Below are 55203 nucleotides of genomic sequence, written 5' to 3'. Positions count from 1 at the left end.
GGAATGGAAAGGCAGAACTGCAGGAAATGTGGTGAAATTGGTTGATAGCTTGGTCAAGTCAACCACAAAGGAGGGGAATCTTTGGCTGAAGACAGAACACCTTTTGGGAACTCTGGTTGCCCATGTTTAGCATTGAGTGAATTACATATTTTTCTGTCCAGTATATTAGAATCGTAGAATCCCTACAGTGCAAAAGTAGGCCATTTGGCCCATTGAGTCTGCACTCTCTGACAGCATCTCACCAAGGCCCTATCCCCGTAACCCACATATTCCATATTCCAACTAATATTCCATTTGTTGACTGTCTACACATCCTGCTGCCTCGGAAAAGCAGCAGCATAATCAAGGACTCCATGCACCTCAGACATACTCTCTCCCACCTTCTTCCACCGGGCAAAAAATACAAAAGTCTGAGGTCATGTACCAACTGACTGAGGAACAGCTTCTTCCCTCCTGCCATCAGCCTTTTGAATGGACCTACCAGGTATTAAGCTGATCTTTCTCTACACCCTAGCTATGATTGCAACACTACACTCTGCATCCTCTCCTTCTCACTGTATGGTATGCTTGGTCTGTTTAGCGTGCAAGAAACAATACTTTTCACTGTGTAGTAATGCACGTAATAATAGAGTAATACGGTAATAATAAATCAAAACATTCAACCCCCAATTCGTATACAGGAAAATCAGCACACTTCAAGCTTGTGTCACCAAATCACTGACAATATGAGTGTCATTATCTTGCTGGCCATATTTGAATAACTATTCCACAGATGTAGCAAAAAGGGACTCTTCCTGTCTTTATTTTTGGACATTTCTAAAACAACCAAAGGATATGACAACGCAGTAGAGGTGAGACGGCCACCAAAAGAAGGCAATTTTCATAACGCATTTGCAATTTATTTTGGTCACAACAATGATATGATATTGTGGTAAAACTATTTCCAGAGACTAACAGTGCTACCAACTACGAGCTCAGACTTGCAGCATTTGTACTGCTGCAGAGGAGCTGCTGTCAATCAATCCTGGGCCCACCCACAGCATCGCGGTTCCGCTCGCTACCGTTGTACAAAATGGCGAAGATCGCCAAGACGCACGAAGGTAAGAGGAGATCGTTTAGTGGGTCTGTTCAATCATACATTTTTTAGGCGAACCGTGATTATAATAATGATTCTGCAAGCGTATTGGTGGTTCCTCAGGTAGTGAGTAGGGGCTTTAGGTGGAGGAATGTGGCCGCTACAGTTCGCTGTGCGGGTGCATGCAATGGGTCAGGAAATGGCGTCGCTCTGAGAGCGCAAATGGGGCCGACCGAGGCCTACATCCCAAGTCCTCCCCCCTCCACACTCACCAGTTCTCAGGATGCGCGCATTTAAGTTTAAGAACCCTCACCATTCGCGAAGTTAAAGAGCTGTCGATGGCTGAATTTTGTGGAGGTTTGATTAAGGTGCGGATACGTAGTTGGCCTGCGGCCTTGTCAATAACAATTATCCACCGCCGCCGTAGGCATCAAAAGTGAATGGCTCTTTGCATTTCTGCAGAGCTGCTGGATTCAATGTTGAGCTTGGGGTTGAAATCTGACCTGATTTTCCAACAATCATCCCGATTTTGGAGCAAATTGTTGAAATCGCTACTCATGTGTTTGACTACTGGATTTGAGTGCCATTAAACTAACAATTATAACATCAAAGCTTTGGAGTCAAATAATGTGACAGCCAATTTTGACATGCTCTAAAGTTTCGTGAATGATTTGCAATGGCTAGAATACGGTGCACTCTTTTCTGCATCATCACTCCTTTTTTTAAATATTTAATTTATTAGTGTCACAAGTAGGCTTACATTAACACAGCGATGAAGTTACTGTGAAAATCCCCTAGTTGCCACACTTCGGTGCCAGTTCGGGTACACTGAGGGTGAATTTAGTATGGATTATGCACCTAACCAGCATATCTTTTGGACTGTGGGAGGAAACTCCCAGAGCACCCAGAGGAAATCCACAGACACGAGTAGAATGTGGAAACTTCGCACAGACAGGGACCCAAGCCAGGAGTTGGACCTGGGTCCCTGGTACTGTGAGGTAGCAGTGCTAACCACTGTGCCACCCCTGTTGTAATGAGGGACTTTGCACTCAAAGTTATTTAATAAATTGTTAGTTTTAAAGCATAAGTGATGGTGTCAACACACTCAAACATGAAACAAAACTTTGCTGGTAGTGACGCCTGATACCCTCAACACTTGACTCCAAAATCGTGTTATGTTTTATTGTTGCTTTTTACCAAAAAGAACAAAGTGCTGGAAATACTCAGCAGGTCTGGCAGCATATGTGGCAGGAGAAACAGACTTAATGATTTGAGATAAATATGACTTCTTTAGAGTTGGATAAATATTCTCTGATCCATAAAGTTTGCAGTTTATTCAGTTGTTTAAATTAATGGGGGTTAATGTAAGATAGAGACAGCAATGGGGTTCTCTAATTTTTATACCACTTTTATGTATGTCAATTGCTTGCAGAATCTAATTTGAAATGCCACAGTATGTGTACGTTTAGAGTAAAGGTTGAATAAATGATCGCAGATAAATTGTTTGAGAATTGAATTTTCTGGATTTTGAGTGAAGCTGATTGATATGATTGAAATCTACAATTTATATCAAACATTTTTGTTTTTTGTCATGTCAGTAATTCTCGACACTCTCTGCATTCATGAGAATCATACCTGTTTGAGGTATTGTTATCATGCATTTCATTGCAGGATAACTTGCACCTCATTTGTTTTTAGCAATTTTACTTTCAATTATACCATAATACCACCATAGTTTTAATGCTCAATTGCTGTCCTGACTGTGGGTATGACAGTTTCTGAGAGTTAATTTTTGAAAGATTTTCAGTTTGCAATTCTTGACTGACAAATAATACCAGAGTGATAATGTTTCCCAGTGCTAGAAATACTTTAATAGTTTATTTTGGTAGTTATATATTAATTTCTCCTCATTCTAGATTAAAATATAAATACACATTATTCTGATCCTTTTTCTGTCAAATCTAAATCAGTTGCACTGACACTATATTTTATCTTTTCCATTTCTACATTAGCTACCCTACTACTTTCCAGACTGAGAATGCTAATTGCTGCCAGATAATTAAGTTAGATGTGAGACTCACAACTCTATAGTTGGAGGGAGGAAATTCCATAATAATTAGGGTGGATTGAATTCACTGGCACGTCAAGGGGCAAACAACATATTCCAAATATCACTATTATACAGGGCACTCTATTGCAAACTATTTTAACCTTTTCTATCTTTTCTCCCTTTTTTTATGCTGTCACATAGGTTAGGTGGATAGAACATGCTAAATTGTCCCTCGGTATCCAAAGATGTCAGTTAGAAGGATTAGTGGGGTTAATGGGGTGGGACTGGGTAGGATGTTCTGTTGGAAAGTTAGTGCAGACTCGATGGGCTGAATGGCATCCTTCTGCTCTGTAGGGATTCTATAGTGTTTTAATGGAACTTTGGATGCAGTTGGAATTGTGACATACACTATGGTTTCACTTAATCACTTAAAATACAAAAATATTAATTCCAATTGCTGTGCAGTAAGATTATATTGCATTTCTTTTGATACCACCAATTATCGCTTTAATATATTGCAGTCAATTAATTTGATAACTTTTCTACACGCTGTACTTGACTGTCCCCAAATCCTGTCATCCACAACTTGCTTCAAATTTGTCCTCACCTCTGAACTTCAAAAGGATTTTAAATTTTTCATTCTTTTCTTCCTCTCATTGATTTGGGACTAATACTTTTGTTTGACAAAGAGTCATGCTTGACTATGGGATTACATAGGGTATACAGCATAGAAACAGACCATTCAGCCCAACCAGTCCACGCTATCACAATGCACCACTCAGACCTCCCATTATTCCACATCTAAATTTAACATCATAACCCTCTTTTATGCTTGTTTCGATGCATTTATACTATTTGCTTCACAGTATCAAGTTCCACTTTCTCACCTCTGGATAAATTCTTCTGAATTCCATGTTGGATTTCTTGGTATCCATCTTATATTGATGGTCTCTAGTTATGCTCTTTTTCACAAGAGAAAACATTCTGTCCACTTCCACTTTGTTAAAACCTTTGATTATTTTAAAGAGCTCTATTTGCTTACCCCTCAGCCTTCCTTTTTCAAGAGAGGAGGTCTAGTCTGGAGAGCTCTTGGAACATTTTTCAGCTTTTATGTTGGTTCACCTGGCAAGGAGATTCAATTGAAATAAGCCTGATGGGTCAAATATTTTTTCTTACATAATTCATAACAGTCTGATTTTTGTGATGTGAGTTAGTGTCTGTTTTGGATCTGTATTCATTCAGCGGCTGAGCGCATCACTAACAAAGCCAAGATTTGTTGCTCATGAGAACATGGTGGTGGTGATCCACCTTTTTTGAACCACTGCAGTCTTTGTGATGAAGGTGCAACAATAGTGTCATTAGTTAAGAAGCTCTAAGATTTTAACTCCAACAACAAAGAGAGCGTGAATGTTCAAGGTGGTGGTGAATGGATGCTAATAAAGTAAGCTGCTATATCCTTAATGGGGTCCAACTTCTTGACAGTTATTGGAGTTGCATTCATCCAGGTGAGTATCCACTCACACTTCGTACTTATACCCTGTACCTCATAGAAAAGTGACTGCCTACCAATGCAGCTGCAATATTTATGTGGTTGGTCCAGTTAAATTTCTGATCAGTGGTGATTCCCAGGATGTGGATGGTGATAGATTCAGATAGTAACGTTGTTAAATGTCAATGGTAGTGGTTAGAATATCTCTTGTTGGAGATGGTCATTACTCAGTATTTGCATGGCGCAGATGTCACTTGCTGCATAGCAGCTCAAGCCTGAATGTTGTCCAGGTCTTGCTGCATGTGAACATGATCTGCTTTGTGTTGTGTTACAGATAGAACTGAACACCCATCCCCATCTTGTGATGGAGGGAGGTAGCTGAAGATGCTTTGACCTGGAGCCACTGCCCTTAGGAACTCCTGGCATGCTTCCTTGGTAAGAAGTTTAACAACACCAGGTTAAAGTCCAACAGGTTTATTTGGTAGCAAAAGCCACAAGCTTTCGGAGCCTTAAGCTCCTTCTTCAGATGAGTGGGAATTCTGTTCACAAACAGGGCATATAAAGACACAAACTCAATTTACAGAATAATGGTTCGAATGCGAATACTTACAGCTAATCAAGTCTTAAACAATGTGAGTGGAGAGAGCATTAAGACAGATTTGCTACCAAATAAACCTATTGGACTTTAACCTGGTGTTGTTAAACTTCTTACTGTGTTTACCCCAGTCCAACGCCGGGATCTCCACATCATGCTTCCTTGGGCCAGGAGATACAAACACCTTACAGTTTCTCCACCACAACTGTTCCAGCTGTGTCCGTTTATACCCTTTGAGGTTGAGCCAATAATCATCACCTGTCTTTAATGCAGTTAGTTTAACAGTGTAATTGCCAAAGCAGGCACTTGTTGATGTACAGTGGTTAGTATTGCTGCCCCAGGGACCCGGGTTTGATTCCAGCCTTGGGTGATTATGTGGACTTTGCACATTCTCCCCGTGTTATCGTGGGTTTCCTTTGGATGCTGTGGTTTCCTCACGTAGTCCAAAAGTGTGTAAGCTATGCTAAAATGTCCTTTAGTGTCCAAAGATGTGTAGGTTAGGTGAATTAGCTACGGGAAATGCACAAGGTTACTGGGATAGGGAGTGGTGGTGGGCCTGGGTAAAATGCTCTTTTTGAGAGTTGGTGTGGTCTCAATGGGCCAAATGGCCGTCTTCTGCACTGTAGTGATTCTGTGGTATTGATGACAGATATCATTGGCTTTTAACAGCAACAAACATAAAAACATAGAGATTTACTGCACAGAAGGAGGCCATTTGTCTCGTGTTGTCCATGCTGTCTGCAAATACTATGTAAGTGAATCCCACCTTGGATGGCACCTCAAGCTTTGTTTAAATGTGATTTGGGCTTCTGCTTCTCCCACCATGTTAGGCATTGAATTCCAGATCCCCATCACCTCAACTCCCATCTACTCTTTCTACCAATTACTTTAAAGGTATGTCTTCTCGTTATGGACCTTTCTGCTAATGGAAATAGATCCTTCATATCCACAGTATCAAGGCCTCAATTTTCTTGATGCTGGGTATGACTGTCGACAGAATGCAGGGACAAGACAGTCAATTTGTGCACTGCGACTTGACACAAGCATCATTGTATAGGGAAAACAACAGTCAATTTGTCCACAAGCAGCATGGTGCAGGGAACGCAACAACTAATTTGTTAACTGCAACCTCGCACAGGCAGCATAGTGCAGGGAATGAAGCAGCCAGTTTGCAACCTCCCACAAGCAGCATGGTGCAGGGAATGCAGCAGCCAGTTTGTGCACTGTGACCCCCACAAACATAATAGCATAGGGAAAGCAGCAGCCAGTTTGCACTGCAACCTCCCACAAGCAGCACGGCGCAGGGTATGCAGCAGCCAATTTGTGCACTGCAACCTCTCACAAGTAGCAGAGTACAGGGAATGCAGCAGCCAATTTGTGTACTGGGAACAAGCGGCATAGTGCAGGGAATGCAATAGGCAGTTTGTGCACAAAGATTTCCCATAAGCATCATATTATAGAAAAAACAGCAGCACATTTGTTCACAGCGACCTCCCACAAACAGCATAGTGCAAGGAACGCAGTAGCCAAATTGTGCTCCATGACCTCCCACGAGCAGTATACTAGCAGCCACTGTGACCACCCACAAGCAGAAATAGTTAATGACCCAATATTCTGTTTTTGTTGTGTTGATTAATAAATATTTGCCAGGATATCAGGGATAATTCCCATGATGTCCTCTGAAGTATTGCCATGGTTACTTTTATGACAACCTGTGAGGGCAGGTTTAACACAACACCTGAAAAACGGCATCTCCCCTAACTCTGCATTATGTAAATTCTGTGCTGGAGTGTTGGCCTTGGTTTTTGTGCTTAGTCCTGCGGTGGGACTTGAATTTCTGATTCACAGGCGAGCATGCTTAAAAAAAAAAAAGAGCTATGGCTGCTCCTAAATACTCCATAATGCAATGAATCAGGACAGGATCATGAATACAGTGCTGAGGACTTGTGTTCTAGAACTAGGCCCCTATGTTCGGCATGGTAGCACAGTGGTTAGCACTGCTGCTTCACAGCTCCAGGGTCCCGGGTTCGATTCCCGGCTCGGGTCACTGTCTGTGTGGAGTTTGCACATTCTCCTCGTGTCTGCGTGGGTTTCCTCCGGGTGCTCCGGTTTCCTCCCACAGTCCAAAGATGTGCGGGTTAGGTTGATTGGCCAGGTTAAAAAAAAAAAGAAATTGCCCCTGAGAGTCCTGGGATGCGTAGGTTAGAGGGATCAGTGGGTAAATATGTGGGGGTAGGGCCTGGGTGGGATTGTGGTCGGTGCAGACTCGATGGGCCGAATGGCCTCCTTCTGCACTGTAGGGTTTCTATGATTCTATGTTAGCTGTTCCAGTACAGCTACAGTCCAGTACAGTGGCACCCACCCAACATGGAAAATTGCCAGGTATGTCCTGTCCACAAGAAGCAGGACATGTCCAATTCAGCCAATTACCATCCCATCAATCTATTCTCAGTCATAGACAAAGTGATGGAAGGTATATTGACTGTGCTATCAAGTGACATATATGTACCAATGAGTCCTGTGAGTCACAGAGATCTGGGTTCAAGTCCCACACCCAAGGCTTTAGCGCAAAAATTGTTGTTTGACAATGCTGTCCTGAAGGAGTGCTTGCACTTCTTTCGGATTAGGTGTTCGATCTGTCTCCTTTGGTGCTATATAAAGGCAAGTCTTTTTTATCCACTGCTCCGTCATTCCTTTATACTATGTGGAACGAATCAAATTGGCTGAAGAATGACATCTGTATTGAAAGAGACTTCAAGAGGAGGCCAAGATGGATCATCCACTTGGTACCCCTGGCTGAAGATGGTTGCAAACACTTGTATTTTTCACTCGTAAGTTGAAGTCTGCCATGACTGAGGGTGTGGATGCTCATGGAGTGACCTCTTCCTGTTACTTGTTTCATTGTCTACCACCATTTGTGAATTGATTTGGTGGAGCTGCAGTGCTTTGATTTGACTTGTTGGCTTTCGGATCACTTAGCTAGTCGATATATAGTCAGTACCATTTAGAACAGTGGTAGTTCCACATGACGTGAAGGACAGGAATTTGTCAGCAACAAGTAATTTAATGGTGGTCACTTCTGTCACTACTATTATGGACAGATACATCTGCAATAGGATATATCTGCAATAGGTAAATTGGCGAGGATAGGTCAAATTGGGATTTCCTTTGTGTTATTTCACCTCCTGCTGCAGGCCTTATCTGGCATCTATGGTCCTACAGGATTTGGCCTGCTCAGCCAGTAGTGGTGCCTCTGAGCCAAGTTTGATGATGGACATTTAAGCACCTACTCAGGGTGCATTCTGTGCCTTTGCTACCTTCAATGTACCTTCCAAGTGGTGTTCAACAAGAGGAAGCATTGATTTATCAGCTGAAGAAGGGCAGGAGGTTTCCTTGCCTATGGTCGGATTGCCATGAGATTGGATTGTGTTGAAGATTCCAAGAGCCTAATTAATTACTGTGTACTACTGTGCCACTGTCTCTGACAGGTCTTTCTTGCTGGTGAGACAGGCTGTACCCAGGAATGGTGATGGAGAAGTCTGGAACATTGTCTTAAAATATATAATTCTGTGAATGGCTATGTCAGGCTACACTAGCTTTTGGGACAATTCTCTTAATTTTGGTGAAAGTCTCCAGATGTAGGTGAGGATTTTACAGGGTCGACTATGAGATTTTGTTGCAGGAATAAGAATTTTCTACCATTAGGTGGATTTCCATCTTTTCAAGAATGAAATTTTGTCCTTGAAAATGATATTCTGATTTCTGTCTTTTAGCAGTTGTCGGTGAGCTCAACCTCGATCTTGTGCTTTTTACTGATCTCTGAAATCTGGGCTGTCCAGGTGCAATCTGTGAACTTCAGAGTAAGGAGCCTTGTCACAGCTGATGCCTCCAGAGCTGACCCTCACCTGTTGCCACTCGTGTCAGTCTGGACCCAGCTGCCATCAGTCATCCCACTGGGAGTGCGCGCTCTTTTGCTGGCTGCTTGGTGGGGCTAGAGGTTGAGGCAGGCGTGCGAGGGAGGAGGGAACAGCAGACCCCAAGTCTCTGCTTATTGTAGTAAATTGCAGCTGGTTTTCAGTCACAGTGGCCTGGCCATCCAGGGCAGCAAGGTTTTGCCATAAAGCAATGGGAAGGCCAGACTGCCAAGTGAGTGAGGTTGGTGAAGAGGGGCTGTTGAGTGAGTGGAGGGAAGAGGGTTTGGGAAGAGGAACTGCTGAGTAGGGTGACAGGGTTGGGAAGAAGGATTGCTGAGTGATAGAGGGGATAGTGGTAGGAAAAGAGACTGCTGAGTGAGTCAGTGGGTGAAGGGGAGGGCGTTGGGAAGAGGGCCTGCTGTGTGTGTAAGGCTGATGAGTGGTTGCTCAGTAAGTTGGGAGAGATTTTGAAAGGGGCTGGTGTTGGCGGGGTGATTGACAAGAGAGGCATGTGTGTGTGTTGGTGGTGGGGTCAGAGGGACTGATTACAATGTATGTGTTGGGGGTTGGATGGGGGAAAGGAGACTTCATTGAGTCTTCTGTCATCAGGGAATATGCAGAGCTTTGTTAAAACCTACCTGAGTGCATTAAATGTTTTTATGAAGTACTTAAAATGAATGATTTTCATATTTATTTTGTATTGTATTTTAATCTTTAATATGCAGACTTTATATACTGAATGTTACCCTGCTGCTTAATTGTTTTTGCTGGCATTTGAAATCAAGATAATTTTCAAGAGTTTTTATTTTTGTTCATGGGGTTTGGGATTTACTGGCAAGGCAGCATGGTGGTACAGTGGTTAGCACTGCTGCCTCACTGTGCCAGGAACCCAGGTTCGATTCCTGGCTTGGGTCACTGTCTGTACGGAGTCTGCATGTTCTCCCGTGGCTGCTTGGGTTTCCTCCGTGTGCTCCGGTTTCCTCCCACAGTCTAAAAGATGTGCTGGTTAGGTGTATTGGCCATGCTAAATTCTCCCTCAGTGTACCCGAATAGGTGCCGGAGTGTGGCGACTAGGGGATTTTCACATTATTGCAGTGATATAAGCCTACTTGTGACACTAATAAATAAGCTTAACTTATTATTTGTTGCCTATCACCAATAATCCTTGAGAAAGTGATTCTGAGTAAAAATGGGGTCACATTGGAAAATAGTTTGCGAAATACTACTGTAGTCCTTTGCTTCACTTCACGTACACAATCACCGACTAACTTTCAAACCTTTTTGTCTTTGGCCATTCTCACCCGTTTGTTGCATCTGCTGCTTAGTTTGGTGCTGGATGGTTCTACACAATGGTTCAATGCCTACTTGAGGACAGTAGATTACCTTCCCTCAAGGACATCAGTGAGCTAGATGTTTTTTTTAATGAATGTCTGGCAATTTCATCATTACCTCCACTGATGCTTTATATTGCAGATTTATTCAGTTAACAATTGAAGTTCCCCACATCATGTGAGATTTAAGCTCATGTTTCTGGATCACTTATTCAGGTCTCTAGATTGTTAGTCTAGTAACTATGTGGAGGAGGTGATGGCATAATGGTATTGTCATTAGAAGTTACCCAGAGATCCAAGGTAATGCTCTGGGGACCAGGATTCAAATCATGAAATTTGAATTCAATTAAAATCTGGAATTAAAAATCTAATGATGACCATGAAATCGTTATCAATTGTCGTAAAAGCTCATCTGGTTCACCAATGCTCTTTAGTGAAGGAAATCTGCCATCCTTAGCTGGTCAGGCCTACATGTTACTTCAGACAGCAATGTGATTGACTCTTAAACTGAGTGGCTTGCTAGAGGACATTAAGGGCAGCTAGGGATGGGCAATAAATGCTGGCCCAGGCAGTGACACCTCCATCCAATGAATAAGAAAGTAAAAATGCTGCCATCCGTATATGGTAAGTTTGATTGACTGGAGCTATCAGAGTTCACACTTGGGTTATAATTATTTTCATAAATAGTTTGTGGGGAGGTAGCAGGTTGGAACACCCTGTGGAGGCAGCTTTGAGGTACCATGCATCAGGTGAACTCCATGTCATCTTGCCCCACTTCTGAACACTTTTCCCAGAGATTGGCTCCTATTGACAGTGGCAGGTAGTCAATTAGGGTTCTTAAAAAGCCAAACGAGCCCTATACTTTGATCTTGTCGATATTTCATAATGGGAGGTTGGAGCCTCAACAACAGCAAATGGAAAGGCTGCTGTCTTCCCATTTGCAGCCACACCATTTGAATTTTTAAATCGTGAAATGGACAGCCATTCCACACATATTAATGGCAGCTGCATTAACTACCTGCTGCTCTCATTAATTCAGCCATATCAGCCCGCATTGTAAATAGCTGCGATTATTGTGCACTTGTCTTTGGAACCCATCCGTCATTACTAAGTAGATAGCAAGATAGAGACATCCTGTTAATTGTAAAATTAGGCCATCAGACACACATCTGAAGTGTGTGGGGTCAGGACCTGAAAGTGGTCCCAACGCCCAAAGGAAAGTTTCCATGGACAAAAGCGTCAACAACTCTACAAAAAATGGAATCGCTCAAGTTGCAACTACTTTTAATTTTGTTTCTCTTTCCAAAGATATTGAGGCGCAGATCAGAGAGATCCAGAACAAGAAAGCAGCTCTTGTTGTAGAAGGTGATGCTGATGGCGTTGGCCTTGATTCAACTGGTTACTATGATCAGGAAATCTATGGTGGGAGTGACAGCAGATTTGCAGGATATATGACATCAATTCCTGCGAATGAGCAAGAAGAGGTAAATAATTTTGCTTAAAATGTTGACATTCAGTTACAACCTATTGCATAAACATTATTATTCAATCAATTTGTTTCCATACCACATTTTAAATTGTATTAACCAAAATAATTTAGGAAATGTAAGGTGTGCCATCTTAAATGATATCCTGAAATCTTAACTTTTTCAAGAAAAAAACAGAACACGGTAGCACAGTGGTTAGCACTGCTGCCTCACAGCGCCTGGAATTTGGGTTCAATTCCGGCCTCGGGTCGCAGTGTGTGGAGTTTGTACATTCTCCCCCTGTCTGCCTGGGTTTCCCCCAGGTGCTCCGTTTTCCTCCCACAGTCCAAAAATGTGCGGGTTAGGTTGATTGGCCATGCTAAATTGAACCTAGTGTTAGGGGATTAACAGGGTAATTATGTGGGGTTACAGGAATAGGGCTTGGGTGGGATTGTCGTCAGTGCAGACTCAATGGGCCGAATGGACTCCTGCACTGTAGGGATTCTATGAAAATTATCTTCTGAAGCTGTGTGATGGTCTGAAGGATCATTTGGAGTGATTTTTTGAATCTTTGGTTTACTGTCAGGTCTGAATTGGGACACTCCAGATGGGTTAATATTTAACGGTATTTGACAAAAGGTATTTGGGCACCTTGATTTGTTTGCTTTGCTGAATTATAGACACTGATCAAATGTCTAGGTAGGTGTATTCAGATCTGACAGTACAAAATGGTGAAGAAAGTAATGTTATTCAGCGCATGGTTTAACTGGAACTTTAAATAATTATCATAGCTGTTCTCTAGAGCAATCCAAAATAAAAGCTAACTTTATTATTCTTTTTCCAACAATTTTTTATAACTACATTTTTGGGAGTATTTAAACTTTCTCAGATCTTTTACAATTTACTTTTCAAGTATTTGGATTCCTTGGCAGAATCATGAATATTAGCAATGTCTCTCAGATGAAATTGACATTATGGAGACACATAACCAACTGTTCCTTGCACCTAATTGTGCAAAGGATTCTGTTTTTAAGGAGGAAATAAGAGCAAAATAAAGCTAAAAATATATTTGTTTGTTAAAAAGCTGAAATACAAGAAAAATAGATTCACCATCAGAAAAGGAGTATTTCTTTTTACTGCATTATATATGTTTGCTTTCTTAGGATGATGATGACTATTCGTCTCCAAGTTTGCTTGGTCAGAAGAAGCCTGGATATCACGCACCAGTGGCATTGCTGAATGATATACCACAGTCAAATGAGCAGGTAGAATTCTGTTCCTTTCAGTTTTTTGTGTTTGAGCATTTATTTAGCGCTGGACTGAGAAGCATATACTTCTTTTGCTTCCACTTGGTGGAAATTCTTCTCATTATTTAAATTGTGAGGATTGGCAGATATATAAACCTGTTTATCAAAAACCTGCAAATGGAATGGGTAGTAGATGTTGTTCTTTACCAGCGATGCCCATAAATAAATACTGTTCTATTTTCATGTTTTCTGTAAGTTCTGTCTCTCACATTGATGAGAAAGTTTCCATTCAGGCAACATTGCTCGAATCATTTACAAATATATCCTTCACAAAAACTTGGAATCATTTGCATTTTGGGTATTTGATTTCTTTATGAGCAGAATATTTCTGTACAGCCTTTAATATATTTTTCAGTAGGATGGCTGTGAGAAATTGTAATTTGAACCATTTTATTAGATAAAATGTAGTATTTTTTAAGTTTAATGCTGACTTTTGTTATTTAACCTTTTTTTTATTTACAGTATGATCCATTTGCTGAACACCGACCGCAGCGGATTGTGGAACGGGAAGATGAGTATAAAGCACGTAGGAGACAGATGATTATTTCCCCTGAACGCCATGACCCATTTGCAGATGGTAATTTTTTCAGATTGTGCTGCTTTTTGATGAGGGTGCATAACAGTTCAGCCCTTGAACTTTATTTACTATGCTTATTTCACAGTTTGAACTATTTAAAGCATCTTATTTTGAGAACTGTTAAAAGCTAGATTAATTTGTTAAAGGCACTTCAGATCTTGCATATCAGTCTGCACAAATACATGTGGTTATGCAACATGTGAAGGGTTACTTTTACCTGTGTTTTGTTGTGTACACATCAGGCGGTTGAAACAATATAATTGAAAAGTCAGTATTTAAATATGTTCAGGAGTGTATGCCCATTGCCTTCCACAATAAATTAGTGAGACATTCTTCTGTTTTAAATGAGACTTCTTGACTGAATTTTTGTTCTTTTATGGAATGAAAGATTGCTCATGGGGAATAGTGATAGTTTTTTTTCTGGAAGAACGTAGCATTTGTAAACCATACAAGAACAGTCATTTCAGCCCAGTCTTATGAGGAAGGCTTTGGTGCATGTGCAAAAAGATTAAAAGTGAAACAAAAGGCCTTTCCAGATGTATACAGAGGTTTGCTGGCCCACCAAACAAACCATCTCCCACAGAACACCTTGCAAGTGGAAAACGTTAAATTGCCCTATTCATTTGGTCTACCCGGACAGATGGGGCCAATTTCAGGCAGGTTCTTGTATTGCATTTAGATGGACATGATCTTGTAGCATCTTTTAATTAGGTTTTCAGTTTAATTATTTGAGAACTATATGTAGCCAATCATTCTGAACAGTTACCTCAAATCCAACTGCATATATTAAAAACTCAAATTTGTGATTATTCTGCAGTTGAAAAACTGCTTTAGGTTTATTGCTATCAAAAAAGTTATTTTGCACATATTGAATAATGCAGCACAAGTTACTGCTAATTCATACATAAAATAATTAATTGTGCATAGGTATGTTTGAAAACTTATCAGTTAAAAAGCAATCTTAAATTAACTAGATTGAATTTTTCAAGAAGTTTTCAATTGATGCACTGCTGTACAAGTTGCACATTGATGCACATTCACTCTGCAGTCGCTGACTGAGTGACTTCAATTTTAAAAATTACAATTTAATACAAACTATTAAATTGAAAGTTGCAAAATGTGTCTCTTATGGACAAATTATTCAATTTTAATTTCTCCTTTATAGTTAACTAAAATGATTGGGCTTCTGTTTATTTTAAGCGGCACTGTTTTCTCTAGAAAATGTTGCTAAGCATGGATTGTTGCAGGACTTTTTGAAGTATGTGAATCCATTGCTTCTGAGTGATATTCTCTTGATGAAAAGAACACTTCCCCAGTGATCTACAAAGTAAGTTATGTAGATCATTAGATAAATTTCCAATCTTTGCCATGTTAGCCAGAGCCAGAGTCGGACTCTTAACATTGACCTCAGTGCTCCTGCAATAGAGAAAATGGAGAAGTTGGTCATTATTCCTGCCATTATTCACTGGCCTCACTAAAAGTGAGATATGTGAATATTGGACGATAACAGGGTGGACTTTTGAGCAACCTCCCACCTATCCTTCCTCCGTATCAATCGCATGTGCAGATAAATAGCCACCCAAGTGTGGTACAACAGGTCATGCCTGTGGAACCATTTTTCCAAGAGTTTGCGTTTCCATAAGAAATCGGGAGAGAGGGAAATGTTTGGAAAGAGGAGAATTTGGCTGTTCCAAGTTCTGTGATAAAGACAGATTTCCATAAGCTCCTGTTTTTATCACAAATCTAAGTTGGAGCTTGCCATCCTCTGAATTAATTTGGAGTGGCCTTTTAGAAACAATTCTAATTGTAGTTAGTTAGCTACTAGGCATGTGGTTGTTGCTGGGAGGCATAGTGGGCCAGATGGAAGTTTTGTTTTTTTTCAGGTGGTTGAGTTTACATTTATCAGTGACATAGGAATTTTTGCTCGATGTAGTACATTTTCAGTTTAACTAGTCATGCAGGTTTAATTGAAAGAGATATCAGACCTACAGTATATATGTTTTATCACGGATAGAAACTGACATTTTTGTAACTGTAATTGCTCTAAATATGTTTGCCGGAATTCCACGGGCCCATACTAACTGTCCTTAATTTCTTTCCTACAGCAGTACTGCTATGACAGTCCTGTCTGCATTCTTAAGGGTGCAGTGCAACAGATCGTGTGTAGGTTATGCTGAAAAAGTAAACCAAAAGGAAGTCCAATGAAAATGGCAGTATGACACTGCCAGTGTAGCATGTTTTAGACAAACCCAAACAGCATAATCCCAAATAAAAGTATCCTGTTGAAAAGTAACTTTTTATGCTTAAATAGTTGCATTTACAATTATTTTTTAATATGGTTAATATTAAACAGGTAAAACTTGTTTTCTCCTAAGAAGTTTGTTAGTACACATATTGAGTGAGATTTTAAAAACTAACACAAGGTGTGATGTTTTGAATTTTAAAACCCTTTCCAAAGTGTTACTAATGGTAAAGAGATAATTTTCTAGGCTTCTGTTCTGCTGCTTGAAGTCAGAACTGCTGATGGACACACAGGCCCGCCAGTGTACGTATTCCGGAACATCACCGAAGGAAAACCAACAATAATGGACACTTAAATGTGTTTTGATGTCTTGCGTATGATTTGCTTATAACTGCACTTAAGGCATTTATTTTTAGATTGTTGTAATTATTACTGTTTGTATTCAAGCAGGCTAAATTGACCATCAGGGTTGCTTCTCTGTAAGTTGCTGTGATTTGAACAAATATAAAATTGAGAAGTCAGCAATTTTAAACTTAAAGTTGAACCAAAATAAATGTAGACTGTTAATGCAAAAATATTGTAACTAGATAAAATAAAGTTGTCTTTTTTCTTATATTTGCACTAATTTTTTTCTGGTCTATTCTCACTATTTTTGTCCCTCAGGTGGAAAGACACCAGATCCTAAGGTCCATGCCAGAACCTACATGGATGTAATGCGAGAACAGCATTTAACAAAGGAAGAGGTAATGCACTCTTTGGGTTGAAATGTTTGTTTTGTATACATGTAACACCTCATAAATCCATTAGTAGCAGCCTGGTTTTATATTAAAGTTTGGTTGATCTGTGTATTTGTTTATTTCAGAGAGAAATAAGGCAACAGCTAGCTGAGAAAGCTAAAGCTGGAGATCTTAAGGCAGTCAATGGATCAGCTCAGCAGCCTGCCAAGCGCAAGCGCCGATGGGATCAGACAGCAGATCAAACTCCGAGTGCCACACCCAAGAAATTATCCAGTTGGGACCAAGCAGAGGTAAGAGAGAAGGCTAACTATTTTTTCCCTAACATACAAGCAAAGTACTGCAGATGCTAGAAATTTGAAATAAAGCAGAAAATTATGAAAATGTTCAGCAGCATCTGTGGAGAGAGAGACAATTAATGTTTCGGTTTCACCACTTTTCGTCAGAATCCCGGCCTGAAATAGTCATCGAGATTTACAACACGGAAACAGGCTCTTCAGCCCAATTTGTCCATGCCGTCCAGTTAAGTTAGTCCCAATTGCTCGCGTTTAGTCCATATCCCTCTATATCAATCTTACCCATGTAATTATCTAAATGCTTTTTAAAAGACAAAATTGTACCTATCTACCTCTGGCAGCTCGTTCCAGACACACTCAACCCTCTGTATGAACAATTGCCCCTCTCGACCCTTTTGTATCTCTCCCCTCTCACCTTAAACCTATGCCCTCTAGTTTTAGACTCCCCTACCGTCAGGAAAAGATGTTGACTATCTACCTTATCTATGCTCCTCATTTTCTAGACCTCTATAAGATCACCCCTAAATCTTCTACGCTCCAGGGAAAAAGTCCCAGTCTATCCAGCCTCTCCTTATACTTCAAACCATCAAATCCCAGTAGCACCCTAGTAAACCCTTTCTGCACTCTTTCTAGTTTAATAATATCCTTTCTATAATAGAGTGGCCAGAACTGTACGTATTATTCCAAGTGTGGCCGTACCAATCTAGTACAACTTCAACAAGACGTCCCAACTCCTGTATTCAATGTTCTGACCAATGAAACCAATCAAGCCGATTGCCTTCTTCACCACTCTGTCCACCTGAGACTCCACTTTTAAGGAGCTATTAACCCACACCCCTTGATCTCTTTGTGTAACTTTCCCCAGTGCCCCACCATTAACTGGGTAAGTCCTGCCCTGGTTTGATCTACCAAAATGCATCGGCTCCATTTGTCTAAATAAAACTCCATCTGCCATTCATTAGCCCACTGACTGGCCCAATTGATCAAGATCCTTTTGCAATCCTAGATACCTTCTTCAATGTCCACTATGTCACCAATCTTGGTATCATCTGCAGAATTGCTAAACATTCCTCCTAAATTCAAATCCAAATCATTAATATAAATGGCAAGTAACAGTGGACCCAGCACCGATCTCTGAGGCATACCGCTGGTCACAGATCTCCAGTTTGAAAAGGAACCCTCTACAACCACCCTCTGCCTTCTGTCGTCAAGCCAATTTTGTATCCAGTTGGCTACCTCACCCTGGATCCCGTGAGATTTAACCTTATGCAACAACCTACCATGCAGTACCTTGTCATGGGCCTTGCTAAAGTCCATGTAGACAACGTCGACTGCACTGCCCTCATCTACCTCCGGGGGGGGGGGAGGAGGAGGCGGCAAATCTTCTGGTAGGTCACGTCTAGAGATGCGCATGTCGGCCATTTCGCAGGATTTGCGCATGCATTCCCGACGCATGCACGTCTCCCAGAGCCAGAGAACAGGCACAGTTGGGACCGTGCTGGAAACCGGCGAGAAGAGAGGTAAGTGATTTTAATTGTTTTAAATGTATTTTTAATCTATTTTAAATGCCATTATTGGGCCCGGTCTGCAACTTGCTGGGCCCGATAACATCTCCCACCCCACCAGGAGTATTTCACTCCGGGGTTTAGAGTAGCTCCCACATTCGGGGAACTAGCAGGAGACCCCATTGGAACGAAAGGGGGGGCAATCGGGCCCCCCCCCAGGGGGTCGGGCGGCGGGGGCGAGGGCATGGGCACCCTGGCAGTGCCAGCCTGTGCCCCCGGCACTGCCCAAGGGGGGAGAGGTCCTGGAGATCATGGCACTCCAAGGCTGGGGGGGGAGAGCATTGTGGGTTGGGGCTGACCCGAGAATTGTCATGGGGGCCACGATCGGACCGTGGTGTGTCAGGAGGGGCAGCACCGTGGGGGTCCTGGGCTGGCCAGCGTTAGAGCTGGCCAACACATGGGGAGACCGACAGATCGGGGCCACTGCGCGTGCGCAGAGTTCCAGAGCTATCAGCCTCTGACGTGAATAGGCCCCATCCCCCCCCTGCATTTTTAATGATATTCACGATTAGGACCTCTGCATTGCACAGAGTGTGGAGATTCGGGTCTGAAGTTGCACTGAAAAAAGAGTTGTGATCTAGACCAGTTTTCTCACCAATTCAGCACTTTTGGGGGAATTGGCCCCTTGGTTACCCCTTCAAAAAATTCAATCAAATTTGTGAAACATGATCTTTCGCTCACAAAGCTATGCTGACTGTCCCTAATCAGTCTTTGCCTCTCTAGATGCCTGTAGCTCCTGTCTCTTAGAATACCTTCTAACAACTTACCCACTACTGACGTTAGGCTCACTGTAAAGAAATGTTAAGTCTATTTCTTTTCCCACAGTTGCTGTCATATCTGCTGATTATTTCCAGTGCCTTCTTTTTTTTTTTTGTTTTCTTTTTTTCTTGCTGGTAATGGCTTCAGGGATGGCAGTTCAGGCAGTATGCTGCATCTCCTGTGGGATGTATGTGGTGAGGAAATCCAGTAGTGTTTCAGGAGATTTTAGTTGTAAGAAGTGCATTAGATTGCAGCTTCTGGAGGAGCGTGTAAAGGAGCTGGAGGGGGAGGTAGAGGAACTCCGCATAATTCGGGAGGCGGAGGTGGAAGTTGATAGGAGTTATAGAGAAATAGTAACTCCTAGAAATGAGGCTTGGGTCAATGCCAGGAGGAGGGGTAAGAAGCAATCGGGAAGACAATCCCCTGGGGCGGTTCCCCTCCATAATAGGTTTTCGGTGCTGGAGGCTACAGTTGAGGAGGAATCAACTGAGCATAGAGAGCAGATCTCTGGGGGTGAGCCGAGTGAGAAAGCTCAGGTGGTTAGGGGCTGTAAAAGACTGGGCCTTGTGATTGGGGACTCCACAATTAAGGGGACAGATAGGAGGGTCGGAACTAAAGGTAGGGACTCAGGGTTGGTGTGTTGCCTACCAGGGGCTGGGGTCCGGGATGTGTCTGACAGGGTATTCAGGATTCTTAGGGGGGAGGGAGATAAACCACAAGTTATTGTACATGTGGGGACACACGACATAGGGAGGATAGGGGAAGGGGATATTAGGCAGGGATTTATGGAGTTGGGGTGGAAACTAAAGGCCAAGACTGACAGAGTGGTTATCTCTGGACTCTTGCCTGTACCACGGGATAGTTTAGAGAGGAATAGGGAGAGGGAAGGTTTGAATTCATGGCTGAGGGGATGGTGCAGGAGGGAGGGGTTCAGGTACTTAAGCAATTGGGGCTCGTACTGGGGAAGGTGTGACCTCTATGAGAAGGATGGTCTACACCTTAATCAGAAGGGGACCAATATCCTGGGGGGTAAATTTGCTAAGGCCATGCAGGGAGGTTTAAACTGATTCGGGGGGGGGGGAGGGATCCTGAGTAGTGGGGCTGAAAGTGAGGGATGCATGGATGGGGACTGCAATGCACGGCATTGCAGAGGTGGGGTGGAGCAGGGTTTGAAATGTGTATACTTCAATGCCAGGAGTATTCGCAATAAAGTGGGTGAACTTGCAGCGTGGATCAGTACCTGGGACTTCGATGTTGTGGCTATTTCAGAGACATGGATAGAGCAGGGGCAGGAATGGATGCTGCAGGTCCCGGGGTTCAAATGTTTTAGTCGAAGTAGGGAAGGAGGTAGAAGAGGGGGAGGGGTAGCATTATTGGTCAGAGATTGTATCACAGTGTCAGAGAGGAGGTTTGATGAGGACTTATCTGTTGAGGTAGTATGGGCGGAGATTAGAAATAGGAGAGGAGAGGTCACCCTGTTGGGAGTCTTTTATAGACCTCCTAAAAGTTCTAGAGAGGTTGAGGAAAGGATTGCGGAGTCAATCCTGCTTAGGAGTGAAAGTAATAGGGCAATTGTTATGGGGGATTTTAACTTGACTAATATTGACTGGAATTGTTATAGCTCTAGCTCGTTAGAGGGGTCAGTTTTTGTTCAAAGCGTGCAGGAAGGTTTTTTGACTCAGTATGTAGACAGGCCAACTAGAGGTGAGGCTACATTGGATCTGGTGCTGGGAAATGAGCCAGACCAGGTGCTAGACTTGGAAGTTGGTGTGCATTTTGGTGATAGTGACCACAATTCGGTTACGTTCACCTTAGTGATGGAAAGGGATAGGCATGAACCTCGGGCCAGTGGTTTTAGCTGGGGGAAGGGTAATTATGAGGCTATTAGGAGAGAATTAGGAAACATAGGTTGGACTAGGAGATTACAGGGACTGGGAACGTCCGACATGTGGAGTTTTTTCAAGGAGCAGCTACTGCGAGTCTGTGATAGGTATGTCCCTGTCAGGCAAGGAGGAATTGGTAGGGCTAGGGAACCGTGGTGCACCAAAAAAGTTTCTTTGTTGGTTAAAAAGAAAAAGGAGGCTTATGTTCGGATGAGACGTGAGCACTCGGGTAGTGCACTAGAAAGCTTTAGATTGGCTAAGAGGGAGTTGAAGAGCGAGCTTAGAAGGGCTAAAAGAGGACATGAGAAGACTTTGGCGGATAGGGTTAAAGAGAATCCTAAGGCGTTCTATAGGTATGTCAAGAACAGAAGGTTGGTTAGGGCAAGTTTAGGGCCAGTTATAGATGGCAGAGGGAAGTTATGTGTGGAACCGGAGGAGATTGGTGAAGCATTGAACCAATATTTCTCTTCGGTGTTCACGCAAGGGGACATGAATATAGCTGAGGAGGACACTGGGTTGCAAGGGAGTAGAATAGACAGTATTACAGTTGATAAGGAGGATGTGCAGGATATTCTGGAGGGTCTGAAAATAGATAAATCCCCTGGTCCGGATGGGATTTATCCAAGGATTCTCTGGGAGGCAAGAGAAGTGATTGCAGAGCCTCTGGCTCTGATCTTCAGGTCGTCGTTGGCCTCTGGTATAGTACCAGAAGATTGGAGGTTAGCGAATGTTGTCCCATTGTTTAAGAAGGGGAACAGAGACTTCCCCGGGAATTATAGACCGGTGAGTCTCACTTCTGTTGTCGGCAAGATGTTGGAAAAAATTATAAGGGATAGGATTTATAGTTATTTGGAGAGTAATGAATTGATAGGTGATAGTCAGCATGGTTTTGTGGCAGGTAGGTCGTGCCTTACTAACCTTATTGAGTTTTTTGAGAAAGTGACCAATGAGGTGGATGGGGGCAAGGCAGTGGACGTGGTATATATGGATTTTAGTAAGGCGTTTGATAAGGTTCACCATGGTAGGCTTCTGCAGAAAATGCAGATGTATGGGATTGGGGGTGATCTAGGAAATTGGATCAGGAATTGGCTAGCGGATAGGAAACAGAGGGTGGTGGTTGATAGTAAATATTCATCATGGAGTGCGGTTACAAGTGGTGTACCTCAGGGATCTGTTTTGGGGCCACTGCTGTTTGTAATATTTATTAATGATCTGGATGATGGTATAGTTGGGTGGATTAGCAAATTTGCTGATGACACCAAAGTCGGTGGTGTGGTAGACAGTGAGGAAGGGTGTCGTAGTTTGCAGGAAGACTTAGACAGGTTGCAAAGTTGGGCCGAGAGGTGGCGGATGGAGTTTAATGCGGAGAAGTGTGAGGTAATTCACTTTGGTAGGAATAACAGATGTGTTGAGTATAGGGCTAACGGGAGGACTTTGAATAGTGTGGAGGAGCAGAGGGATCTAGGTGTATGTGTGCATAGATCCCTGAAAGTTGGGAATCAAGTAGATAAGGTTGTTAAGAAGGCATATGGTGTCTTGGCGTTTATTGGTAGGGGGATTGAATTTAGGAGTCGTAGCGTTATGTTGCAACTGTACACAACTCTGGTGCGGCCGCACTTGGAGTACTGTGTGCAGTTCTGGTCCCCACATTACAGGAAGGATGTGGAGGCTTTGGAGAGGGTGCAGAGGAGGTTTACCAGGATGTTGCCTGGTATGGAGGGGAGATCCTATGAGGAGAGGCTGAGGGATTTGGGATTGTTTTCGCTGGAAAGGCGGCGGCTAAGAGGGGATCTTATTGAAACATATAAGATGATTAGAGGTTTAGATAGGGTGGATAGTGATAGCCTTTTTCCTCTGATGGAGAAATCCAGCACAAGGGGGCATGGCTTTAAATTGAGGGGGGGTAGTTATAGAACCGATGTCAGGGGTAGGTTCTTTACCCAGAGGGTGGTGAGGGATTGGAATGCCCTGCCAGCATCAGTAGTAAATGCGCCTAGTTTGGGGGCGTTTAAGAGATCCGTAGATAGGTTCATGGACGAAAAGAAATTGGTTTAGGTTGGAGGGTCACAGTTTTTTTTTTTAACTGGTCGGTGCAACATCGTGGGCCGAAGGGCCTGTTCTGCGCTGTAATGTTCTATGTTCTATGTTCTGTTTTAGTTTTTTCCCCTCCCCCTAATCGCCCATCTCTTCTTAAGTAAGTGATCCACAAGTGTTGTTAGTCCTCCCGTTTATGTGAGAGAGGTTTCTTCATGGCAGAGTTTGTGGGTGGATATTTGAATATTGGGGGTCATAAAAAATCTGGGCCAGATTGTGTTGTGCTCATAGAGGTTGCTGAATAGTGACCAGAGCCATAAAGCTAAGCTAACCTTTGCCAAGGCGGTGCACTTGCATGCAGATTAACTAACTCAAAATGTATCAAAGATTGAACCTGGCTTCCTCTCAGTTTTAATGGCCTAGTGCATCACCGTGTAGCATGCTTATTCAGTACCTGTTATGAATTGTAGAACAAAAATGTAGTCACTCCATTTATTTATGCTTATTTTCTTTTGAAATACTATTTTTAAAGGTTCCTTAAATGGTGGATAGATTAATTTCTTATCTCCTGTAAAAATCCACCAATTTGAGTCTGAACTTGTTGGATTACCTTCTTGGGTAATTGGACAATATTAAGCAAAAACTTAAAGTACTACTTAAACTGAATACATTCATTACTGAGAAAAAATGTCAACAGGAGTTTCCTGGTTTCTTTTCAGTTTTCATTTGTCAAATCAAGCCAAGCTTTATAATCGTTGAGCCAACAATGCAACAAACTGCCAGAGAATTAATGAGGCTTCGCCACCCCCACCCAACATACTTGTTGCTCATTTTTAACTGCAGCAATTGTAGGGTGGCACAGTGGTTGGCACTGCTGTGTCACAGAACCTGGGACCTGGGTTTAATTCTGTCCTTGGTTGGCTGTGTGGAGCTTGCACATTCTGTGTCTGTGTGGGTTTCCTGCGGGTGCTCTGGTTTCCTCCCACGGTCCAAAGATGTGCAGGCTAGATGGATTGGTCATGATAAATTGCCCTTTAGTGTCCCAAGATGTATAGGTTAGATGGATTCGCTATGGTAAATGTGTGGGGATATGGGGATAGGGTGGGGAGAACGCCTGGGTAAAATACTCTGTCAGAGAGTCAGATTGATTCTATTAACTATACTGCTCTATCAGGAGACTAGGATTGATATCAACCAGAAGGGTGACTTGCTCTTTCACTTTTTCACCATTTAGCAAGTTGTCAGATTACTTAGTACCTGGGAAGTATCAATGTAAATCCCAGTGTGAATTGAGGCAATGGTCAATTGATAATAACATCAATTATTATTTATTTTCATTTGATTATCATCAAATCAACATTTCGGTGCTACAGATAGCAATTTATGAAGTTCCTATTTTGATAGTTTGTATAATTGCACATTATCTAGTGGAAGTTTACTTGTCAATAGTTAATAAGTCTATGTTGATAAATTGAATCCAAATTATTTGCATATTTTCTTTTGTAGACTCCAGGGCACACTCCTGGGCACACACCTGGACATACACCTGGGCACACACCAGGGCATACCCCTGGTCACACACCTGGAAACACACCTTCTCAGAGCCGCTGGGATGAAACACCTGGTCGTTCAAAGGGCAGTGAGACTCCTGGTGCAACCCCCAGCTCAAGAATGTGGGAGCCCACTCCTAGTCACACACCAGCAGGGGCTGCTACACCAGGACGAGATACACCTGGACATGCTACACCAGGTCATGGGGGTGCAACTTCCAGTGTGCGCAAAAACAGATGGGATGAAACTCCAAAAACAGATAGGGGTGAGGTTAACTTTTCCTTCTGTAAAGAAAATTGCATTCATGTTAAAGTAATGATTAAGGAAAATCTGGCTGTTGAAACTTCTGTAAACTATTTTTGAGCACATTCATTTGAGATCATAAAGACTTCAAAACATCACACAATTGCTTTAATTGTGCATACGAACATATACTAATAGAAATTCAGAAGCAGTCAGTGCCCAAATGCAGCAAGACCATGACAATATCTAGGCTTGTTCTAACAATTCACAAGTAACATTTGGGCCTCAAGTATCAGGCAATGACTATCCAGTAAGAGAGAATCTAAGCATTGCCCCATGACATTCAATGACTACCATTGCTGACATTGAGTGGCATTACCATTGCCGAATCCCCCACTGTTACCATTGACCAGAAACTGAATTGAACTAGCTATATGAATGCTGTGGTTGCAAAAGCAGGTCAGAGGCGAGAAATCCTACAGAAAGTAACTCGCCTCTATAAACAAAATAAATGTTTTCCCAGTTGTTGAGATGTAAAATTATCAAGCTGGTGGATTCCTTCAGGAAGTCAACATATTGGGAAGGCCTCATGCATTCAGTGAATTAATTCAAAAGATTATTTTTTTCTTTCCACTTTGAACTGTTTGCTCGTTTCCCGATTGCCTTGACTCCTTGGGATATCGTCTCTAACTGAACTTCTGCATAGATACTCAAGCACTTCAAACAGTGGACACTGGATAGAAATTTGCTGTATGAACCAGCAATGATTTCTCTTTTGCCTCACGAGGGAAATTATGCCAATTATAGCACTCAACAGATTCATATCAACAAATTCATGGTAGACTGAGGATCAAATCTGGAACTGTCTTTGTTCATTCTCAGAATGGTTATACTCATTGGATAATTTTGCTGAACTATCAGGGGACCAAATGTCTGACTACAACATAACTTAATCTTTTCAGCTTTTTCACCATTAATGCTAATATATGTGGATGGAAAAAAAGTTGTAAAAACTAAGAAAATTCCCTTAAAATATTTATCTGGCTCCTTAAGACAACCAAGCAAACTTGGAGACCTGTTTTACCTATGATGCACCACTAATTGCAGTTAACTACCTTTCTCTAAAATAAATATTGCCACCAGATAAGCTATTTTGAAGCAATTTTTCTCAACAACTTATTTTTCAAATGACACAAGAACACAAGAAATAGAAGCAGGAGTCGGCCAGCAGGCCCTGCAAGCCTACCTGCCATTCAATACGATCATGGCTGATCTGCGCCAGCTCTGACAAAAGGTCACCCAGACTCAAGACATTGGCTCCATTCTCTCTCCACAGATGCTGTCAGACCTGCTGAGATTTTCCAGCATTTTCTATTTTTGTTTCAGACTCCAGCATCCTTTTGCCTTTAGCTTAAATTATAAACTTAAGGAACCAGTAATGACATTTTGGACTTCATGATTAAGCATTAACCGTTATTGATTGCTCAATGTTGCTGCAGAATTGAAATTGCTATTGGTATATTTTGATAATTGAGATAGGATTAATTAGAAGAAAATACTTCAAAATGTTCCACACAGATCCACCAACATCCAAAAGGATAAATAATGTTTTGTATGGAATTCCTTTATAAGAACTTAGATGTTGTAAAGGAAGGTTTCTATTTGACGCATTAGCTTATTTTCTATTGATAAGGGCAATGTTTTTCATAGTAAAAGAAAAATGTTCCATCCACCTGATTAATCCCAACTTTAAATAAATATCAACTATGCTCGATCTATTATATCGCTCAGGAAAGTCTTCAGCTGTTTTTTGAAACTTTTCATTTTTGTTTTTAATTCCATCACCTATATTTTTGCTCAGTTAGTACTAATTGGAATAATATTAATGGTGCTTGAACTTGTCGAAGAGTTATACTTTAGTTTATGCAATTGAAGTAGGTAGCATCCATTTTAATATTGAGCAATGTTTCTTTAAGAGTTTTTGTGTCTTTTTTCAGGTGACATAGAACAAGGAATTTTCTTGAATGATTTCTGCTTTTAAAGTTTTGATCTTGGGTTCTTGTTCACTATTTCATTTCTTATTTTAGAAACGCCAGGGCATGGCAGTGGCTGGGCTGAGACACCACGGACAGATCGTGGAGGTGACTCGATAGGTGAAACTCCAACCCCTGGTGCAAGCAAAAGAAAGTCTCGTTGGGATGAAACGCCAGCTAGCCAAATGGGTGGCAGTACTCCATTGCTTACCCCTAGTGGAATTACACCAAAAGGCACACCTGCAATGGCTATGGCAACACCTACACCAGGTGATGAAGCAAAAGCTGTATTTTCACTGAGTATACATTTATAGATTGCTTCTGATGTAAAATGCTGTATTTTAAATAGTCAGATATTTAGACCATAGTTCAGTAACCACCAGTGGCCCTTTTGGTGCTTTCCTACGTGGCCTATGTTCTTGTGCGAGTCTAGATGATGGAGGGGACAGAAACAACACTTGAGGTTGGTCCTATTCCCATGCATGTGCACGCAAGCATACTTGTAATGGGGACCTGAGCTAGTTGTATGATATCAGCACTAAAAATTGCATTATTTATGGAACACGTTTGTTGAGTTACCAATCCAATTTATTTCTTGGAACCAGCAAAAAGAATGGTGTGCTTTATAAAAGATCCTTTTTCAATACTGATATTTAAAGAGTTAATAATGTAATCTTACTAATTATAAGCAATGGCATTTAAGAAATTTTTTTCCGAGCAAATCACAACAAATTTGGTGGAAGCTAAACTACATTACAGATTGTGGAAACAACCAAATTAAAAGAACAAAGAAAATTACAGCATATGAACAGGCCCTTCGGCCCTCCAACCCTTCACCGACCATGCTGCTAAATTCAATAAAGGAATTATAGTCTATTTAAAAAGAGTCAAATATATTTTAATCTTTCATGTTCAAGTAAACTGTAGAGAAAAGTTTTCATACATCTAAATAATTCAACTGTTTAGGTCACTTGATGAGTATGACACCCGAACAACTGCAAGCATGGCGTTGGGAGCGTGAAATTGATGAACGAAATCGCCCACTTACAGATGAGGAACTGGATGCAATGTTCCCTGAAGGCTATAAGGTAATGTAGTGTAAACCTAGAACACTAGTGACGCTTCATTTTAAAATTCATACTTAATGGAAGACACCTTGGTTCTCTTGGAGCTTATTCAATGGAGGAAAGAGTATATTATTGAAGTTACATGAGTCAGTGACAGGATAGATCTGTCATAAGTAAAGTGTATCTTTATTTAGGATGAGTACTCTTGTTCACTTGGTATTATTGATGATATACAGGTTGAATAGCATTAGATTAAAAAAAAACAGATACCAAATAAAACCATGCAGATTGAAGCTGACATTGTGGGCTATTATTCAGATAACTACCTTTTCATCAAGTTGCCTTGCTCCAACCAAAGGGTTTTTCTTCCTGTATTTTAGAGGGCTGTCCCATCAAGGTGACATGCGCTTCTAAAAGAGATAGCTGAGGAAATTGTGGAGGCATTGGTGGTGATCTTTCAGGCATCATTGGAGGTTGGGAGGGTACCAGAGGACTGGAAAGTAGTTAATGTAACGCCGCTGTTTAAGAAGGGAGGGAGGCAGCAGACAGGAAATTATAGGCCGGTTAGCCTGACTTCAGTCATTGGCAAGATTTTAGAGTCCATTATTAAAGATGAGATCGCAGAGTACTTAGAAGTGCATGAGAAAGTAGTACTGAGTCAGCACAGCTTTGTCAAGGGGAGGTCATGTCTGACAAATCTGTTAGAGTTCTTTGAGGAGGTAACAAGGAAGTTATATAAAGGAGAACCAGCGGACGTGATTTATTTAAATTTTCAGAAGGCCTTTGACAAGGTGCCGCATAAGAGACTGTTAAATAAGCCCATGGTGTTCAGGGTAAGTTCCTGGCGTGGATAGACGAGTGACTGGCTTGCAGAAGGCAGAGAATGGGGATAAAGGGGTCTTTTTAGGATGGCAGCCGGTGACTAGTGGTGTGCCTCGGGTCGGTGCTGGGACCACAACTTTTCGCACTATACATTAATGATTTGGAAGAAGGAACTGAAGGCACTGTTGCTAAATTTGCAGATGATACAAAGATTTGTAGAGGGACAGGTGGTAATGAGGAAGCAGGGGGGCTGCAGAAGGACTTGGACAGGTTAGGAGAGTGGGCAAAGAAATGGCAGATGGAATACAATGTGGAAAAGTGTGGGGTTATGCACTTTGGAAGAAGGAATGGAAACATAGACTATTTTCTAAATGGGAAAATGCTTAGGAAATCAGAAACACAAAGGGATTTGGGAGTCATTGTTCAAGGTTCTCTTAAGGTTAATGTGCAGTTTCAGTCGGCAGTTAGGAAGGCAAATGCAATGATCGCATTCATGTCGAGACGGCTAGAATACAAGAGCAGGATTTAACTTCTGAGGCCGTGTAAGGCTCTGGTCAGACCCCATTTGGAGTACTGTGAACAGTTTTGGGCCCCATATCTAAGGAAGGATGTGCTGGCTTTGGCAGGGGTCCAGAGGAGTTCACAAGAATGATCCCTGGAATGAAGAGCTTGTCTCATGAGGAACGGCTGAGGAGGAATGTCTTCAGCCAGGGAGTGGTGAATCTGTGGAACTCTTTGCTGCAGAAGGCTGTGGAAGCCAGGTCATTGAGTGTCTTTAAGACCGAGAAATAAGGGGATATAGGATTATGGGGAAAAGACAGGAGAATGGGGATGAGAAAAATAGAAGCCATGATTGAATGGTGGAGCAGACTCGATGGGCCAAGTGGTCTAATTCTGTTCCGATGTCTTATGTGCTGGCCTATAGACCATTAACTTCGATACAAGCTAGTTTTACCCAGTACAGCAGTGCACACCATGTCCTAGGTAGCCACCATCTGAATTTTCTGCAACTGGCTGCCCATTTCTTGGGTGCAACAGTTAGAGGCATGGTGGTGACATTTAATTATACAAGCAATTATAATTGGATGACCTGAGAGATTGAAGCTGGTGGAGTGGGGGCTGCATTTTCTTACAACAGTAGTTACTTCTAAACAGGCTTCTATAAATTTGTGTTTGTTCCTGGGTGATTGTATTGTCCTATTTAAAGGGAAATAGGAATTTGGATTTTAAAGAGGGTGCAGAAAAAACTCCAAATGAACCACATAAATGTGAGCCTAACCAATCATTACAGTCTTCACTCACGGCATAAGAGTGAAATGACAAAGTTGTAATTGCTGCATTGTTGGCAGTATTTCAGTTTAATAATTGCCAACAAAACAGCAAAGAATTGATTTGTAATGTTATTTATCCTGGTTTTAAATTTGAATACATGTTACGAAATTAGGAAATCATAGAAACCCTACAGTACAGAAAGAGGCCATTCGGCCCATCGAGTCTGCACCGACCACAATCCCACCCAGGCCCTACCCCCATATCCCTACATATTTTACCCACTAATCCCTCTAACCTACGCATCTCAGGACACTAAGGGCAATTTTTAGCATGGCCAATCAACCTAACCCGCACATCTTTGGACTGTGGGAGGAAACCGGAGCACACGGAGGAAACCCATGCAGACACGAGGAGAATGTGCAAACTCCACACAGACAGTGACCCAAGCCGGGAATCGAACCCAGGTTCCTGGAGCTGTGAAGCAGCAGTGCTAACCACTGTGCTACTGTGCCGCCCTTTTTACTGTTGTTACTTCACTGACCTATTGAATGAGAAAAGAATTGCCCATAAAACATGTGTAGAGGAAAAATTGTTAATCTTATTTTGTTATATTTAAATGAATACCATCATTTATTCAATGAATAAAAATAGCTTTCTTTTGAATCCTCACAGGTTCTTCCACCTCCAGCTGGTTATGTCCCAATCCGAACACCTGCTCGTAAACTGACTGCAACCCCGACACCACTTGGAGGCTTAACTGGATTCCACATGCAGTCTGAAGAACGCTCTGCAAAGAACATGAATGACCAGCCCTCTGGGAACCTTCCATTCCTGAAACCTGATGACATTCAGTACTTTGACAAATTGCTGGTAATTGTGGTTGAAAATTTTGCAGTTGCCTGATTTCTCCCAGTAAAAAGGAGAATATACATGTGAATTGTAGATTTTATCTGATAAGGATTTACAGCTTTTAAATTACATTGATACCATACAGTATCTTTCTTAGAAGTTGAATGACCTCCTATTCCCTTGTCCACGATGAATATTGTTTATACATCAAAATTCACAAACTGGACTAGTTTACGCTTGGAAATAACAAGTGTGAAACTTGGAACAGTTAAAATGCTTTTGTGTTGGCAGGAGGATTTTGCTGTTAAATTCCAGAGCACTGTAAATATGCAAGTGATGCAATATGGGTTACATCATCATGAGATAAGAAAAGTGTATCAGCATGACAATTTTGTACATATTTGCAGCATTTTTCATATAAAGGACAACTTCTTCCACAAGTGCTTTGTTAAATGTTGGTCACCAAGACTTGGAAGCTGAGAATGAAGTGGAAAGATTTTGAAAGGAATGCTAGCAGATAGGAAATAGTGGAGGAAAAATGCAAAGTAAGCTGGAGTTATAGTGAAAGAGGTATGTAGGAAGATACAGTTGGAAGCAATTGTTATAGATGTAGGTTGGTAAGACTATAGAGAAATTTGAAGACTAAGATCTTATCCACTGGAGCTTGGTAAGAATGGAGCTGATAGTCGTGTAAAGCATTGTTTACACCTAATCTACTCATCATTGGACACTAAGGGGCAATTTAGCATGGCCATTCCAATTAGCATGCGCATCTTTGGACTGTGGGAAGCTTTTAGTGGGAAGGACATGTAGCTTTTCATCTTGCACTCATCAGAACATATTGTAAAAATGCTGATAAAGGGGAAAACAATTTATACTGTATGAGAAAAAAGTGCTGATTGGTTGGCAGTAGATGCTCATTGGTAGAGGTGTTGCTATGGAGAATGCACAGGTGACTATTAACTGCCAAGCATTTCAGGGTGATAGAGGTATTGTTTAGGGTCATGGGGAGAGACGGATAATATTAAGGTGAAGAAGATTGTTATAATAGTAGATTGGATGTATTTGTTCTCTCCCTGCCACCCCCCTATGACCTATTTGTATGCTTATGTTTTGTCTCTAATCCAGATGGTTGTGGCTCAAACCTCACCCCAGGTTACAAAATCTAGGCTGATACAGTAGAGAGGGAGTGCTGTGCCTGTTACTCACCTGTTGTCAAAGCTGAAAAGCTCAATTTCTCAGGTCTTTGCTCATAACTCAATCTCTAATGAGACCGAGTTTGACCAAATGAAAATATGCAAAAGAAAATGTACTATGAAATTCTGGTTATTTGTAATATTTCTCAAGGCTGATATGGATACATTTACCTTTCAATCTAGGAGTGCTATATGTGCAGTTATTTTGAAAAGAATGTTGAAGTAAGGATTCTATGCAAGCTGTTGTAGGTTGAAGGGAGTTTTGAGAACTCAGATTTGAAAATTGCAGTACTTGACAGAAATATTTGTCATCTTTACTCAAGGTTGAAGTAGATGAATCGACATTAAGCCCAGAAGAGCAGAAGGAAAGAAAGATAATGAAGTTGCTTCTGAAAATAAAGAATGGTACTCCACCAATGAGGAAGGTAAGCATAGTTTTATTGTGTGTCGTTACTCGCTGTATTGTACTAGTGCAAATATGATTTTTCCCCTTTTTTTCTTCCAAGGCTGCTTTGCGTCAAATAACTGATAAAGCCAGAGAATTCGGAGCTGGTCCACTGTTCAATCAAATTCTTCCACTGCTGATGTCCCCAACACTTGAAGACCAGGAACGTCACTTGCTGGTTAAAGTTATTGACCGAATCTTGTACAAGTTAGACGATTTAGTTCGACCTTATGTGCATAAGGTATGTTCATGTCGGCTAAGTTTGATTTTTAATGTGTACAGTTCAAAAATGAGAAAGTAAATTGTAAAAAAAAGACAGCACTGGCAAGACACGTTTATTGCCCATTCCTAACTGCCCTAGAAGATCAAGTAAATCACCGCCATGAACCACTGCAGTCCTATGGCGATGCTTCCTCAATGGTTTTAGGGAAGAAAATCTGGAATTTGACCCCTACTGAAGAAACAGTAATATGTAGCTTAGTTGGGTTCATGAGTAAATTGGTTGTGTTCCAATGACATTACTGCTGTTGTCCTTTTCAGTGATTGAGGCTGCAAGACTGTGGCAGGTGCATTGTAAGTTTGGTGAGTTGCTGCAGTGTACCCTGTGGCTAGCACATCATTAACTCACATTCACACCAACGCTGAACCTAGTGTAAGAAGGAACTGGCTGAGCCGTTTCTTAGGTGTCATGAAATCATAGAAATTTGTAGCAGAGATGGAAGCCATTTAGGCCATTATGTTTGTGCCAGCCAACAAGTAGTCATCCAGACTAATCCCATTTTTCAGCCCTTGGTCTGTAGCCTTAGAGGTGGCAACACTTCAGGAGCATACTCAAGTATTTTCCAAATGTTATGAGGATTTCTGCCTCCTCCACCCTTTCAGGCAGTCAGTTCCACAACCCTCTGGGTGGAAACATTTCCCTTCAAATTCCCTCTAACGTGCTACCCTAACTCTCAAGTGGTTACGGACCCCTCAACCAAGAGGAATAGAGCCTTCCTATCCATTCTATCTAGACCGCTCATAATTTGATGCACTTGAATTAGATCTCCATTTGGCCTTCTCTGATCCAAGGAATGCAACCCTAGTCCCCTGAATACAGTTCTCCAATCCAGGCATATCCTCGTAAATCTTCTGCGCACTTTCTAGTTCAATCACGTCTTGGCTAAAGTGTGGTGACCAGAACTAAATGTAGGACACCAGTGTTTTATTCAGTTCATGCAAAACCTCCCAGGTTTTGTTGTCTTGGACAATAAGTGCTGCCTTGACCACCTTATCCAGTCACCTTCAAAAATCTGGACAGTATCTCAGTATCCTACCATTTATTATATATTTCCTTGCCTTGTTAGCCTTCACCAAATGCATTACCTCACTTCTCTGGATTGAAGTCCCATTTGCCACTGTCCCGTGCCACCTGAGTAGTTCCATTGCTATCTCCCTGCAGTCCACAACTTTTTTCTTCGTTATCAGCCACACGGCCGATTTTTGAGCTGTCTGCAAACTTTTTAATCATACCCCTTGCATTCAAATCCAAATGTTTAATATACATTACAAAAAGCAAAGGTCCTAGTACTGAACATTGTGGAACCTGGCAGAGTTTCCTGTTTATAGCAGCTGCACTTGGTAAGTGATAGGTATTCCATCCTACTCCTGACTATTGTTTTCTAAATCATGAAGAAGCTCTAAGGGCTCAGGAGGTGAGCCAAATGGTACAGAGTACCAAGCATCTATCTTGTTCTTATAACTTTGGTTGTGTTACAGCTTGTTAATGGTTGGTCTCTCTCGTGCTTTATTCTTCCTCCCTTCCCAATTGTTGTTGGGGAACGTAATAAGAGTAGATTGACTTGCATCTCAAAATTGAATTATTCCATTTTACCACCTTTGCACAATGCAGGAAATCAAATTGGTTGTTATATAATTAGACCTTGTATTATATAAATCCCCCTGTTGTTTGCATTGATTTTGCTCTGCATTCAAAAATGCTTAAAGATAATTCTGGCAGATTTCAAATAATTTCTTTTTGTCTTTCAACCCTTGTGGTGGCTCATTTACCAAATATATTTCCCAAATATTAAACTGTGTCACCTCAACCAGAAAGATCACAATTTTGATTCTTACTTTGAGCTGAAGTTCCAGATATCGGGCAGAAAGAAAGTTGGAAGGGAACAGTTGACTTGAATATCCATGAGATAGGAACATGGGAAAAGTAGTCACAGATGTTCTGAAATGATTGCTGGAGAATGTATTTGTGTGGCTGTTGGATGAAGACAGGATGCAGCTTGTCTTATTGCTTATGGAACAACATTCTAACACACAAAAAGATTGGTTAAGTGAGTGAGATACCAAAGGCCAGATGGTGCTTTTGTGTCTTCATGTTAGTGTGAATCAATGCTGCCATTGGACAAGGCAAGAAAATTGGTGTTAAAGATTGGGTGAGTGACATTTATTGCTTTTAAAAAGAACTGTTGGATTCCAGGACATTATTGTTGTTAGGAAGTGAGAAAAGTATAAGAGCTGTTTATGAGCTTGGTACACCTGGTGTGTAACATTTTATTTTCTGAACTCTTCATCATTACATTTTTTGTGGTCCTGCAAGGGAAGAGCAACAATAACAGTCAGAAGTAAATAAAGGATCCTTTTATGTGCTGCCTCATCAAATTATTAGTCATGAGATCATGAAGTCCTTATATTAACTGTGCTGCTGTTGGAAGGTGATGAGCAAAGATTAGATGGTTTCCCTCAAGATGAGAAAATCGAAAACTGAATCAGATTGGGCTGTTTCCATTCGATTCTTTCTAATCTGGCTATTAAGTTCGAGTGAAGAGTATGCATTCCTTTAATATAATTGCCTTAGTTATTAATAAAGATATGTTGACACATTTTTTACAGATTCTTGTGGTTATTGAGCCATTGTTGATTGATGAGGACTATTATGCCAGAGTGGAAGGCCGAGAAATCATCTCTAATTTAGCAAAGGTATGTATGGAATTGCTGAAAATTTCTGTTGAATCCAGTACCAAATTCTCTGCTTGTCCATTGGTCTGACATGTTTCTGGTTCTGTTCTGTATGTTTTTAGGCTGCAGGTCTTGCCACAATGATTTCCACTATGCGCCCTGATATTGATAACATGGATGAGTACGTGCGTAACACAACAGCTAGAGCCTTTGCTGTTGTCGCCTCTGCTCTGGGTATCCCATCATTGTTGCCTTTCCTTAAAGCAGTGTGTAAGAGCAAGAAATCATGGCAGGCTCGGCATACAGGAATCAAAATTGTACAGCAGATTGCCATCCTTATGGGTTGTGCCATCTTGCCTCACCTGAGGAGCTTGGTTGAAATTATTGAACATGGTATGTATTGAAGAAGTAGACTGGCACTAAACTTTTGAGAAGCCATTTAATAATATGACTTTTAAGTGTCCAATTTAATTTGAAATTTATCAATTTCTAGATAAAACAACCTACACTGCATTCTGTGTTTTTATACTTTTAACTGCAGACTTTAGTTGAGTACATCATAAGTTAAATGATTGTGTAAGTTGATCTTGTGAATTCCTCCCTTCTTCATAGGTCTGGTTGATGAACAGCAGAAAGTTCGAACCATTAGTGCTCTGGCTATTGCAGCCTTGGCTGAAGCTGCAACCCCATATGGTATTGAATCATTTGACTCTGTTCTAAAACCATTGTGGAAGGGTATTCGTCAACACAGAGGCAAAGTAAGATTATCATCATGAGCATACTATTATAATTCTTGACAATGAAAAATGTTGCTGTATGATCACCAGTATTCAATGAAATAACAGTGTGTATAGGTGAAAGATATCTGCCCCCAAAGAACTTAAGGAAATCGACCTTTTTGATTTATAAGATTTATATTTTTAGTACATGCGTGTGATTTTTAAACAAACATTGACTATACTAATGTGTGAATGCAAAATATAAGCATCGAGGTTAAAGATTTTTGAGATCTTCCCCACTTCATTCAACAAAGGAGTACATCCCAGAAATTTCATGATTGATGTAGCCAGTGGGATTTGTTAACTTTTTCAGACACTCCTCCCTCCACGTAGAGAACCATTTGGCCGTGGCAATGTGCTTTCCCCAATAGCAAAGCCACTGTAGATAACTTGATGAAGTAAAAATGAAAATTTCACCAGTTTGTGATCAGAAGAGATTTATATCAATGCTTCTACATCGTTTTTGAAACACTTAATATAAATACAATCTGTTTTAGGGTCTGGCCGCCTTCTTGAAGGCTATTGGATATCTTATTCCTCTCATGGATGCTGAATATGCTAATTACTACACTCGTGAAGTGATGTTGATCCTTATCCGAGAGTTTCAATCTCCTGATGAAGAAATGAAAAAGATTGTGCTCAAGGCAAGTTTGTAATTATATGATTGAGGATATTTTATAGGATGTACTCAATTATAACTTTAAACATGATGTAGATACTGAAAAAGTAAAGATATGCAATGCTAGGCTTTGCTTCTGTAATGTAGTTTCTTAATTTTCAGCTCCTGGATTTTATTTTTTGAAATTTAGTGTCCCATATAATATAATTTTTTTGGGATATGGGTGCCTGGGGCAAGGTCAACATTTATTACACAAGCCTAATTGCTTTTGAGAAGGTGGTTGTGTGCTGCCTTTTTTAACCCACTACGCTCCATGTGGTGAAGGCATTGCTGTCAGTTGTGGTGTTCCGTAATTTTGATCCAGTGACAATGAAAAAAAGAAAGACCTGCATGTATATGGTGCCTTTCATGACCACAGGATGTCCCATGGGTGCATGATAGCCAGTCAAGTATTTCTAAAATGTAGTCAGTTAAAATGTGGCAACTTAAGTTCCCATAAACGGCTGGGTAATCAGTTTATATGATGTAGATTTAAGTATAAATATTGTCCAGAAAACCATGGTTAACTCCCCCACAGTTACTCGAAAAAGTGTAGTGGGATCTTTTATGTCTACCTGAGAAGCCAGGTGTGGCCTCATTTTAACATCTCATCCAAAAGACAACACCTTCGACTAACTCAGGATTGCACTGGACTGTTAATCTTGGTTTATGTGCTCAAATCCTGGAGAGGGAACTTGAACCAGCAACCTTCTGGCTCAGAGGCGAGAGTGCTACCAGATAAGGCAATATATTTCCAAGTCAGAATGGTGTGCAGCTTGAAGGTGGTAATGTTCCCATGCCCCCATTTTGTTTATTCTTTCATGGGATTTTGGCGTTGCTGGTAAGGCCAGCATTTGCTGCCTGTCCCTAATTGTCTTAAACTGAGTGGCTTGATAGACCATTGCAGAGGATAGTTAAGAGTCAACCACGTTGCTGTGGGTCTGGAATCATGTGTAGGCCAGATTGGGTGTGGAATTAGTGAACCAGATTTTTTTTTTGCATATTTATCGATGGTAGTTGTGGTTATCATTACTTAAACTAGCTTTATATTCCAGGTTTTTTAATTGAATTGAAATTCCATCAGCTGTTGTGGTGGGATTTGAACCCATGTCCCCAGAGCACATTCGCCCCGTGTCTGCGTGTGTTTCCTCCAGATGCTCTGGTTTCCTCCCACAGTCTGAAAGACGTGCTGGTTCGTGCATTGGCCAAACTAAATTTTTCCCCAGTGTACCCGAGCAAGTGCCGGAGTGTGGCAACTAGGGGATTTTCACAGTAACTTCATTGCAGTGTTAATGTAAGCCTGCTTGTGACACTAATAAATAAACTTTAAAACTTCAACATTAGCCTGGGCGTCTGGATTATTGGTCCAGCGACATTGCAACACACCATCTCCCCCGCTATGCTTGTCCTTCTAGGTTGTAGAGATCAGGGTTTTGGGAAATTCTGGCAGAGACATCTTTGACGAGTTGCTGCAGTGCATCTTGCAAATTGTACACAATGTAGCCATGCTGCATGGAAATGAAAGGCGTGAATGTTTAAAATGATGGATGAGCTGTCAGTCAAACCAACTGCTTCATCCTGGATTGTGTTGAGCTGCTTGAGTGGTAGAGCTGCACTCATCCAGGCAATCACATTCCACTACACTCCTAATTTGTACCTTGTGGGTTGTGGAAAGGGTTTGGGGAGTCAGAAGGTTGGGTCATTTCCTGCAGAATGCCCAGCTTCTTGTAACCACAATGTTTCTGGTGCAGGTAAGTATCTAGACAATGGTGACAACTCCAGGAAGTTAATGGTTGGATATTCGGCAATGATAATGCTAGTGAATGTCAACAGTTGGAAATATTCATAGCCCAGTAGTTGTGTGGTGAAATGTTACCTGCCACTATCAACCCAAGCCTGAATGTTTTCCAGACCTTGCCACATGCAGGTAATGATTGCTATCCTAACTAAGCTGTCAGATGTGGCTCATTGGTCACACTGTAGGCTCTGAATAATAAAGTTCTCGGTTCAAGAGTCACTCCAGAGCTTGAGCACAAAAAACCCAGGCTAACACTTCAGTGCAGTATGGGTTGTGCTGCACTGTCAGGTGAGATGTTAAACCAAGGCACTATCTGCCTGCTCAGGTAAATGTAAAAGATCCCATTACACTAGTTTGAAGAAGAGCAAGGGTGTTATCCTGGTGATCCTGACCAATATTCAGCCCTCAATCACATTGTAACAAATTATCGGTGATTATCGCATTGGGAGTTTGCTGCTGCATTTTCTACAGTTCAGTAGTGATTTAGTACACTTCAGAAGTACTTAATTGACTGTAAAGTGTTTGAGACATCCAATAATTATGAAACATGATGTGTAAGTGTAGGGGCCATACGTTCCTTTGAATAGACAAAGATGGCACTGGTCCGTTGAATTTCTTTTATTGAACAGAACTTCAAATTAAATCATTACAAAAGTGAACAGAAAGAGAAAAAAGCTGGAGAGAGACTGGCTTTCCTGCCAGCCCTGTATTGATCACACACACAACTCAAAACATAGAGCTGAAACTACAATATATGTGATTCATTATCTTGTTATCGAAATCGTTTGGCACTGTCTCTAACTTGGAGACACCAGCCTCGCGGATGTTTATGAGAAACTTTGATGTGGAGATGCCGGCGTTGGACTGGGGTGGGCACAGTAAAAAGTCTCACAACACCAGGTTAAAGTCCAACAGGTTTATTTGGAATCACGAGTTTTTGGAGCGCTGCTCACCTGATGAAGGAGCAGCGCTCCAAAAGCTCGTGAAGTCGTGTTGTGAGACTTCCTACTATGAAAAACTTTGGCTTATAAAAAATCTGGTTTGCTGGCATTGTATTTTTCAAAAATGCAGTCAATTTTCTAGCTAACCCAGCATGTCTTCTGAGTTTTAAAATGTACTCGAGCAGAGTTAGTTATTTTTGTAAAATTAGATTTTAAATGTAATTGCCCAGGCAGAAATATCTTAAAATGAAGTCTTTGCATAAATGAAGCAAACCATACACAGGCTCAACAGTAAGGTTTTCTTTTTTGAGTTGTGAATGGAACTGAACACTGCAATCTGCAAGAAATATTCCCGCTTCTGACCTTCTGATGGAGGGAAAGCAATTGATGGGCCTAGAACATACGCTGAGAAATTCCTGCAGTGATGAATGGAACTGAAATGCTGCAGTATCACAATCTTCCTCCTTTGTGCTAGATGTGACTCCAGCCAATGGAGAATTGCCCCATCCCCAATAAATTTGATTTTATGAGGACTCCTTAAAGCTACACCAGGTCAGCTGCTGCCTTGATGTCAAGGGCAGAAACTTCCCATCCCTGGAATTCATCTTGTTTGTCCATATTTTGATCAAATGAGGTCTGGACCTGAGTATTTTTGAGAACCCAAACCGAGCATCAATGAGCAGGTTATTTATGAGTAAATGTAACCTAGTAACACTGTTAGTAGCACCTTTCATCACATTGCTGATGATTGAGAATAGATTGGTGGGGTGTTAATTGACTGAATTGGATTTATCCTGCTTTTTGTGGACAGGACTATCTAGGCTATTTTCCACTTTATCGGGCAGACACTAGTACGGAAGCTCTAATAGAACAGTTGGGCAGAAGGTGCAGCTATTTCTGGAGCATAAGTTTTAAGCACTATAGCTAGAATGTTAGATGGAATGTTAGATGGCTGTGACAGGAAAAAATATTTTATGCTGCAAATTGGTATGATCTGGAATACCTGAAAGCAGCAGATTCAGTCGTAACTATCAAAGGAAATTAGATATATACTTGAAGAAACATTTCTTGTGCTATGGAAAAAGACTGAGGTGCTGGGTCTGATTGGATACCTCTTTCAAAGAACTGGTCCAGGAAGAACGGGCTGAATGGCCTCTTTCTGTGGGATAGATTCTACAAATGCTTTATTTTAATGGATATATTTCATGAGATGTTCTGGAATGTACTTGTACATTTGGGTGAAATAGATTACTCAATATCTGAACTTAGAGATTTTTTTTGGTTAGAGATAGATGCAAGAATTAAATATCCTTTTGATGTAATTTAAATTTGTGCAGTTGTACTGCTCCGAAAACATAAGTTCAGCATTCTTGACTGCCAATACTATCTTTCCTTGGAATAATATATTTTTTTATATACTGCCTTCTGCTGCAAATATCAGTGTTACTGCTGTAACTAGTTTACATGTTCAAGACCTGTTTATATCATACATGATCTAACCTCATTATTTATTTCAACCCATTGAGTATGGAGTTTAATGTTAATGTATGGAATTAACTTAACAGTTAAACCAGTTGTCAAGAACTGTAGTGCCTTCTGGTAATAACTTATATGTATTATTTTTAGGTGGTGAAACAGTGTTGTGGCACAGATGGTGTGGAAGCCAACTATATCAAAACTGAAATCCTTCCTCCATTCTTCAAGCACTTTTGGCAACATCGAATGGCTTTGGACAGAAGGAACTATAGACAGGTAAGAGACATTGTTGTTTTAGTAAACAAAATTTAGTTTCAGCAGAGTCCAGGAAAATATATTCAACAAAATAAACATGCCAAACTAATGAACAAAACAGCATAGATGATTAAAGATGTAAGGGGAAAATTTGAATGCAAGGGCAGTAGGGGAGCATGACAAGGGAGAGGATACAAAGAAATTAGGACAAAAGTCAAATAGTTGGGAAGGCAATGAAGATCAATGAAATTAAATCATCAAGGAACATAATACAAATGTAAAATATTATTCAGGCACATAAATAGTAAGGTGAACCATGAAGGGATGGATATGGTAAAATCACAGCTAATAACAAAATGAGAGATATTAAATTATTTTTGCTTCAGTAGGGTCAGCTATACATTACACTAAAAAACAAAATTTAAAATAATATAACCACATTGAAGGTAAAAAGAGGAGAAATATTAATTTAGTCAAATTCAAAAGTGGTAATAACCCTAGGTCCAACCAGGTGCATTCACAATTTGTTTAAGAATCTAATGAACAAATAGCAGAAACACTACTACACACGCTTAATAATTCATTCGAAAAAGTTGTAGTATCAGAGGACTGGCAGATAACAAATATTCTACCTATGTTTAAGAAGCGAGATAGACATGTCTATGGAGCTATAGACCAGTGAGTGTAACATCAATGGTAGGAAAAATAATGGAATCCCTTTCAAAAGAGGGAAACAAAAAATAAAATAATTAATAGTCAGCATGGATTTCAAAAGCATAGATTACAAAAGGGATAATGTTGCTTGACTAACCTCATTGAATTTGTTTGTAGAGATAACAGAGTAAACAAGGGGAGTTAGATATAATTTATCTAGATTCCTGGAAGGCCTTTAGTAAAGGTACCACATGATAGACCAACGAATGAGGTCAGAGCATGCAGCTGGCTGCAGGACAGAAAGCAGACAGTAAGGCTAAAGGGTAGCTATTCAGAGCGGTAGAAGATGCTAAGTGGGGTCCCACAAGAATCAGCACCGGGATCACTGTTTTTCACAATTTATACTTTGAAATCAAAAACAATTTCTAAATTTGTGGATGACACCAAATTGAGTATGAATACTTAATACTGAGGAGTCCTGCAACAAATGACAATGTATTAAGAAAAAATTACAGAATGGGTGTTTAGTTTGCAAATGAATTTCAACATAGATAAGTGTGAGGTATTATATTTTGGTTTATTTGGAAAATAGAAACCGTAATGTACTACAGAATCAGAGTCCTAAGAGTACAAATGCACAAATCACTAAGTTGTGATGCAGGTCAATAAGGCCATAATAAAAGTTAAACAAGTATGAGGGTTTGTTTTTAGAGGAATAGAATTAAAAGAATCTTAGATTCATAGAAAATGTGGAGAAGTTAAGTGGAACCTTGGTTAGACTATACTTGGAGAACTGTCCTGGTGACTAGAGGTACTGGAGACGGTGCAAAAAAAGCATGATACAGGAACTGGAACGAATGAACAGGCGAGATCTCTCCTCTTGAAAAAAGATTGAGGTCTTCAAAATTAGGACAGCCTTATCTAGAATAGACACAGTGTATTCCCACTTGTGGGGAAGAGTAAAATTAGATGTCAGCAATATAGTATAGTCATCAAAAAATCAAATAGGGAATTCAGAAGAAATTTCATAACCCAGAAAGTGGCATAAATGTAGAACTTTGAATGTAGAAGTTGAAGCAAATAAAATAGATGCGTTTAAAAGGAAGCTATGTAAGCAAATGAGGGAGAACAGAATGAAGAGGTCTACCGTAGAATTGCTACAGTGCAGAAGGAGGCCATTTGGCCCATTAAGTCTGCATCGATTCTCTGAAAGAGCATCCCTCCCCTTCCCGCTGCCCCATCCCCTTAACCCCACACATTTACCATGGCTAATTTACCTAACCTGTACTATGAGGCAATTTTAGCATGGCCTAGCCTTTGGACTGTGGGAGAAAACTGGACCACGTGGATGAAACTCATGCAACTGCAGGGAGAATGTGCAAACTCCACACAGTTAGTCACCCAAGACCGGAATCAAGCCTGGGTCCCTGGCGCTGTGATGCAGCATTGCGTCACTGTGCCACCATGGCATCTTTTATGTTTGAGTTAGATGAGGAAGATTTTAAATGCCAGCATAAACCGGATGGGTTGATTCGCTGTTTCTATGCTATATATTCTGTGTAATTCCAGGTATTTCCAGTGGGGGTATGTAGAATTCCGAACTATCAAAGTCAGCATTGCTTTTTCTAAATTGAACACAGATACAGATTCCTTCAGATAGGTCATTTCAGTCAGGTATGATGAGCTGAACCACATGGACCAGGAAGGTCCAACTCTTGCTGTGTGGTGATTTGGCTGAAGATTCTGGGCACAGCATGGGTGTTGAAATGGGTTAGGGTTGGGGGGAAAAATAGCTGGAGGGATCCTGTTCCTTATTGTGATGTCCTGCTTGACACCTGTGTCTTTTAATACTCTAGGATGGAAATCACCAGGTCCTGAAATTTGTCTGCTTTAAATCTCATTATCTTATCCAATTATTAAATTATTAAGTATACATACTATTTTTAGCAGTATTTTATAACTTGCATTCAACAATATTTTGATTGTCAGAAGTCAATCGTAGAACTTAAAGACTGATTGATCACTGTAGAAATACTGCTCGGTGGCTTCAAAGGTCCTGTGAAAAGGAAAGGAAAGTTGAGCCAGGATTGCTTTTCCATGACTTCCTGGGATTGTGTATGTTTGGGCATCAGATGAAGCATGGATTGAGCTTGGTTTTGTGCTCTGTCTATTGGAATAGTATGTTAACACTTACTGTTTGTTTTAACTTGTGAAGACTGACCTTGTAATGCCATTGCCAGTGCAATTGTACCTGAGCAAGATTCATTGCTTCAGAAGGCTGTAGGAAGATATAGGTTGAGAGGAAATTTTTGGTAACCTACATGTAACTTTTCAGTTGTTAGTTCATTCTTTGAGATATTTTTGAAAGGATCCAACAGTGCTAAGCTGTTTAAGATCATCTGTTGACTGGTTTAAGAAAGAGTTTAAATGCCACAGTCATGTTTAAGTAGTTGCAATAACACTGTTTATATTTCTATTCTCTATAGTTGGTAGACACCACAGTGGAACTTGCAAACAAAGTTGGAGCAGCTGAAATAATCTCCAGAATAGTTGATGATTTAAAAGATGAGGCTGAGCAATACAGAAAAATGGTGATGGAAACCATTGAAAAGATTATGGGTAACTTGGGAGCTGCTGATATTGACCACAAACTGGAAGAACAGCTTATTGATGGTATCCTCTATGCCTTCCAGGAACAGACTACTGAGGTATGCATCTATGATCAGATTAAACTGCAAATTTTTGCATATTTTGAGTGATTGAATAGAAATCTTGTTTCTTCCAAACAGCTATACAATACAAAATTATGCTGGCTGCAAATTTAATTTCTGTCCCTTTTCGAGTTTTAGAGGATTTTGCAATATTTTTTCGAATGTTACAATGCCTTCTTTAAATTAACAATTGTATAAGTTCAGTAAGATCTGCTATGATCTTATTGAATGGTGGAGCAGGCTTGAGGAGCCAAGTTGCTTTCTCCCGCTCCTAACTCGTATTTTCATAGGTTTTTTTTGTGTATTATTTTCTTTCAAATGTTTGCCCTAGTATTCATGACCCTTGTGTTTTTCTAGGATTCTGTAATGTTGAATGGCTTTGGTACAGTGGTAAATGCATTAGGTAAACGAGTGAAGCCCTATTTACCCCAGATTTGTGGTACAGTATTGTGGCGTCTAAACAACAAATCAGCCAAAGTGCGACAGCAAGCTGCAGATTTAATCTCTCGAATTGCAGTCGTGATGAAGACATGTCAAGAGGTTTGTAATATTTGACTTACCTGGCTACGCGAACGAATTTCATTTCGGGTATATTTTGCCTTTTTCCAGTCCAGATCATGTGAATTAACATACAGTTTTTATTTGTAGGAGAAACTGATGGGCCACTTGGGTGTCGTGCTGTATGAATACCTTGGTGAAGAGTACCCTGAGGTTCTCGGTAGCATCTTGGGAGCACTTAAAGCTATTGTTAATGTTATAGGTATGTCTATTACATTAGTAGGTATACGTTATATGTAACAGTAAATATTATTTAGAGAGAATGAAAATATATTGGATTATTAAAATTTTAATTAAAGTTAGATGAAGTAAAAATCCACTACAAAATATTTTTCTTCAATTTTAATATACAGGCATGCATAAGATGACTCCACCTATTAAGGATCTGCTTCCACGCCTCACTCCAATCCTGAAGAACAGGCATGAGAAAGTTCAGGAGAATTGTATTGACCTAGTTGGACGAATTGCAGATCGGTAATTGGAATTATCACAACTTGTCTAAATAATAGTGAACTGCTAAGTTATCATAGAATCGTAGAACCCCACAGTGCAGAAGGAGGCCATTCGGCCCATCGAGTCTGCACCGACCGCAATCTCACCCAGACCCTATCCCCATAATCCCATGCGTTTACCCTAGCTAGTCCCTCTGACACTAAGGGGCAATTTAGCATGGCCAATCCACCTAACCCCCACATCTTTGGACTGTGGGAGGGACCGGAGGAAACCCATGCAGACGGGGAGAACGTGCAGACTACGCACAGACAGTGACACAAGCCGGGAATCGAACCCGGGTCCCTGGTACTGTGAGGCAGCAGTGCTAACCACTGTGCCACCGTGCCTTTGTCTTGTCAAGGAATAGTGTAAGAACCAAACTGGACCATTGTTTCCGTTCTTACCTGACCAAATGTGAGCATGCCAGAATACAAGATTGGAATTTATATCTAGGTAGCCTTAAATAATTTAAAAGAAAATCCAACAAGTTAGAGTCTGCTGTGTTTTGAAAAGTTGAAATGGAATTCAATTGTAACTTTTTTATACTGATCAGAAATTATATAGTGATGTCAATTCATTGTTTCTAAACATAAGTGGATCTTTTCTTCAGAGGGGCAGAGTATGTATCTGCTCGTGAATGGATGAGGATTTGCTTTGAATTATTAGAACTTTTGAAGGCACACAAAAAAGCCATCAGGAGGGCAACTGTAAACACTTTTGGCTACATTGCTAAAGCTATTGGGTAAGTTAAGTTTGAATTTTTTATAGCAAACAATGGAGCACAAGTTTCTGTTCAATGTTTTTTGTTGTGTTTTCTGTGCAGCAGTAGTTATCTGCTTCACTTCAGCTAAGATTGCTGGATGCAAATCTCTGTTTTACTATAGAGGGCCTAATATTGTTTTTCTTGTCTTATATTCAGTAATTAAAATACAGTTATGTTGGTATTTGAAGGAAAATGTTTAATTTCTGTCACGATGCATAGAAATGGTAATGATATTTCTGATATTGTTTGGCAATGATTTGCCACTTATATAAATGGCACCTTTCACCTTGCTGTTTAATTTCCTTTCAGTCCACATGATGTACTGGCCACACTGTTAAATAACCTGAAGGTTCAGGAACGTCAGAACAGAGTCTGTACTACAGTAGCTATTGCTATTGTGGCAGAAACATGCTCACCATTCACTGTGCTGCCTGCCTTGATGAATGAGTACAGAGTTCCTGAACTGAATGTCCAGAATGGTGTACTTAAATCGCTTTCATTCTTATTTGAGTACATTGGAGAAATGGGAAAAGATTATATTTATGCAGTTACACCATTGCTTGAGGATGCTTTAATGGACAGGTGAGTTCAGTTTTGAATGCTGATAATGACAGACATACAAGTAATCCACTGTTACACAGACATAGAGTAAACTTTTTTTTTCGAGGGGAGGATTATGTTCCAGGGAAGGATTATATTCAGGTGTAATCCATAAACACCTACAAGTCATCTCAATAGCTTGTTAGTGATTGTTTGCCAAAACGTTTGTGATATTTAAATTATTGTTTTCCATTTGAAAGCATGCTTGGAGTTATTCTTATGTATTGTTGATTTGTCACTTCACTAATATTTCAAAGGAAATCACCTTACCACCATTCTTGAGGTGGACTAACGCCAGGATGTAATTTCATGGATGATGGGAGCTTTTTGATGTTTCAGGCAACTGTCCGTTTGTCATTCTGGATAGTGAGTGTTGGGCTATTCAGTGAGAGTGACAGCAGGGTCTTAATTTTGTCCTCCCCTGATCTAAACATTAATTTATGATTCTACCAGGGGTCACTGAAGTGAAAAGTCTGAAAGTTTTATTCTTCTGCTCCCTACCCTGGAGATGCTGAGATTAGTTTTATGCCACTGACCCAGCCAGAACTGATTAACTCTGCGTTTAATTAAAATTGAACCTCGTTGGTCTCTGATTTATTGCACCTTAAGAAGTCTCACAACACCAGGTTAAAGCCTAACAAGTTTATTTGGAATTACGAGCTTTCGGAGCGCTGCTCCTTCATCAGGGAGTGGAGGTAGATTCACAAACATGGCATATGTCAGCAAAGTAGCAATTGCAAGGTAATTGCAGATTGGAATGTGAAGAATGATTGAAATGCGAGTCTTTACAGGTGCAAACTGTGTGTGGAGAGAGGGATAATTACAGGTTAAAGAGTTGTGAATTGCCTCAAGCCAGGATGGTTAGTAGGATTTTCCAAGGTCAGGCAGTATGGTAGGGGTTACATGTAATATAACATGAACCCAAGATCCCGGTTGAGGCTGTCCTCATGCGTGCGGAACTTGGCTATCAGTTTCTGCTCGGCGATTCTGCATTGTCATGTGTTTTGAAGGCTTACCTGAAGATCGGAGGCCTTTGATTGCTGAAGTGTTCCCCAACTGGAAGGGAACACTCCTGTCTGGCAATTGTTCCGCGATGTCCATTCATCCGTTGTCGTTGCGTTTGCATGGTCTCGCCGTTGTACCATGCCTCAGGACATCCTTTCCTGCAGCGTGTGAGGTAGACAACATTGGCCAAATCGCATGAGTATGTACTGTGTACCTGATGGGTGGTATTCTCACATGTGATGGTGGTATCCACGTTGATGAGGTTGCTGTGGCAGGGTTTGTGGTGTTATGGTCACTGTTCTCCTGAAGGCTGGGTAGTTTGCTGCGAACAATGGTCTGCCTGAGGTTGGGCGGTTGTTTGAACACCGAATCGCTGAGCAGAAACTGATAGCCAAGTTTCGCACGCAGGAGGACGGCCTCAATCAGGACATTGGGTTCATGTCACACTACATGTAACCCCCACCATACTGCCTAGGTTTGCAAAATCCAACTAACTGTCCTGACTTAAGACAATTCGCACACCTTTAACCTGTCCACGCACAGTATTTGTACCTGTAAAGACTTGATTACCTGTAAAAACTCGCATTCCAATCACTCTTCACATTCCAATCTGTAATTATCTTGCAATTGTGTCTTTGCCTGTATATGCCGTGTTTGTGAACCTACTTCTACTCACCTGATGAAGGAGCAGCGCTCCGAAAGCTTGTGATTCCAAATAAATCTGGTGGATTTTAACATGGTGTTGTGAGACTTCTTATTGTGCCCACCCCAGTCCAATGCTGGCATCCCCACATCATCATTGCATCTTGGCAGTTGTGTACTGAGCTAATTTTATTGCCTTTGGAGCCAGACTTGTTACTTCAGTCATTTGCATGAGAACAGGCAACATAGACATTGAATAGCCATCTGTGTTCTACTGGCAGTTGAATGAGACATTTGATTGCAAAATATAGCTATATACTTGCAAGTAAATATTGTGTTTTGAAAGCTTTTTATAAAAAAAAATGGATAGATGGCTATACTGTTATGTTTTAGCTACAAGACTGGGACTTTTTCCCTGGAGCATAGGGGTGATCTTATAGAGGTCTATAAAATAATGAGGGGCATAGATGAAGTAGATAGTCAACCTCTTTTCCCAAAGGCAGTCGAGTCCAAAACTAGAGGGCATAGGTTTAAAGTGAGATGAGAGAGATACAAAAGGGTCCAGAGGGGCAATTTTTTCACTGAGGGTGGTGATTGTCTGGAACAAACTGCCAGAGGCAGTAGTAAAGGCAGGTACAATTTTGTCTTTTTAAAAACCATTTGGACACAGCTACATGAGTAAGATGGGTATAGAGGGATATGGGCCAAATGCAGGCAATTGGGACCAGCTTAGTGGTAAAAGCTGGACGGCATGGACAAGTTGGACCGAAGGGCCTGTTTCCATGTTGTAAACTTCTATGACTCCAAGTGCTGTCTTTATCTTAAAATTTAAAAAAATCATGCATGTCTATTGAGACGTAGGAACATCAGACTTTGGAGCAGGAGAAGGCCATTGATCCCCTTGAGCCTGCTCCACCATTCAATTGGTGGAGCAGGCTCAAGGGGATCAATGGCCTTCTCCTGCTCCAAAGTCTGATGTTCCTATGTCTCAATAGACATGCATGATTTTTTTAAATTTTAAGATAAAGACAGCACTTGGAGTCATAGAAGTTTACAACACGGAAACAGGCCCTTCGGTCCAACTTGTCCATGCCGTCCAGCTGAACATTAGCCTTGCTAACGACAGTTACTGTACTTGTCCAACTTGTGAATGAACCAATATTTCTTGGAGTTTGACTTTGGGAAGATTACCAACATCTTTTTTGGTCTTTACCAGTAGCTCATTTCCTTAGTTACCAATTCATCACCATTCCAACTCAAGTTTAACCGTTTCCATCACCTCTGTGTCCTGTTGTGAGCCACATCTAGTTCATTAAGATGAATGTTACCCCATCTCTGAAGCATCATCCATCTAGGCTCCGCTGCAGCTCGATCTTTACAACGAGCTCTAACTTGTTTAAACTCCCAACTCGCGTGGAATTCCACCACCTACATTCTTGCATATTCACAGATTGGCCAGATCTACGGACCTTTAATTGTTTCTGTCCCTCAGCTGATTTTCCTGTCCCCAAGTTCCCCGACTAAATTTTCATTATTCACTTCAAATTCCTACCCCTCACTATTTGTTTAAAAGATTTACATGAACTCCTTGTAATTAATTAATTGAATAATTTTGTTAATTCTCTTTCCTTTCCCCTCCCAAAGTTGTTAATGAGAAACCGGGCTTTTGTACAAGCAAGCATATGCTTCTAATTGCAGTTTCAGTGGAAAATGTTTTTATGGTATCTTAGATGTTGAAGCATGAATTTAAATATTTTTATTGCAATATACCTGGCTAAGACATTTAAAACGTGATCTTTTCATGACTAATCAATATTTTTTTCCCACTGTAGAGACCTGGTTCACAGACAGACAGCAAGTGCAGTTGTGCAGCATATGTCCCTGGGAGTATATGGATTTGGCTGTGAAGATGCACTGAATCACTTGTTAAACTATGTGTGGCCCAATGTTTTTGAGACATCACCACATGTTATCCAGGCAGTTATGGGGGCATTGGAAGGTTTAAGGGTTGCATTAGGTCCTTGCAGAATGCTACAGTATTGTTTACAGGCAAGTTCAACACACTGCTTCTAACCTTGTACTTGAATTGGATTTGTTCCACATGCAAATACTTGTAGTCTACTGTTTTCCCATGACCTTGATGTAACAGACCTGCAGCTTCTCTTGTTGAAAGCATGGCGTTCACGGTTTCTCCTGGGTTGTCTCCAGAGTCATGTGAGAATGACTTAAGAGGAAGGTGCCAAGATGGTCAAGGTGTTAAATTTTTCCCTCACTCTGGAGAACTGCCCAGCCTTCTCAAAGTAGCAAACCTAAGGTTAACAATTTGTCTTGGATACAAACCCATATCCTGTCATTTTGTGAAATACTACAATGCTGGCTCAAAGTTACAAATATATTTCTTTTGAAACTAATGTCAGAGTAAATTGGAAAACATAAAAGCAATCCAGGTTAACTAACCCAGTCTTTCACTGTTGGGAAGTTTTAGAAAAGTGTTATAAAAGCAAAACTATTTTGAGGAACTAAAGTGTAATAAATTGAAGTGCTGCATTTAGATTATATCACTCTCCCAGTCTGATTTGATCCACCAGTACCACTAGGCTTCTCTTTTTAAACACAACAATAAATCCACTTTATAATTGCATGGAACTTTGTTAGCATTATTGAGCAGAGAGAAATATACTTCCAGAAACTTCCTTGTCTTGAACTTTGAGACCACTAACATTTAAAAAGCAATTTGAACTTCCAGTTAATCGCTGAAAGAATGATATGTCGAGATTTTGTTTTAAAACTTACTGTAACAAATTACTAAGTGTTTTTGACTGAACACTTAATTTTATAGGCAATTTATACTTAAACCACAGAGAGGAACATTCCCCTTTTATGCTCATCACCCAATGCACTCTCCATGGAATCACAGCCGTTTTCGCAAACAGTCCCACAGTTCCTTCCAGCTTCTAGTGGGTCCTGTATCCCCATTTCACTGAGTAGTGTCTTCAGGCACTTTCCTCCGTTTTCTGAGAGCTTCTTAAATCCACTACCAGTAAGAAAGTCTGCTCTGATGATTCTTCTTCTGATGTGGAGATGCTGCGGTGTCAATGGTAGTCATGATGTGGAGATGCTGTGCTTAACGCTCTCTCCACTCACATTGTCTGTACCTTTTAAGACTTGATTACCTGTAAAGACCCGCATTCCAACCATTATTTTATAAATTGAGTTTGTGTCTTTATATGCCCTGTTTGTGAATAGAACTCCCACTCACCTGATGAAGGGGCAGCGCTCTGAAAGCTGGTGGCTTTTGCTACCAAATAAACCTGTTGGACTTTAACCTGGTGTTGTGAGACTTCTTACTGTGATTCTTCCCCCAGCCATGCCAGAACAAATCTCTCAGAATCCGTAAAAGATCGCAGGATGTGTCTTTTTGACTGGAGACTTTCTCCCCCCTCCTGCATCCAACTGTGGTATCCCACAAAGCTAAGGAGTCTCCTCTCTCTAATGACCACACAGAACCTTTGCTGTCTGTGATATTCATTGATTTGTATGGAAGTCTGTAACCTGATCTCAAAAGTGGATTCCTTTGCCTTCCTCCCCATGGCAACATGAAACCTTGCATCAAGGCAGAAATGCTGATTAGCTATCTTCGATCCCAACTCCTTTCATCTTTAGAAGTAAATGGATGACTGCAAGTATGACTATTTAAAACCCGATAACAACAACATCTTTCTGGGGACTTCCAGAAAGAGTCTATGGGAAACTCAAAGACTTCTGCCAATGTCTCCAAGCATAAATACCTTGCACCTTTTCAGTAAAACAATCTGAGCATTCCTTGGATCTCTAACAATCAAACTACACAGATTTATTGTCAGGCAGATTTCAGAATAGGTCACATGACCCCTTCATTTACCCTAAATTTAAAGCTGCAGCCCCAAAATATAATTCTCTTCGAAATCTCAAAATTATAACTGCAAAAAATGTTTGTGTTTAAACATGTTTTCCCAGTACTGATATCCCTATTGGTCAATCAGAACAGTTATAATATTTTCCTTCTTTCCTAATAGGGCTTGTTTCATCCAGCTAGAAAAGTGCGTGATGTGTACTGGAAGATTTACAACTCCATCTACATTGGCTCGCAGGATGCCCTAATTGCACATTATCCAAGGATCTTCAATGATGAAAAGAATACACATGTCCGTTATGAACTTGACTACATCTTATAAAACGGGGTTAACATTCACTGCATAGTCTTTGTTGTCTGCTATTTGCTGCATTATTATTGCCCAATCTTATGCTGTGCTTTGGATGTGATGTGATGAGAGTTTGAATACAAACATTATCATCTTGTTGGAGAAGATTGTAAAGTAGTAAGTGGATAGGGCTAGTAGCACAATTTTATTTCAAATGGGACATAAGCCTTCTTGTCTCATTACTTGTTCTTGATGTTAAGTAACTAAATCTTATAGTGACCAACAGGATGGTGAATACTCAATTTACAATTCATTTGAATGTCTTTATTGAGATTTAAGTTAAATTCCTTGTGTTAAGGGGTTGTTTCTAACAAAAAAATAAACAAAAAGTCTGAGTCCAGTTTATATTTCTCAAGTTATTTTTGAGGTTTTTTTCATAAGTTTCAAATCAGCTGATTTTCAAACAAAGATCACATTAATTTTTGTATGGCAGTTTCATTTCCCCACTTTCTTTACATGACCAAATGCATCTTTTCTACTTTTGCTAAAATATAATGGTTCACTTTGCACAACTTTTTCTACAGTTGTGACAAAGGTCTTCAGAGTTAACTTGTGAGAAAATATGTAAGATTATTACTTGTGCAAGAACTGTCCTAATCAGGACAAATAGTGACCCCTACTCTGAATTAAACCATCTGCAATCAAATTGACAGGTTGAAAACCATAAGTGAACTAATCAATTTCTGAAATCTGTGTCACTGCAAGCTTGAAAATGGCTATTTATCCCAGTGGAATGTTAGTGTCCTAGTCGTGTGATAAGCCTTCTGTGAAAACTATGTCACTGTTAATGAACAATAGGAGACTTACACTGTGGTTCCTGGCCCATGGAGTTAAAAAGTAAGTAGAAAAACAAATGGTTACCAATTATAAAAAGCTCCATGAAGGTTAAAAACATGTTTGATATATTTTGGTCCAGGTATTTTAAGATTATCTGCATTTTTCATAACTAGTTAGCAGTGACATTAAGTGTTGGCTAATTCCTCAAGGGATACTGTTTCACTGCCATTAAATTGCTCTAGCTTATGTTGTAAATACTTTACATTCTCTATCGTGTAATATTTATAAATCCTTTGGTTATATCTAGTAGCATAAAGCTACCACACTATGAACTTCAGGATTAAAGTTATGATCCCACTCTGGCATATTAAGATTTGATTGCAGTCTGAATTTAATAACTTGCGAATCCAGCCAACATGATTAACTCGTCACTCGTTAGTTATGTGGTCAGGTTCACATGATATCCACAACTAGCAGGCTTGTATCTTCTGTTTCATTCAAGTAATTTAGTGCAGGTGAACTTGGTGTTTTAATAAATGCATCTCTCTGTATTGGTGCCTCCTGGTGCTTTTTTATTGGAACAAGTATTGTAGAGGTTTTTGTTGAGAATATGGGAATAAACATTTTTTGAAAAATATCGATGCAGATTTTATCAATGTTTAATGCAATTTTACTTTCTCATGTCAGTTCCTCTGTTATTCTAGATGGGCAAAAACTAATTGCTTCCTGTTTTTTTTCATTCTTAACTTTTAATCATCCTCATATAGGACTGCAAAGCCCCTCATGACTGAGACTGTTTTGCTCAAGTAGCTTTTTATTTTTATGTAAAACTGGGTGAAATTGGAGGACAGCACGATTGTGATTTATGGGTGCACATGTCTATACAATTTGACCAAGAATGAGAATCCTGGCTTTTTTTCATCCCATTTGGTTGGAATATTAAGACCAATGGTAGCATTTTATCACCACCATTTTAATGGAGATCGAAATTGGTGAAAATGACTGAGTATACGGTGCATTCCTTACTGAACTATTGTAGGGGGAGGGGCTCTACCTATGCCATTTTCAATTGGATCATTCTTGTGCTTTTTATGTGGTTGTCCTGT

The 55203-nt window shown here is 40.6% G+C and overlaps 1 protein-coding gene across 2 annotated transcripts; it reads left to right on the top strand.

The window, feature by feature from the left end:
- The first annotated feature begins 976 nt into the window (after nt 1–976).
- sf3b1 (splicing factor 3b, subunit 1) lies at nt 977–54734 on the top strand. Of its 2 annotated transcripts, XM_078228641.1 has the most exons (25): nt 977–1100; nt 11763–11938; nt 13084–13185; nt 13690–13804; nt 16710–16789; nt 16909–17073; nt 24824–25133; nt 27199–27414; nt 28111–28232; nt 30978–31175; nt 32674–32775; nt 32857–33036; nt 35682–35768; nt 35870–36140; nt 36360–36505; nt 37024–37170; nt 41550–41675; nt 44795–45016; nt 45377–45559; nt 45668–45779; nt 45931–46051; nt 46680–46811; nt 47142–47414; nt 50912–51128; nt 53135–54734. In XM_078228641.1, exons 1-25 carry the CDS (start codon nt 1073–1075, stop codon nt 53291–53293), a joined length of 3990 nt encoding a protein of 1329 aa, XP_078084767.1. In that variant the 5' UTR covers nt 977–1072; the 3' UTR covers nt 53294–54734. The 2 variants fall into 2 exon arrangements, with proteins under 2 accessions (XP_078084767.1, XP_078084768.1); XM_078228642.1 differs by lacking the exons at nt 977–1100; nt 11763–11938; nt 13084–13185; nt 13690–13804 and adding an exon at nt 16183–16349.
- Nucleotides 54735–55203: the final 469 nt, after the last annotated feature.

Source organism: Mustelus asterias, chromosome 14, assembly GCF_964213995.1.
Source record: "Mustelus asterias chromosome 14, sMusAst1.hap1.1, whole genome shotgun sequence".
In the NCBI taxonomy this organism is placed as follows: domain Eukaryota; kingdom Metazoa; phylum Chordata; class Chondrichthyes; order Carcharhiniformes; family Triakidae; genus Mustelus; species Mustelus asterias.
Note: the sequence above shows the minus strand (reverse complement) of the source record. Positions and strands in the feature narration are given on the sequence as shown.

Coding starts and splice junctions, on each gene's coding strand:
- sf3b1 (XM_078228641.1), top strand. CDS start 1,073: ATGGCGAAGATCGCCAAGACGCACGAAG. Junction 13,805..16,709: donor CCATGACCCATTTGCAGATG/GTAATTTTTTCA, acceptor TTTGTCCCTCAG/GTGGAAAGACACCAGATCCT. Junction 45,780..45,930: donor AGCTATTGTTAATGTTATAG/GTATGTCTATTA, acceptor TTTAATATACAG/GCATGCATAAGATGACTCCA.